General features: G+C 37.3%; 2 protein-coding genes and 1 pseudogene across 2 annotated transcripts; all 3 read right to left on the reverse strand.

Annotated features, from left to right (window-relative positions):
* Window positions 1-18,268: 18,268 nt before the first annotated feature.
* On the reverse strand, window positions 18,269-19,813 carry LOC140856877 (expansin-like B1). Its single transcript, XM_073255084.1, has 5 exons — window positions 19,606-19,813; window positions 19,386-19,492; window positions 19,122-19,303; window positions 18,714-18,846; window positions 18,269-18,612 (listed from the first exon to the last, which is right to left on the reverse strand). Exons 1-5 carry the CDS (start codon window positions 19,751-19,753, stop codon window positions 18,409-18,411), a joined length of 774 nt encoding a protein of 257 aa, XP_073111185.1. The 5' UTR covers window positions 19,754-19,813; the 3' UTR covers window positions 18,269-18,408.
* A 7,326-nt stretch (window positions 19,814-27,139) lies between these two features.
* On the reverse strand, window positions 27,140-37,858 carry LOC105043822 (phragmoplastin DRP1E). The gene is made up of 15 exons (XM_010921539.4): window positions 37,581-37,858; window positions 37,416-37,479; window positions 37,195-37,302; window positions 33,826-33,927; window positions 31,221-31,271; window positions 31,068-31,129; window positions 29,964-30,054; window positions 29,740-29,804; window positions 29,404-29,598; window positions 29,192-29,311; window positions 29,030-29,100; window positions 28,121-28,346; window positions 27,976-28,026; window positions 27,526-27,894; window positions 27,140-27,446 (listed from the first exon to the last, which is right to left on the reverse strand). Exons 1-15 carry the CDS (start codon window positions 37,719-37,721, stop codon window positions 27,318-27,320), a joined length of 1,845 nt encoding a protein of 614 aa, XP_010919841.2. The 5' UTR covers window positions 37,722-37,858; the 3' UTR covers window positions 27,140-27,317.
* A 10,052-nt stretch (window positions 37,859-47,910) lies between these two features.
* LOC140857256 (uncharacterized) lies at window positions 47,911-48,504 on the reverse strand (annotated as a pseudogene).
* Window positions 48,505-53,598: the final 5,094 nt, after the last annotated feature.

The following is a 53,598-nucleotide window of genomic DNA, read 5'->3' on the forward strand; positions in this document are numbered from 1 at the left end:
TAAATCAGTCACACTGATTTACCTAGCTGACATGGGTCAGCTCGAATAGTCAAGTGATCCGATCAAAACAAAATTTCACCAAGAGGCCAGGTAAGTTCGATCAGTGGGAGGGTCTGCCAAAGCTTGCCTTAGACACCATAGAAATGGCCAGGTAAGCGGCGCTCCCAATTAAAAACCACCGGTCTGGTTTACCTTAGACACCAACTGGTTTAATTAGTTTCGATTAGATCAACCTAACAGTTTCATGCTAGATCGCTTAGCCAAGAATCAAGTCCATTGGTTCTCGTTAAAGACATGGATTTGACCAACTACAACTATTGTAATTGATCTAGAGAATCCTTGACCTAATCTAAGACACATTGATTAGATTTAGTCAATTCTCTAATTAAGTCCATCTTAATCTAACCATAGGTCTAACCCAATTAATGGACCTAATTTCCACTAACCCATTAACCCAATGTGTTATGATTTGTGTCTTAGGTTCTTCAATTCACAATCCTAAAACCTAATCAAACAACTTCTTAATTCTTAATTAAGTTTGGGCTGAGGGTTGGGTTTGGCTTTTCAAAAAATAATTTTTATATATGTAAATAATTTTACAATATGATCTACCAACCATATTGCATGTTTGATTCATAATCAAGATACAAGTGAAATAAATATGAAACTACTTTAGATCTAATCTAAACAGTTCATGTAATTGAAATAATTTCAACTTTAAATAATTTTTTTGCACAAAAATTATGAACAAAGAGATTTATTTTTAGATTTAAACATCTTTTAAATCTAATAAATCATAAATTTAATCTAGATCATATCTAACAAATTTATGATTAAAGCTAGATCTACACAAACTAGGACAACCTTTGCATTGTAAGGGGTAAACCTTACAGCAGGACAACCTTGCAGTTTGTGATTGATCTAAAATTTTAATTTTAGATTAATAATCAGATTATAAATTAAATTTAATCTAAGAAATAATCTAAGCATGTATATAAATAATCATGTAATAAAGAACCTGGGCTCTGATACCAATTGTTGGAACCAGATCTAGGGTTTCAGGGTTAGATCTTGAAACTTTTTCAAGATCATACAGCGGAAGACTAAAATAAATCAAAATTTATTTTCTAAAATTAGAGAATCTCTAGATATAAGATTCTATTACATGATTATTACATAGCATTAAATCAGAAATTAAAATATATAAGTATAGCATGAACTACATGTTGATCATATCAACATGTTTCTATACCACATCTAATGTATGTATTAAACAATAGATCAGATCTATTACCTTGCAAGTTAGATTCTAACCTTGTTGATCTGGGCTTGAGGATGATGTTACAATCCGCACACGCATCCGGCCTTTAGGAGTTGTCCACACGAGCCCACGAATCTCGATCAGAAGTCCTGCTTCAGGAAATCAGCACAGTATGCTAGTACTGCGCTGATCCTTCTTTGATGGTTGATCAGGTGCCTCCTTCTTCTTGATTTGGATACTTTCAAAGATAAAAAGTAAAAGGAGGAGTTTCAAATCTGAGACACTCCCAGAAAACTCAAGATGGAGGGAGGAAAGATATGAAAACAAAAAATCTAGAAGAAGACCCTCTTCTTCTTCACGTTTTTCTCTCTAGACACCCTAACTTGCATCTTTTATATATCCATGATACAAAAGTATTTCTCTCTGATTTTTGGATGGAACAAAGGTCTCTCAAATCTCTATATTATTCTAAAATTTTATAAAGAAACTCATTTTGTACAAAGAGATATGATAGAGTCCTTATCTAGGTCAAATACCTAGTCAAGGCTTATCCAAACATGGCAAGTTAAGGGGCGCCCAACTCTTGAGCACCTCCTCATATTTTTATGCATAGATTACCAACAAAGGATGCACAATGTATACCCTAAAAGCCATAAAAATTCCAAAAAAAATTTGGATAAATTCGGTGCAAAATTGAAAGAGTTTTGGATTTCTAAAACTCTATCTCATAGAATTCGAAATCCAAACTTATTCCTTTTTGATTTGATCCAAACCACCTTCCATGTAAGAAAGAAGAGAGAAAACCTTTTGTGAACATGGGAGAGACCTGGGAGAGGGCTTTTGTTGCACAAAATAAGTGGAGATTGGCGTTGAATAAGAGAGAGGGCGTGGGGAAGGCTTATGTGGCGCAAGGTGGAATCCTAGTCTTACTAGGATTCTATCTCATGACTTGTTTTAATATGGTTTCTCAAACCAAATCAAACCAAAATTAGATCAACCTAATTAAAATAGGTCTTAACCTAATTAAGAACCTCATTTAATCAGATTAAATTAGATTTAAATATGATTTAATTTTCTAATCCAATTAGAAATTGGATTGACCCAAGTCCTAGTAGAACTAGGACTAGTTTTTTCTTGCACTCGGCTTATCCAATAAACCAATTGGACTTGATCCAATCAAGTCCAAACTAAATCTAATTAAATTATATTTAATTAAACTTAATCTTAGCCCATTGGCTTAATCAAATTAAGTCAATTAGCAATCAAATTGCTAATCGATCCTCCTGCAATACTTGCACTGGGTTAAATGTCAGTCGTATTGATCATTTAACCCTAGAATGATTCTTAATCATTGATCAACCATCCGATCGGATCATGAACTCTAATGTGTGTGACCTCATAGGTCCAAACCTAAGCCGGTAGTATAAGAATAAATTTTTGTACCAATCGAAGTGACCATCTAGCAATGGTACCCGACGACCAGATAGATCGAATGTGTAGAACAACATCCTTAGAACCCATGCGGATATAGTTTCCATATAATTCATCCCCTTGACCAAAATGATCATAGGACACCCCAGAGTTCAACTGTCAACTCTGATCAGGTTGTCCACATTGTATTTCAAAATATCAAATCCATCTGATGGATTACCCTGGCCAAGGTTTTGCTAAATTGAAATACAGCGACTCATTCTTCTCCAACTCTTGGAGTGGTCAATCCCATCTCGATCACACTCTGACTTCGCAAGTACTTGACTGTGCCCAGAAGCCTTCCATCCCTGAATTAGAAATTCAATTAGTCCAGTACCAAAGCACAGTGAGTTGCTTGCAAGTCACTGAGGCGATCTCAAGTCTAAGGGACACTTATACCTATATCCCATCAGAGACATTCTCGACAGCAGAATACTCTGGGTTGGTCACGTTCAATGATGATGTACCCTTACATCTCATCTGTATGCCATACCAATGTCTTCACACTCCTTGGTTAAGAGGACAACCAACCCATATGGCCTACAGCGACCTATGCTTGATAGAAGCTGTCGTCCTTATTAACAGCTTATCATTTGGTCGTAAACAGTTTTAAGGACTAATCGATAAATCCTCTCTTTATCGAACTTAAATAGTCCTAAAGACTTCATCATAACAACGGAGTTCATTAGAAGATGAAAGCTTATGATGAAGATGCCAAATATATTTTATTTATTAACAAATCAATTACAATACTTGGTTGCTCAACCGTCAACAGTTTGACGATTGGCTTTTTGGGACACATTTTCCAACAAATTCATCACTCTTGATGCTAAGAATGGAGGGATGGTTACCTTTGGAGACAATGGCAAAGGAAAGATCGGTATAGGTAACATTGGTATCACTCCTCCAAATACATTGAAAATATTTGTTAGTAGATGGTTTAAAGCATAATTTACTAAGCGTTAGTCAATTTTGTGATAAAGGATATAAAGTTATTTTTGAATCTTCTGTTTGCATTGTAACTAGTCCTATTAATGATGGTATTAAATTTGTTGGACATAGACATGGTAATGTTTATATGGTAGATTTGAATGATCTATCCAAGATAAGCATGCAATGCCTAGTATCTTTGAATGCCAAGATTAATGAGACTAGTTGGCTTTGGCATCGTAGGCTTGCTCATATTAGCATGCATTCACTTTCAAAATTAATTAAGAAAGAATTGGTTCTTGGTTTGCCAAAATTGAATTTTGAAAAGAATAGAATTTGTGATGCATGCCAACTAGGTAAACAAACAAGAGTTTCATTTAAATCTAAAAATATTGTTTCAACCTCTAGACCTTTAGAGCTATTGCACATGGATTTGTTTGGACCTACTAGAACTACTAGTCTAGGAGGAAAACGATATAGTTTTGTAATTATTAATGATTTCTCTCGTTTTACATGGGTTTTCTTTTTAGCACACAAAGATGAAACTTTTCAAGTTTTCACTAAATTTTATCGAAAAGTCACTAATGAGAAAGAATTTTCAATTCAAAATATTCGAAGTGATCATGGAACCGAATTTGAAAACCAAGACTTTAAAAAATTTTGTAATGAAAAAGGATAGGTCATAATTTTTCAGTACCTAGGACACCCCAACAAAATGGGGTAGTAGAAAGGAAAAATAGAACCTTAAAAGAAATAGCCCGTACCATGCTATGTGAAAGCAACCTTCCAAGATATTTTTGGACGGAAGCTATTAACACAGCATGTTACATCTTAAATCGTGCTTTGATTAGACAAATTTTAAAGAAAACCCCTATGAGCTTTGGAAAGGAAGAAAACCTAATATTGCATATTTTCATATTTTTGGTTATCGATGTTTTGTATTAAATAATGGTAAAGAAAGACTTGAAAAATTTGATACAAAATTAGATGAAGTAATTTTTCTTGGTTACTCCTCCACTAGTAAAGCTTTTAGGGTTTTTAACAAAAGAACCTTAGTAGTAGAGGAGTCAATACATGTTGTCTTTGATGAATCTAACGATCTTCCTTCAAGGAAGAATGAAGGTGTTGATGATGCAGATCTCTTATAGAAGGAATGAAGGAGATCACTCTGAAGGATTCAACAATTCAAGATGATGAGGAACATGAAGACAAACAGGATGAGGAAGGTGAAGAACATCAAGAACACCTCAAGGTACAAATGACCTACCCAAAGAATGGAGGTATGTTCATAATCACCCTAAGGAGCTAATTATTGATGATCCTATGCATGGGGTAAGAACTCATTCTTCACTTAAAGATGTATTTAATCATTATGCTTTTGTCTCTCATCTTGAACCTAAAACCATTGAAGAAGCTGAAAATGATTATAATTGGATTAATGCAATGCAAGAGAAACTTAATCAATTTGAAAGAAATATATATGGACTTTAGTATCAAGACCTAAAAATTTTTCAATAATTGGCACAAAATGGGTTTTTAGGAATAAATTAGATGAACATGGAAATGTAATAAGAAATAAAGCAAGATTGGTTGCTAAAGGTTATAATCAAGAAGAAAGAATTGATTTTGATGAGACCTTTGCACCTGTTGCTAGACTAGAGGCAATTAGACTTCTACTTGCATATGCTTGCTTTATGAAATTTAAATTATTTTAAATGGATGTCAAAAGTGTATTTTTGAATTGATATATTACTGAAGAAGTCTATGTAGAATAACCCCAGATTTTTGAAAATCATGCTTTTCCTAATCATATTTTTAAATTAAATAAAGCTCTATATGTTGGAAATAAGCACCCAGGGCTTGGTATGAAAGGCTAAGCAAATTTTTACTTAATAATGGTTTTTCAAGAGGCAATGTAGACACAACCCTTTTCATTAAAAGAAATCAAGATGATATATTAGTTATACAAATATATGTTGATGACATCATTTTTGGGTCTACTAATGAATCTCTTTGTCAAGATTTTGCAAAGCTCATGCAGGGGGAGTTCGAGATGAGCATGATGGAAGAACTTACATTCTTCCTCGAACTCCAAATCAAACAAATAAAGGAAGAAATCTCCATCATCCAAAGCAAGTACACAAGGAAATTACTCAAAAAATTTGGAATGGAGAACTCCAAAGCAATTGGCACACCCATGAGCCCTTCATGTAAGCTTGACAAGGATGAAGAAAGTAAAAGTGTAGACTTAAAATATTATAGAGGTATGATTGGCTCTCTATTATATTTAACTACAAGTAGACCTGATATTATGTTTAGTATTTGTCTTTGTGCTCGATTTCAATCTAATCCTAAAGAATCTTACTTGAATGCTGTTAAAAGAATCCTTAGATATTTGAATGGTACTCAAACTCTAGGATTATGGTACTCTAAGGACTCACTAATTGATTTAATAGGATATTCAGATGCTGATTTTGCTGGATGTAGATTAGATAGAAAAAGCACTAGTGGAACTTGCCAATTTCTTGGAGTTAACCTAATCTCCTGGTTTAGCAAGAAATAAAATTTGGTAGCACTGTCTACAGCTGAGGCGAATACATTGCAGCTGGAAGTTGTTGTGCTCAAATCTTGTGGATTAAGCAACAACTCGATGATTTTGGTATCAAACTTAATGAAACACCCATAAGATGTGATAACACTATGTTGTCCAGCTATGCAACCAAGAGGGGGGGTGAATTGGGTTTTCTAAATTTTGAACTTAACTAATGACTTATGAAAAATATTGTCAATAGCTAAATGAATGAGGAGAATAACCTTAATTCAAGATTAATTGCCAAAAGCAAGAATGCAAGGAAATAATGAAGAGTTAAAGAGAAGCAATTATGCACACCACAAACAAAAGGATTTATAGTGGTTCGGTGCCAACCTTGCACCTACATCCACTCCCCAAGCTCCTATTGAAATTCCAATCCACTAACTTGTATTCAACCGAATACAAACGTCGGAAACTCGACACTAGCTATCCCAAGCTAGTCCACTTATTTCTCGGGTACAAGCCAACCAATACACTCCGATTCTAGGTTCGGATCAACCTTCCCTTGTTTTGGAACCCCTCCAAAACAAAACAATCACTCAAATGAGTAAACAATTTATAGCACAATAAGTACAAGAAAGCTCCTTTAATGAGCGAATATAACTTTAAATAACTTACTCAAGAGAAGAAGCCCTTTTTGGATTTCTCAAGGTGGATGGAGAATTGATTGAGCGCTTGAGGAGTTGGTAAGCTTGGATTGATGGCTTCTTGAAAGCTTTAAATGAGCTCTTGATTAGGGCTGAAAAGTTGGCTTGAGAAATCCTTTTTCAAATTCTCTCTTTTGAATGTCTTGAATGCTCTCTTGAATGCTCTTCTTTTTCTCTTTCTCTTGCTATCTTTTTGTTTCCCACCTTTTGAATCTTTTATAGCTTTAAGAAATAGAGAAAAATATTCTAGGCTGAAAAAGAGCCGTTAGACCACATTAAATGAGCATTAAAAGCACTTAAAACGGGTTAAAAACTAGCCGTTGCGGAGAAATCCCGTCACAGGGGTCGACTCATGAGTCGACTCATGCCTCAGGGGTCGACTCATGAGTCGACCACAGTTGAAGAAACCAGAAAACAGGGTTCTGTAATTTTTGGCCTAAAACTGCAGGGGTCGACTCATGAGTCGACTCATGCCTTGAGGGTCGACTCATAGGTCGACTCACAGGTTGTGCCAAGCCAAAAATTCTGCGTGCCAAAGAGCTCATTGTGCCATGAGCTGACTCAATGGATTTCAAACATGCATAACTTTCAAAATACAAGTCCAAAATAATGAAATTTTCGCCAATAGATCACAAATCTTTTGTTCTACCAATTGATACTATCAAACAGGGTTTTGATAAAATTACGATTTTGCCTCTGAAGAGCAAAAGACTTTTTCAAATGAAATTATTGGTACCCCTTCAACTGCTTTGTAATCATCAAAATCAATCTAAGGAGCAACAATCTCCCCTTTTTGATGATGACAAAACACTTGAACAAAAGTATTTATGTGAATCATGAATTTTAAAAGGATGCATTATACGTGCATTTGCTTGATAAGAAGATTGATTCTTTTGGCATGTGATACAAATGGTCATATGCATAAATAGTTTGCCCATTTGCTTAAAGATTTAAAATTTTCTCATTGGATTATGTGATTTTGGTGTTAGAGTAGAAAATTTGTTCTTGTTATCAGAGCAAGTTGTATCTTAAAATTTGCTCATTCTCATTTGATTGTTTAGTTTTAGTATCAGAGCAAAAATAATTAAGTGTACCAATGCATGTCTAAGAATTAATTGTAAAGTATATCAGAGCATATCAAATTTAAGATGTATCAGAGCAAGTTTAAATTTTAAAGCATATCAGAGCATGATTAAGGTGTAATTTTAAAGGTTGCTCATTTGCATTGTACTTAGCAATTTACTCATTGTATTTTTGAGTCATTTAATAATTTTGCTTTTGATATTGTTCTTTATTTCTCTCCAATTATTCATTTTATTTTCAAGTCTTTTATAATTTATAATTTTGCTTTTGATATTGTTCTTTTCTTTTTTTTTAATTTCTCCCCTTTTTGACATCATCAAACATTGTTAACTCCCCTCTTTTTCTGAATACGTTTTCTCTTTAGTGTTTCTTCAAACTTCTAGTGCTAATCATTAATGTTTGCTCCCCTGAATACAGCAATCATTAACCAAATATGCCATAGATTACCATAGATATGAATCATCAACAAAGAGAAGATATATAACCAAAAGATGATTGACATCATTACAAGAGTAGATATATAATAAAAGAAATTAAAAACATAGTTGTTTCAATACATATTTATATCATAAAAGTCAGCTAGCTAATGTCATTACATGACCCCAAATACAGATCTTAGAAAGAACAAGAGACTAACACCTAGGATCTAGTAAAGCTCATGACTAGATGGATCGGAGTCATCAGAGATAGGGTGAGGAGATGATGGATCTCGACCAAGAGCACGTCCTCTACCCCGTCTGCCTCTGCCACGAGTGGAGGTGCTGGCACGAGCAGGTGAGCGAGATGAACTAGGAGGCTGAGAACGTTGAGAGGCCAAGGACTGGACTGAAGAGTGAGTCTAATGGAATCAAGAATGTTCAGTGCTCTCGAACAGACTGAAGTAGAGCAGTGAACTCAGTAGATGCATGCTCACTCGAGCCTCTGATTCTCTCCTCAATAACTCATAACCACCCTCCAATGCACCTCTGAGCCTGCCAGTCTCTGCAGTAAGGTCTGTGACCTCAATAGAGCTCTCCTGTGGCTGAGGATGGGCCAAAGCTAAGACTTGCCCTGCAAGTCAAGAACTCTCCCAGTCAGTCTCCAAATACTGTCCTCGAGCTGCTGAATTCGAATAGACTGATTTGAGATCAACTGAAATACAGTGGAGATATGGGAAATCAAGGTCAGATCAGATGAAGTGGACCCTGGTGTAAATGTAGTAGTGCTCCACTGTCGAGAAAGCAAGGAAGCCACACGCTGAGATATCTGCTCGATCTAATCATCAGCCAATCTGAACTCTGAAGGAGGTGCTCTGCTCTCTGGCTGATGTACTGGTGTGCGCCTCCTGGTGAACTCTGAAGGGCCAGTCTCTGGGTCTGGAACAAACTGGATATCTGGAGATGCTGCCCTGAAGTCATGGAGAGGAGATGAGGGACCTTCTTCTTCAGCTCTGTCTTCTACTCTGTCCTCAGCTCTCTCCTCAGAACCCTTGATCCAACCACCATCAGTTTTAGTAAATCCCATGCGGTGCAGAGTGTGTTGGTTGATGGTGTCTACGTGAGAAAGCTTAGCAGATGCCTCCCCCTCAAAACTGACTCCAAACCTCCTGAAAACTAGTGTGAGAGCCATACCAAAAGGCAGATGTGCCTTGGATCTGTTCAGTGTCTCTCTCATGGCCTCAATCATTAATGCAGGGAGGTTTAATGGGGTTTGAGTGATCACATGAAACATTATACAAATATCTCTGCCAGAAAGGAGGTCATGCCTACCACTCCTAGGGAAGAAGAGTTTTGTCACTAATTGATGTAAGATCCTCATTTCAATTGACAAAATTTTGGCTTCCAATTTATTCAAACTTTTCGAGTAGGTTCCTCCTAGAATTACACTGATCCTCTCTTCCTTCACTGGGAGTTCCATGTAAGAGTATCCCTCACAGGGCAATGAAGTATCTCTCCCAAAATAATAGGGTCCAGACAGATATCAACTCCCTTAACTGTAGAAGTCACTGTTCCATTGCCATAATGCAGATTTTGATAAAATTCTCTAACCAGGTCTACAAAAGTTACTTCCTTGAGAGAGCAGTAAAAACCCAACCCTGATTTTTTATCTTTGTTCCAAAGGTGAAACCTTCTTTTTCAAAGAATCTAAAATCCACATTTTTTCTGGTTTCAACCTTCCTATCAGATAAAGGGATTTTGCTAGGGCTAAGGGGAGACTGAGAGGGACCTTGAGCTGACACTGAAGCCGGAATGGGAGCAGTGGAGGACTGAGCAGCTTGCCTTTTCCTGCGGATGTTTTTTCCAGCTCACGGACCGATTTTCTTCTTTGAGGGAGCTTCATCTTTGGAGCCATTCTCACCACAATAGCAGGCAGGGAGACTCGGAGGATCAAGTGGATGAGTAGAAGAAGGGTTACAAAAGGATGGAGAGGATTTTGGCGGAGAGAAGAGGCGGTTTTGAGAAGAACGGTGGAGGCTAGGGCACGCTCCAACCGCTTCAATCAAAGGAGAAGGATGCGAAAATCTCCTTTCCCAGGCGGTGATTTGTGGTGGAGAGGAGAAGGGTGAAATTCTTGAGCTAAATCCTTGGTTTTGGAGAGAATGAGGATGAGGATGACGGGTCTTGGAGGGAGGAAGACGAAGAGAATGAGTCGGCTCATGAACAGGCTTCAAGTTAAAAGGAAAGAGCCCGTGGGAAGTTGGCAATAATTTCAAGTATGCCATAGGGTCAACCCTAGGGGGTCGACTCATGAATCACAAAAATTCAAAAAAAATATGAATAAATTCGAAAAAATTTAAAATTTTGGGAGAAAGAATTTTACTCAAAGATAGGTTGTGAGACTGATAAACTTGAACTTTTAGGACCAAGAAAGATGATGAAAATTGATCTCAGATCGATTCCTTGGAAATGGAGAAACACTTAGGCATAAGGATCAAGAATTCCTAGATTTCTCCTAATTTCACAGAATCTGTCCTCGCTAAGGGCTTTTGTAAAGATATCAGCTAATTGATTTTCAGTGCAAACATATTCAAGAATTATATTTTTGTTTTGAACATGTTCTCTTATAAAATGATGTCTTATTTCAATATGTTTGGACCTTGAGTGTTGAATTGGATTTTTAGATAGATTTATGGTACTTGTGTTGTCACATCTTATTGGTGTTTCATTAAGTTTGATTCCAAAGTCTTCGAGTTGTTGCTTAATCCACAAGATTTGAGCACAACAACTTCCGGCTGCAATGTATTCGGCCTCAGCCGTAGACAGTGCTACCGAATTTTGTTTCTTGCTAAACCAGGAGATTAGGTTAACTCCAAGAAATTGATAAGTTCCACTTGTGCTTTTTCTATCTAATCTACATCCAGCAAAATCAGCATCTGAAAATCTTAATAAATCAATTAGTGAGTCCTTAGAGTACCATAACCCTAGAGTTTGAGTACCATTCAAGTATCTAAGGATTCTTTTAACAGCATTCAAATGAGATTCTTTAGGATTAGATTGATATCTAGCACACAAACAAACACTAAACATGATATCAGGCCTACTTGCAGTTAAATATAATAGAGAGCCAATCATACCTCTATAGTATTTTAAGTCTACACATTTACCTTCATCATCCTTGTCAAGCTTACATGAGGGGCTCATGGGTGTGCCAATGGTTTGGAGTTCTCCATTCCAAATCTTTTGAGTAGTTCCTTGGTGTACTTACTTTGGGTGATGGAGATTTCCTCTTTTGTTTGTTTGATTTGGAGTCCGAGGAAAAAGGTAAGTTCTCCCATCATGCTCATCTCGAACTCCCCCTGCATGAGCTTAGCAAAGTCTTGACAAAGAGATTCATTAGTAGACCCAAAAATTATGTCATCAACATAAATTTGTATTACTAACATATCATTTTGATTTCTTTTAATAAAGAGGTTGTATCTACATTACCTCTTGAAAAACCATTATTTAGTAAAAATTGCTTAGCCTATCATACCAAGCCTAGGTGCTTGTTTTAATCCATATAAAACTTTATTTAATTTAAAAATATGATTAGGAAAAGCATGATTTTCAAATCCTTGAGGTTGTTCTACATAGACTTCTTCAGCAATATATCCATTCAAAAATGCACTTTTGACATCCATTTGAAATAATTTGAATTTCATAAAGCAAGCATATGCAAGTAGAAGTCTAATGGCTTCTAATCTAGCAACAGGTGCAAAGGTTTCATCAAAATCAATTCCTTCTTCTTGATTATAACCTTTAGCAACCAATCTTGCTTTATTTCTTATTACATTACCATGTTCATCTAATTTGTTCCTAAAGACCCATTTCGTGCCAATTATTGAATAATTTTTAGGTCTTGATACTAAAGTCCAAACATTATTTCTTTCAAATTGATTAAGTTCCTCTTGCATTGCATTAATCCAATTATGATCATTTTCAGCTTCTTCAATAGTTTTTGGTTCAAGATGAGATACAAAAGCACAATGATTAAATACATCTCTAAGTGAAGAATGAGTTTTTACCCCATGCATAGGATCACTAATAATAACTCCTTAGGGTGATTGTGAACATACCTCCATTCCTTGGGTAGGTCATTTGTACCTTGAAGTTGTTCTTGAATTTCTTTACCTCTCTCATCTTGTTTGTCTTCTTTTCTCGTCCTCTTGAGTTGTTGAATCTTTCAGAGTGATCTCCTTCATTCTTCTATTAGAGGATCTGCATCATCAACACCCTCATTCTTCCTTGAAGGAAGATCGTTAGATTCATCAAAAACAACATGAATGGACTCCTCTACTACTAAAGTTCTTTTGTTAAAAACTCTAAAAGCTTTACTAGTGGAGGAGTAACCAAGAAAGATTGCTTCATCTGATTTTGCATCAAATTTACCAAGTCTTTCTTTATCATTATTTAATACAAAACATCGACAACCAAAAATATGAAAATATGCAATATTTGATTTTCTTTCTTTCCAAAGTTCATAGGAGGTTTTCTTTAAAATTTGTCTAATCAAAGCACGATTTAAAATGTAACATGCTGTGTTAATTGCTTCCACCCAAAAATATCTTGGAAGGTTGCTTTCATAAAGCATGGTACGGGCCATTTCTTCTAAGGTTCTATTTTTCCTTTCAACTACCCCATTTTGTTGGGGTGTCCTAGGAGCAGAGAAGTTATGGCCAATTCTATTTTCATCACAAAAGTTTTCAAAGTCTTGATTTTCAAATTTAGTTCCATGATCGCTTCGAATATTTTGAATTGAAAATTTTTTTTCATTAGTGACTTTTCGGTAAAATTTAGTGAAAATATGAAAAGTTTCATCTTTGTGTGCTAAAAAGAAAACTCAAGTAAAACGAGAGTAATCATCTATAATTACAAAACCATATCGTTTTCCTCCTAGACTAGTGGTTCTAGTTGGTCCAAATAAGTCCATATGCAAAAGCTCTAAAGGTCTAGAAGTTGAAACAATATTTTTGGATTTAAATGAAACTCGTGTTTGTTTACCTAGTTGGCATGCATCACAAATTCTATCTTTTTCAAAATTCAGTTTAGGCAAGCCAAGAACTAATTCTTTCTTAATTAATTTTGAAAGAGAATGCATGCTAATGTGTGCAAGTCTACGATGCCAAAGCCAACTAGTCTCATTAACTTTAGCATTCAAAGATACTAGGCATTGCATGTTTATTTTGGCTAAATCATTTAAATCTACCATATAAACATTGTCATGTCTATGTCCAATAAATTTAATGCCATCGTTAACAGGACTAGTTACAATGTAAACAGATGATTCAAAAATAACTTTATACCCTTTATCACAAAATTGACTAATGCTTAATAAATTATGCTTTAAACCATTAACTAGCAAAATATTTTCAATGTATTTGGAGGGAGTGATACCAATGTTACCTATACCGATGATCTTTCCTTTGCCATTATCTCCAAAGGTGACCATCCCTCCATCCTTAGCATCAAGCATGATGAATTGTGATTCATCACCAGTCATGTGTCTCGAGCATCCACTGTCAAGATACAATTTCCTGTTTCCTCCTTGGGATGCTAGACACTCCTGCAAGCAAAAGTCAAATTTTTGTTTTAGGTACCCAAGCTTTCTTGGGTCCTTTTTGGTTAGTCATAATGGTTCCTTTTGGAACCCATATTTTCTTTATAGTTGAGTTTGCAGATTTGTTAAAGAGGCAAGTGTATGACTTATGTCTTACTCTACCACATTTGAAACAAGTAATATTGGTAGACTTGTTACTTAAAGAGTTTACATAAATATTTTTCAGATATTTTTATTTCTTCAAGGGATTATAGCCAAGTCCAGCCTTATCATATACGGCTTTTTGATTATCAAAATCATATTGAGTTTATTTGAACTCAAGGTGAACTTTTCTACTATTGGTTTCAGCTTGGTAATTTCATTCTTTAAGCTTTGATTTTCTTGAAGCAAGGTGAATTTTTCAATTGAAAAGTTTTCAGCTTGTTTCAATAAAGATTGATTTTTTAATTTTAGCTCTTTGTTCTTCATCCCTAGTTTCTTTAATTCATCAACTAAATCATAGAATGCTTCATGCAATTCTTCAAATGTAAAGTCACTAGGGGTTTCGAAATTACCTCATTTTCGTGTGCCATAAGGCACAGGTTGGCTTGTTCGGTTGAGGTTTCCTCATCGGAGCTTGAGTCATCACTCGCACTCCATGTGGCCATCATGACCTTCTTCTTGAACTTCTTGGGACCTTTCTTCAGTTGTGGACATTCGGATTTGAAGTGTTCCGGCTTCTTGCACTCGTAGCAGATAAGGGGTTGGTCTTTCTCTTTTTCTTTGCTTTGTTCTCCTTTTGTGAATGGCCTCTTCCTCATCCCCTGTTTCCTTTTTCTTAAAAATTTCTTGAATCTTCGGGTGATGAGAGCCATCTCTTCATCCTGTTCTTCATCTTCTGTGTCATCAGTTTCTTCATCAGGAGGAGCTGTGGATTTAAGGACAATGATTCTTTTCTTTTTGACTTCTTCCTCTTGATGTTGCTTCATGCTTAGCTCATGAGTCATCAAGGATCCAAGAAGCTCTTCTAGAGGTAGAGTGTTCAAGTCCTTGGCTTCTTGGATGGCAGTCACTTTGGCTTCCCAAGTTCTTGGCAAGGACCTGAGAATCTTTCTTACAAGCTCACTGTTAGTATAGGACTTACCAAGACTCTTTAAACCATTAATGATATCAGTAAAATGAGTAAACATTACAGTTATGAACTCATCATGCTCCATTTTAAACAATTCATATTTATGCACAAGCATGTTTATTTTAGACTCTTTTACTTGATTGGTTCCCTCATGGGTTACTTCTAACCTATCCCATATTTCTTTAGCAGATGAACAAGTAGAAATGCGATTAAATACGTTTGCATCAAGAGCACAATAAAGTACATTCATTGCTTTAGCATTTAATTAGGCCATCTTTTTATCAACCTCATCCCATTCTTTCTCGGGTTTGGTTGATTCCTCACCATCTATAATTTTAGTGGGTGTGTGAGGACTGTTCACTATGATACTCCACATATCATAGTCGAGTGCTTGAATGAATATTTTCATCCGAGCTTTCCAATAGGTGTAATTAGACCCATTGAAAAGTGGAGGTCGGTTGGTGGATTGCCCCTCGGCAAGAGAAGTACCGACGTGGGTTGCCATAGATCTTTGGCTCTTTGATTGTTTAGATCAAAGACGGGCTAGAGCACCGGGCTCTGATACCACTTGTTGCCCAGCTATGCAACCCAAGAGGGGGGGTGAATTGGGTTTCTAAAAATTTTGAACTTAACTAATGACTTATGAAAAATGTTTGTCAATAGCTAAATGAATGAGGAGAATAACCTTAATTCAAGATTAATTGCCAAAAGCAAGAATGCAAGGAAATAATGAAGAGTTAAAGAGAAGCAATTATGCACACCACAAACAAAAGGATTTATAGTGGTTCGGTGCCAACCTTGCACCTACATCCACTCCCCAAGCTCCTATTTGGGAATTCCAATCCACTAAACTTGTATTCAACTCGAATACAAACGTCGGAAACTCCGACACTAGCTATCCCAAGCTAGTCCACTTATTTTTCGAGTACAAGCCAACCCAATACACTCCGATTCTAGGTTCGGATCAACCTTCCCTTATTTTGGAACCCCTCCAAAACAAAAACAATCACTCAAACTGAGTCAAACAATTTATAGCACAAATAAGTACAAGAAAAGTTCTTTTAATGAGCGAATATAACTTTAAATACACTTTACTCAAGAGAAGAAGCCCCTTTTTGGATTTTCTCAAGGTGGATGGAGAATTGATTGAGCGCTTGAGGAGTTGGTAAGCTTGGATTGATGGCTTCTTGAAAGCTTTAAATGAGCTCTTGATTAGGGCTGAAAAGTTGGCTTGAGAAACCCTTTTTCAAATTCTCTCTTTTGAATGCTCTTGAATGCTCTCTTGAATGCTCTTCTTTTTCTCTTTTTAATCTCTTGCTATCTCTATTTTGTTTCCCACCTTTTGAATCCTTTTATAGCTTTAAGAAATAGAGGAAAACATTCTAGGCTGAAAAAGAGCCGTTAGACCACATTAAATGAGCATTAAAAGCACTTAAAACGGGTTAAAAACTAGCCGTTACGGAGAAATCCCGTCACAGGGGTCGACTCATGAGTCGACTCATGCCTCAGGGGTCGACTCATGAGTCGACCTCTGTTGAAGAAACCAGAAAACAGGGTTCTGTAATTTTGGCCTAAAACTGCAGGGGTCGACTCATGAGTCGACTCATGCCTTGAGGGTCGACTCATGGGTCGACTCACAGGTTGTGCCAAGCCAAAAATTTTGCGTGCCAAAGAGCTCATTGTGCCATGAGCTGACTCAATGGGTCGACTCATGGATTTCAAACATGCATAACTTCCAAAATACAAGTCCAAAAACAATGAAATTTTCGCCAATAGATCACAAATCTTTTGTTCTACCAATTGATACTATCAAAACAGGATTTTGATAAAATTACGATTTTGCCCCTGAAGAGCAAAAAGACTTTTTCAAATGAAGATTATTGGTACCCCTTCAACTGCTTTGTAATCATCAAAATCAATCTAAGGAGCAACACAAGTTAAGGTCAGATATATACCATTACTTCTGTTATAAATTTGCTAGGTTTTGATAGGTCCAGAATGATCTTGATTGCACAAAAATTGAGAAGATCAATATAAATTGATAAATTGGGTCAAATACCCTCTTGTTTTTGTAAGGAAAAAGAGAAGTGTTCCATTTTGGTTGCTCCATTTGATTTATTTTATACTCATCCAGAGACCAAATCGCAAGAAAGCATGTTTGAGTGATTTCCATGTATACCCTGAGACACACAATGCATATGCACAATAGAAGATTGGGGGCCACACAGGTTCACTTGACATCATGGTTATCAACAATGCATTCTAACGAACTCACGTATCTCATGGGCCTGACTTTTAAAGATAATTAAACACCATAGGAAAGTCTTCATTCAAAAAAAAAAAGGGTTATGCTTTCAGCTTCTGTTCAATAAGGTAATATACAAAGTGAAAACAAAATCTCAGGAGAGAACAGTGAATCTAATACTCCTCCAAAGTAGGAAACGTTACAAAACAAACAACCATCAAAATTCAAAAAGCTACCAATATCACAACACCAGCATCTAAGCATATTTTAGCAATAAGGTATCAAATTTTATCCTTTTGAGAGAGAGGCAAAAGTCTAAACGGTCGCTTTCAGTCTTCTCTGAGAATAACACGCACTAAAATCCGCAAGGGACGAGTCTTTAACTCAGAAAACTTCGAAACCAGATGATTGTATCAAGCTGTGAAACTCCTCTGAGAACCAATCGGTCAGGTGATATTAACCTCCATTAGGCTGCATCTTTTGTGGTAGGATTGTCCAAAGGGAGGAACGAATTTTTGCTTTTTTTAATTTTCCATGGAAGACCCTGACATTCCTAAAATATCTTTATATACTACAGAAACTTCATGAGCCTTCCTCGAGGAAAGTGAGAAAAATAAACTTCTTGAGCCACCCTTCCGCAAGTCCTTAAATGCCACCTTTCTAAAAGTCTCATTTTTCGTGGTCCTTTGTGTTAAATAAATACACCTAATTAGTCAAATCATTCGACCTTTAAGAAAAAGAGGCGAGAGAAGTATGCATAAGAAATTGGTGCGCGTTTACCAACGTATTTAAATTAAAAATTTAAACTCGAAATTATCCATTCTTCCTTGTCCACACGACGTGCTCGACGCCAGCATAGATTGACACATCCATGGAAAAAACAATAGTTTTGTTCAATAATATGAAATCGAACTTTATAACAGGTCTGTTACCAGAATATAGTAATTATTCCAAACAAAGGTTTACATGATAAGTGGTAAAACAACCAAAGGAATAATAACGAACACATGGATCAGTGTCATAATACAATAATTTTAGGTGTACTATCAGCATCTATTCCACTTGTACTCCTGAATCATAGATTGCTCCAGCCGTCCAGTTTTGTGATATATTGTTTGTTGGCACCAGCCATGCGTCATCTCCATCATCTCCTCCGCTCAGTAGCATCCTTACAGACAGAGGTCCACTTGGGGGAGAGACCACCGCCCACACGGCTCCATGGCTCCTCTCCAATAGCTTGCATGTGAAATTCACAGTCTGCATCCATCCATCCAAAGCTAAGTTTCTCATACAGCATAGCATATAAGAAATATATATAGATGCATCTATGAAGTAAAAGAAAGGTTATGAGGTCATACCTCACATAACTGAACAGCAGTAATGTCCTGATTTCCTTGCAGATACCATATTTCAAAGGCCAAGTAGTATGGGAAGTTGCTGCTCTCATCAATCTTGAAAGTGATGTTCTTATTTGGGTAGCTGCAAGAAACTCTGGAAGTCCATAGCAACATATCATTTATACCATGTCCATGTGTCATTTAATCACAATATGTGAAGCAGTACATGAGTACTGAATCATATATATATATATATATATGTTTGTGAGGCCCATTTTTCTAAAACAACTAGAGAACTCATCATGAGAAATACCAAGCTGGCCATAAACGAGTGACGGACAGGTTGCCTTTGGAGCTCTCTATAGCTAATTATGCAAGCATGCTAGGAGATTATATCTTGCAATGGAGATGATCGGTTGCAGAACTCACCTCCGGTACTCGATGCCGACCCAGCCAAGAGCTAATAGAGAGGCACCTGCGTCAGCAGTCTGACCCATCTCAGCAAAAGCATGTTGGCTAAGAATGAAGTCGGTGTTGTCGCTCGCTCCTGAGTCTGTGATCACGATCGTTACGCCATTGGTTGAGCAGTAGTTACTATTGGTACATCTTACCTAGCAAGAAGATATGAAGAAAAGTTATATAAAGAGAGAAAAAAGATCTTATGCTGAACTAATGGAGAAGTTTGTAGGTTACCTGATAGCAGGCACCACATCCTACACCATTCCTATAAAGATTGGATGCAGCTGAGACATCCCCACCATTGAGTGTTGCACCAAATGAGCCATAACCACATGCCCCATCTGAATTTGGATTAAACAACATGAACGTTACAATATTGGAAGTAAAAAAAAAAAAAAAAGGAGAACGAGAGTCAAAAGAAATTCTATCTCATGCATATGTGTGAGTGCTTTACTCTCTGTTCCCTCTTTGTCAGAGTTTGGGTAGTAAGCTGCCTTCGATTGGGTGAAGCAGTTGCTGCATGTAGTTGCTGAGGCCAGAGATTGGAATGAGAGCAGGGAGAAGAGGAGGAGGAGGAGGAGGTGTTGGGAGGAGAGAGCCATTGAAGCAAGACAAAGTAGTTTTGAGTGCCAGGAAACAAAGAAGAGAGGATGGTAAGGAGGGGAGGCATGGTTGGAAGAATATATAATGAAACTGGAGGACACCTACCAATGGGTAAAACTTTTAGGTTTTGACCTTCTAAAGATTTGCAAGTGAATGCCGTTGTTGACGTTCAAATGGAAGGGTTTGTCCGCAACCAAGCACTTTAGGACTTGATCAATCTAGGTTGTTAAGAAGCAACAATTGTCTACTTAACTGGTCCCCCTACTTTATGTAATTTATATGCCCACATGGTGGTATCATGTATTCTTTTTATGACCTGTTTCTAAATAGGGCACCTATATTAATTTCTAGTCCTTGAACAGTTGCCTTGCATGTCTAAAACAAGTAACATTATCTGCTAAAAACACTGGTAAATTATGTGTTAGTACATGATGCATGAGTATTGTACTGTATAAGAGGTGTAATTTCATGTTCAATAAGAAGCAGCCTCATTTCAACTATTTGGTGACAGTTTTATAAATACTTTGCACACTTTGCTCCAGATCTGCTAGTTATTTATGGTTGTTCTCATTTCCGACATCTTCCATCCATGCTATATTATACGTTTCCTCTTCTTCTTGAATCACATATGATTACCTTTTTCTTACCAAAACTTCTCTTAATTCATCATTTTACATTCTATATTGTTGCAATGAGCTCTCTAACTACAACTTCTCTTAATTTGTAATCTTACATGCCACATTGTTTCAATGAGTTTTCTGCTTCGGTGGGAGAAGGGTCACCTTTATCATATTCATCTCTATATTATGTGTTTTCAGTATGCCACATAAAAATATCATCAAATCAATAGAAGAGCTTGGTTTTTGTTGACCATTTCAATTAGTGTCTTATAATATATAATTATTTCTTGAGCGTGGGATGACAGTTCACGTAGAGACAGTCAAATGTTTTGGTAAAAGACAACTGTAGTAGATTGCGAGAAGATTTAACGTCCAAGAGGCTTACATCTTTGATGAATGATAAATGATGAATAATTATCACACGATTAACATCGTCACTGACACTGAAATATCCCTTATCTTAAATTTGACATATCCTTATCAAATTATTCTTTAGAATTTAGGCCTTCGAGCGAAGAACTTCCGAAAGAAGAAGACTACGGGAGTTGGAAGAAAACGCCGACGCCCAGCTGGAAATCCCTGCTATTGGCTTGACCCAGACCTTGATGTTAGCAAAAAGTAGTTGGAAAAAGGCTAAGTGCTTCTGTACCAAGAAGAGGTAGAAAATTCTAAAGGTGGTATGTGCATCTTTGTAACCATTCCCACTTGTGCCTATAATCACTACAGATTCTTTGAATTCATGAATGAGGAAGGTGAGTGGAAATATCAGTTCTAGTCATATCAGATGACCATGATGCTCGTATCTTCCTTTTCTCACACGCCCATGGAGAAGATAAGTACTGACTACATGGTCCATAGGCTAATTAGCCTCCTCTAGTAAAGTACATTCCGAGAAGGTGATCAAATAAATAGAAAAAGTCGTAGCTAATCTTTAGCCAATATGAACTAAATATTGGGGTCTAAATTCCTTCGATCCGATCAAATCAGTTAGGCAGGCCAAGCACCTTAATGGTAGGCCATGGGAGAAGGATGGAACTCAGAGCAATGAGATGCTATTACATCATGCGTGACACAAGGATAGCATCCTATACGCTTGGTAGCATCATAGCACGGGAGCCAGAAACATGTCCGACTGATGGTTGGCCATCTATGAGGCAATGATAACGTTGTTCACAAGCAGCCGGATACTACTATACCCAGGCATGGAATGTATGTGCTGATGTATCCTCACTTGATTGGTGGAGTACAGGTTACTTTTAGTAAGAACAAAGTCTTAGTGCAAAGGTCTGAGCCTTAAAGGTCTGTTTGTGTGGGAACATCACTTGCAACCATTATGAGTTCTCCTGGTTGGGCTTGTTTTAATTAGCTAGACATAATGAACGCCAACTTCATTATTTAGAAAAAGGTAGACATTTAAAGAGTAAAAGCAAGGACTACGTGGACCCGAGCCACTTTACAAGGATCAATCGCAGCATGGGATGGCAATATCCTGTTTCTCTTCTTTCTATTGTTTGGGGTTCGGGGTGTATCTTTTGCACGAAAGAAGGATTTGCCTTCCTCCACACGAATCCATCATTGGATCATCCATTGGTCGCTTTGAGATACATATATACAGGCAGATGAATGATGATTTGGATGCCTTGAGATCCGTGTGAGTGGTGATCGATCCAATGGTGGATTCATGCGAAAGCCGGTGAATGCTTCCTTTTGCGCAGAAGATACCATAATAAATCTGAGTCTGGCTACTATGGTTGCATGTAGAGCTATAACCTGATATCCTCTCTCTCAAATCCATGGTAAGAGATAAAAAGAGTGCATCCTAAGAAAGTCGGAGGACATCAATAAATTTCCATTCATTTGTTCTTGCTTAGACCTAATGGTGGTCGAACCATGAAAGTTCGTTGGGCTAGTAGTAGACACATATAGCTTGGTCAGATCAACTATACTCTGAAGAATTAATGGTTGATTCAAATGCTTTAACCAGTTCGACTGGGTTGAGTTAAGATCTGGTTTTAGGTTTTGGTGTTTGGGCTACACAACATGCAGCAATCACTTGAAAACCAAGTAGATGGATATCTAAGGTCTCCAAAATTTGGCTTTCCTTTAGTGCATGGATGGTAAAAAATAGACAAAGTAGAGGAGGTTTTCTTTTATTTATTAGGACAGAGAATGGATTGAAACAACCATATAACCCACATTATGATGATTGAATGGAACAGAAGCAAGCAAAATCTAGGACCGCAAGGCTAGTAGAGTTTACTTTGATATAGTTAAAGCTAAGAGAGTTGACAGTCTCGACAATCACTTCCTCAGGAGTCAGGACAGAAGAGCCCAAGCACATCCCAGTTATACCTCCACCAAGCCCAAATTATTAGTAAATAAGAGGACAACAGCCCAAACACCCCTGAACATTGTCCAGAGGAAAGGAAACTCGAAAATAAATACACTGCAACTTATATTGGATACAAGCTCCTTGCGGTCATTTTTGTTGATATATGTTTCAGTGATTGGAACAAAGAGAACAGAAATGCACGTATAAATTCCTGATGAATCGATTAAAAAAAATTGGTGACATTTTTTTTGATATAAAAGGAGATTAATGTGCGTTAGCACAATAGTTACTAGAATTTATTAAGAAAAAAGAGAATATAAAAAGAAAAAAAAAAAAGAATCCTCCAAACCAAATACTGAAATTCGAATTTGAACTGCTGACATCTTGGAGTAAAACACAATGGACCATCAACCTAATACATATAAAGATTTATAATTTCTCTCAAAAGATGTAAAGATTGTAATTTTCTTCTGATAAAACTTCATCATCTCTTACTAGATACTCTCCCCAGGTCAAGACTCGAACCGGATCACTTTGTTGGAAGCAAAAACTTATTCCGCTGGGATGCCATTTCGTTGACAGAGTATTCCCAAGTCATCATGCTAAAGATCAAGTTACTTGCAGAAATAAGCTGCGGTTAGAGAGGGACAGTTCTCCACCATCCACCTTTCTCTCATGTCGATTTTGTTGGTCGATCTTCCACGTTTGATGCCCTTGGATGACTCCCAATTGCTTACGCGTGCTCATTAACTAGAAATGTCCTATGAAAATGACAAGATCTTTTATTTTTTTTGATGCATCTGAGAGAAAACTTAAAGACAACAATTTGCACATTTGTTATTGGGAAATACGGTAAAAATCCTTTTTATAAAAACCAAAGACAAACCATTATTTTCGTGAATAGAAAATGAATTACATAGATAAAAGTTATGACCAGAGTCAACACGTAATTAGAAGACAATATGATGGGTTTTTTTTTTCGTCTTTGTGTTTTTATTATTATCTTTCTTTGGCTCGAGATGAGTTTAGTCAAGATAAGGCCTAACAGTTCTTTTCTCACTCGTTCACCATCAAAGAAGGCATGCGCCATTCATATTCATGCGCCCTCGCTGTCTAAAACTGGGAGGCAAGGTTGCGTGCAAAAACTCGATTCTCTCGGGAAGAAAAAGAGAGGGGAAAGTGGAGATAGTCGCGGAGGAGATTCCGCGAATCTCCTCTTTAACTCCATCTTCTCGTCTCTCTCCTCGCATGCTCTCTCTTTTTTCCCTTCCCCTTCGGCACCACAAGCACCACCAACCTCATCTGAAACCTAGAGGAGACTATCGCCACACGACTAAAGATCAAATTGCGAACACCATTTCATGCAGGCCCACAGCTCCCACCAAGCGGAAAGGTATTGATCTTCCAATAACTAGTCCCTTAGATTGTGAACCATCGATAATAAGTCAATATTTGACAAATTGGATTCAATCTGTGCACGTTGTCTAAGTCATTTTTCAGATTGTTTTAACAAAAAAGGAAAACGCTGGGTGGTCCACCACACATTTGATTACAAATGACATGAGATCTTATATGAGTGAGTTATTGCTTACTTTGCTGTTGAGATTTTACCTTAGTGGTTGATCCTAATTGTTGTCCAGGGTGGAAATCATTCTTATTTATTAGAATTAAAATTCAGAGAAATTATTTACAATAAAAATTCTATCCAGACTTAATGATATTGTGGATGACACATTCCATGATAGAAAGCGATAGAAAGTCATGGATGCTTACAGATGGATGATATGGTGCAGTTGGTGGTGTTAGAAAATAGAAGATCTTAAAATGAGAGGTAGCGGTTTAGGTTAGCCTGCAACAAGGATAAGTTATTGAAAGATGCCAGGATGGAAAAATCTGATTTGATTTTATCACGTAAGATGCTTGGTCAATGATAACTTGCAATGCTACAAAGTGGGCAAGAAAATGTGAAATATAAGCTGAATTTATATTTTTCTTATGTTTGTGACTTCTACATGAATATTAGTGATGTAAAACTCAGAGCTAGTGCACATAATGGAGGTCCACTGGTTTATGTTAAAGGAATAGGAACGAGCAGATAAAAGGCTCAAAGAAATCTGGACGAGAGCCATGACTGCTAACTTGCACATAAAAAGAACCTATACGTCTTGCAGCATCTCATGGACACGGTAATGAATAGGATCTGAGTCGCAGAACCATCAGTATCAAATAGTATTGCTTTAAGTGCAATAAGCACGGGAGCAGAACATTTGCTGAAAAAAATTTAAGAAGGTGTTTGGTTTATAACTGAGATCAAAATGAGAATTGGAATGGATTGAAATCAAAATCAAAATGACTAAATCTTCTAAAATATTTGTTTCATGATCGGAATCGGAATGAAAATTTGAATTCTTATGAAAGAATAAGGATTGAGTGTTATATAGATTGGACCATTCACATTCTATCCCGAAATCAGAATTGAAATATGATTCCTCCCAACCAAACGTTTGGAACGAGAGTCACTCATTCCCATTCTAATTCCAGACCCCAACTCCCCTAACCAAACACTCCCTTAATATCCTAAGCATCTGTATCAAACACAATGAAGATCTTGGCAGTTTATTTCCTGACTGGGATCATGAAAAGGCACAAATTTCATAGATGACAAAGAAGCTATGTTCTCAAGGCAATTCAGTGATAATATTTCTCCTGATATAGTTTGCCTTATGAGATTTGAAGTAGCTGGCATCTCAGCAGTTGATGGCAGTCCATGGCCTCCGCTTGTGCAATTGGAATCATGGCTTGAAGCACACTGCAACCATAATTTACAAGAATATTCTATAGTGTTAGTAATGAGGTAGGGTCAAGGATTTATCCTATGTGAGATATCATATTATCCAAGGAATCTAGATGCTGTGAGAGCAAAGGATCATCTTGATGCTTGGGCTCATGAATTCTTCCAACTTGTGGTGGTTGGTAGCGATGCGATAGAGCCACACCATTTCCTATCCATACTTGAAAAAGACTCTCAAGGATGTCCAAGTATCCCCTGAACACATTTGTGTTTGAGGCTTTTCTTCCTTGGGCTGTTATCATGAATATTAATAATTCTTCACGATTTTTGTTCATTCTCCTGCTTAAATATTTTACTTTTCCTTTGGGAAGGATTCTGCACCAGGGATAAAAGCTGATGTGGTGGCTGGGATGCCTGTAGTAAGTTTGACAACAAGAAATCCAGCACAGTTACTGATGGATGCAGGGGCCACCTTCCTCATCTAAAAATTACAAAGATCCAAAGCTGTTGGCAGCACTGGAAGAGTTAGAGCAACGGCAACTAAGAGATCAGTTGATACTTAGAGAGGTAAGGTGGTACTGGTATACTCATGCACTTGACTGCTGTTAGAAAAAAAAGAAAAAGAAAAAGAAAATAGTGCACTCCAGTGGTCGTATGCATAAATAGGTTTATTTTTCATGTATATCTTTAAATTCTTTCCTGTATCATCTGGACTGTCTTCTAATTTGCGATTGCCCGCTAATCTCTCTTACAAACAGATATATGCATGTTGGAAAAAGTATCTAGAGCTATATCAAACAAGCTAAGCCACTAACCTACAATATTATTCATGTTGTACCTCCAATGCCGTGGACTCCATGATGAATGGGCAAAAGAATGACAAAAAGAAGAATTGAAAGAATGAGATATTTTGCAATTTTAAGATTTTCAAGATGCCGCAGATCATCATTTTATAATGGATTTAGCATCATAAAGCTTCTAGATTAAAGAGCAAATTACCTACGACAATCACTCATGCTTCTCTCTTCCTTTCCTGAGAAATTACTTGCATCAGTTATCAGTTCCCCATGCTTCTCTCTTCCTTTGAATATGAATACAGCTATCTGCATCCAAGTAAATCTCAAGTCACAATCCATTTAAAATAACAAAGAGTTGCAATCTCAATATCACCTGATAACTTCAGAAATAAGAGTACCTGCATCAACCACTAGTGCATGCGCATGTCTAGACTCCACCTAAGACAACCATGGTTAACTACCGGACCGCCCTGATTCTCACACAGCAAAATTAGACATGAACCTCGAAACAATCTTGCTTCCATGCATTCATATGCACATGCTAGTAACGAATGATTCTATCCATGCGGGTCAATTAGATCTCCAAACTGTTCTAAACTAACCGAATTAATTATAAGTGATAACCCACGAATAGCAGCCACATTTATCTTTTGCTATTTTTGCCTTTTGCATGCCCATATATCAACAAATTAGTTAATTTATATCATTTTTTATCCTTCCATTTTTAATAATCTGAAACCTTTGCTAGCCTTTTGCGAATGCTTCCATAAATAGAATGCTACAATTCAATACAGCTCAGGAATCAAAATAGAATGCAAGTAATATAACATACAACCTTTCTGTCACAAAAGGAAAATGTAGGATGTGCGATATAACGCTGATTGGCAAAGAAATGTTATATGAAACTGCACAGTATGTATGTAACAAAACCAGCAACAGACAGAAAGGGTTTGAATAAAATCTCCACTTGCACTACGCTAATTATACAATATACAGCAAATGTTTAACTATTGACCCATATCCTCATCTCGCCCATGATACTGCCTCGATTTCATCCCTTGCAGATTTATACAATTCAAGCCTTTTAGAACATTGCAGCCTGCGCTCCATCAATGCTGGATCCTCATCCAATAGCTGTGCAAGCTGCTTGCCCTGCATAAAAGAGCTTAGTTATTATGGGAGTTGAAAGTGAAAGAAGTGGCTGTACATACAGGCAAGCATGGAAGAGAACCTCTTTTTTCCCCACTACTGTATAGAAATAATTGAGCAAAGATCGCTTAGCTTCTCGGACTTGACAATAGACCGCTGCCTTTGGAATGGAGTTCTTGAGCGTTTCCGACACCATCCCTATGTAGGAGGACACATTCGATGCTATCCTCCTGAAATGTCCATCAGTGTATCGATCAACAGTGGGTCCAGTAGGATTCCCTCCCTTCTCCACTTCCTGTGGGAGCTTTCGGAAGAAATCTACTGTTAAATATGATGATTCCATGTCAACCAACCGCAACACTGTTTTATGGCTATCTTCACGGAATCTTTCCAAGGCTTCATAAGAGGCAGCTGCTAGTTCATTTTGGAGGGTGGGAAACCTTTTCAACTCCTGGTATTTAAATAATTAGCGTGTCATGTTATGTAGAGTGACAATGATCAAGATGGTCGAATAAAAATGCTTAGCACTGACCTGGGTCTCGCCAATTGACTTCCTTACCAACTCCTTCAATACATAGTGCACCTGCAAAAAGAATATCAGGAGTGCAGCTAGAATCAATTCCTAACCTAAGTACAACATGAAATCATACAGAAATTGTAGAACTGATGTATCTTACAGCATCCACTGATGCTTCTGCTGGGCCTCGAAAATAACTGAGTGCATTCTCAATCAGGCGACGGTAACCTTGCTCAGGAGCAATTAGATGGGGCTGATAACCGTCTGCTTCTGAGACCACTTTCTTTACATTTTGAATAGAAAGATACCGGTCAAATGGAAGTTTCTTAAGCGCAGCAGGGAGCTGATTGTCAAAAACTCCATATATTCTATCACCACCTGGTCGCCTGTGATTTGTATTGCATACATCTTAGAAGCCAATTGTGAAATGTTTTTTTTTATTATCAAGCATTGTTGATTATTATGCAAAAAATAAAACAATGTTTAGCGAATTCTGCAAAAATCAACTAATTTCATATTTTAAAGCAAAGATTTTTGTTTTAGGCTCTCACAAAGAATCAAATGTTGATGGCATGGGGCATGATGGCCACTGGCAGGAGCGAGCCCTTCTAAATGGTTTGAGGTTCAACAGTTCAACATATATATTGGTTTTTTCCTTCTAAGAAACTTTCTCTATGGATCGAAGATTTCAATTTGAATTTGAAAATCCACAAATACTGTAATGCAGCTCCCCAGGCAACCAATCAAGTAAACATGATCCTAGGATCCATAAAATGAGTCTTGGCATCCAAAACAACATGTAAACCTAGGCATTCAAAGAAAAGCAGCACCTGCCTCATAATGGAACTAAAGCAAGCAATTAGCTTACTTCAGACATCGCGACTCATGAGTAGCATGATAAGTTGTTCCATCTAGACATGTGAACCATATCAAACTGGAAAGTCAGGACAGAGTCCAAACACAACTACATAGCATGATATGCAAATAACATTCGGGTAAGACTTGCATGGCAAAAGCTAGTTAACAACCAAATGTCAGAGATAAGAATAAACAAATTTAAGGTCATTACCCTCCATCCAGATGCTCCTTGAATATTTTGTCAAATGCACGACAAAGTTCCAATATGGTGTACAATTGAGCCTGCAGGAAAAACATAATTGTGCATAAAATAATATTATGATTTCATCAAATTTCCAAACTCCAAGACTTCATATGAATATAAATGCCTCACCCCTGCATCAACAGCTATGGGTCTTCCAAGATGGTCCATCTCTGATTCAAGTTCATCAATGCTTTTATTTATCAAGGATGTGATACTTGGAATGCGTGCCCTGATTACAGACTCCAGATGCTGAAATTGAAGCCCATAATTAAGAATGATGCACTCTCCAAGATCTCGAACAAACAAACACCTATAAAAGTGAAGAAGCCAAAATATGTTACCTGTGAAAGGAGTTTAGCAAGATACTCTGAACCCATTTTACTGGCCAAGTGTGAGTAGTCAGGACTAGTTGCAAAGTACTCCTTTTCCTTTCGCCTGGCAACAATCATGTTGACGTTCTTATTAATATCTGCTTGAGAACGGTTAACAATACCAACCCAAGGGTGCTGCAGCCTATATGATCTTCCTTCAAGAACCTTTAAAGCAAGCAATAATAGGATTAGCAATGCTTAACACATGTTAATGTTTTCAGGAAAAACCATTAAGAAGCCCTGTTTGAATTTATTTTCTCAATTTTTCGAAATGTTCTCAATTGAGTACAAGGAAATTAAACCTACATCAAGTGCATTTGTCCCCTTATCCATCAGATCAAGCTTTGTCAACACTCCAAAAGTTCTTTCACCTAATCCAAGTTCAAATGAAGCCCATCACAAATTTCACACACCAAAAAATGTATTATCATCATCAGATGTGCCAATTACAAAAATAACAGTAATAGCGTCATGATCATCATCATATTTGATGCTGAATTTACCACTTTGCTGCTACTGTTACATTGTACCTGTTGGATCTACTTCCCGGGCAAGTTTAATGGCATCAGATGTTGCAATGTCTTGATTGGCAGGAGATATTGCCAGTATAATGCAATTGGGCTACAAAAGAAACCATATACAACCATATGTAAAGAAACCATATTTAGGAAATTAGGATAATTTAAGAAAGAGAAGCATTCAAAACTCAAATGATACCAAAAAGGCAAAATTTTCATTAATAAATGAAACCAAGAATTCAGAATAAGTTTATCCATATTGAGGGTAATAACTTAGGAAATATGATTTTACATTACATAACCAGATAAGCAAAAAGACAAAAGCTGATATGTATATAATGCTGCATTTCTTTCACTATACATGATAAAAAGTTACATAAATCTTTGCAATCTTATCCATAATGATAAACATGATAGCCTGTTGTTGTCAATCAAAACAAACAGTTATTAACAAGATATGATATATGAAAACAATCCATTAACATAATTTAGGATTTCTATTGCCAAGGTACAACCACTGAAGTCAGAAATTTTAATTGATTCTTGTTAAGCCAGACAAAAGGTTTCTTGGCCAGAAAAAAAGTTCAGGGCACAAAAAACCACAACACCAGTTCTACCTACCCACCCCTCTTCCCTTCCGAAACCAATAAAAAAATAGATCTGCATATAATATTAAATATATGTATGCATCTGTGCATAAAAATCCATTATAATACCTAATCATGAAGTGTTATCTAGTCAATTTGGGGATTCAGTTAATATATGACTCAGATAGATTATTGCAGAAAAACAAAGAAAAAGCTGACTGCAAACACAGATGAATGTGCCACCAACAGCACACGATTTTTTTTAGAAGCCTCCATGGCTGTCAAAAACCAGAATATGAATTATTGTTAGAGGCAAAAAAAAAAAAAAAAAAAAAAAAGCAATCTCATAATGACCAAGTGGATAAAACTTTTACTTCTGATCATAAGGTGCATTAGTTAATTAGTTAAGTAGAAGCTCACAGTCCTGACAACAGAAGCATAACTCGAACAACCTAAAAATTACAATTTGTACTGTTCCCAAGGGAATTATACAAGTTATTATCATGCATATTCCGGTGACATGGCATACCTTCTCGACATATGAGCGAACCATATTTTCAATCTCTTGAACAATGCTTTCAGGTTGCCCCTCTGCAAAAGACAACATTATTATTGTTGAATGCTTAAAACTTAAGTTTCCTATAAATTAAACAGATAGGCAAAAAGTATATATAGTATGTACCTACAGCAACCTTTGTCAGACCAGGTAGATCAATCAGTGTAAGGTTCACAACTGCCGCAATCAAACAAATCATTAAATATTGCCAAGATATGACATATATGGACCCAAAAATCTATAACAAACACAGAGATCTGAACATGCATAAAACATAACAAAGATAAACATACTTCGACAGATTTATCATCAAGCAGAAAAACCTAATGCACAGACACATGGAACAAAATCAACAATATGCATAGAATATCTGCAGCATTCAACAATCAAAATCTACTTTGGTCAAGTTGGCAATATTATTAAAAAAAAAAAAGATTGAGATTTGAGCAATTCTTAGTCAGTTATAGCTGTTTTAGTTTATAAGGAAAGGTAACAAACTTTGTTTAGTAATTACCCACGAAATTAGTTACTTACAAAGAGGGGCATAGGGACATCCAGTTCAACTTCAACAAGCAACTCACTCATGCTAAGAATACTGCTAAAAGTTCAACAATGACTATTGCCAGAATTATTAGCAGAAAGGTCCATATGCAGGATCTTCATATGATTGATGTAGTAACAGTCTAGTAGATAGGATGATTGATGTAGTAACAGTCTAGTAGATAGGTTTGAATGCTTTCACTAAGCCAGGGGAAATTGGATCACTGACTGCTTGCATCTTCTCTCAATTCTGAAGCATGAAAAGTGTTGCACTATTCTGTTCCCTATGGTTGTTCCTCTCTTGATAAGCACCATACATATGCCAGTTGAAGAAGTACTGCAACATTATATGCATAAGACACCTAAAATATTTACAAAATAAGAAAGCTTCACCAAAAGCTTCTACAACATCAATCTGGCAGCTGAAAACAAAATATCGCAAGTAATGAAAGATAAGGGACAAGAGCTTTCAACTACAGTTAATATATATACTTCAAGAAAAGCATCAGTTGCTAGTGCACGTCCCAAAGAGTTCATAAATAGTTATAAGAAATCTTAATCTTACCAAAGTTAATCACATGCAGAAAACAAGTATCTTATCACATTTTCAAGTTAAACATGATCTAGATGATTAACGAAACAATGCTGTAGTGCAAATACGAACACTTTCAGAAGGTTGTCCAAAATTTAGGAAAGTACACCTGGGAAAATACACTCTCTCTCTCTCTCTCTCTCTCTCTCTCTCTCTCTCTCTCTCGCTCTCTTAAACATACTCATTTTGGTAAGCCATGGTTGATCTAATTGGAAGGAAAAAAAAATTATGCCTCACTTCTGGAATGTAATTTTTCTCTCTATCACCTCAGTTACTCACCAAAGCATTTTAACAACCCCCCTCTTAACCAACACCCCCCCCCCTCCCCAACCCAAAAAAAAAGAAAACAGTAAAACAAGTTGCTGAACAGCCTTAGACCACCAATTCATCTGCTTGATTAAGAACCCATACATGCTGATAGCTAAGACTGCAAAATGCAAAACGGTTTTAATGTTATTGTTTCCAACACAACAACGACAAGAACTTTGTATCGTAGCTACATCATACTGACAAACAGAAGGAAATTATTTTTGAAGATTAAATCAGCTGACCTTTTTGTTGCATTTATCTTGGCAGATCTTGGCCACTAAGTGTTATCCACCCTTTTTTGGTTCAGCTTTACAGCTCAACAGATTATCTATTACAATTCTAGAATGCTTTACAATCAGCTCTCAACCTAATGAAAATCCTCCATGAATTGGTTTGACTTCTAAACTTTGGGCAAGAGGCAGTGGAGCAGGAAACTTGCAAGGTAGAACGCCTGCATTATTGGGTATACAGTCTGAACTCATGTGACCCAGGAGTTCAAGATTAGGCATGGCAAAGTTTTTTAAAGGGAATTCCATCATCTATTAGGCATAAGTTATAAACCAAGGCAGACATGAGATACAAATAGCAAGACAAAAACACAGTATTATGCAGCAAATGACTTCTAATATTAAATTGCGTCTAAAAATTTGTAACCAAGTTCAAATGCTGATCATAAAAATGCATTCATTTGCCTTGAGCTTTAATAAACCATATAGATCATTCAGCTTGCTTGTACAAGTGGCTTTGAAGATATATAATATTACCACTTACCAAAAAAAAAAAGGAGAGAGAAAAGGAATGATGTATTATAGAAGTGCAACTCGAAGTTAATCTCAGTCCTAAAATTATCTCAGTAGACCAACAAATGAGATAGGCTTTTCTGCTCAGAACATTATCCATCATATGCTTTCAAGTTTTCATTATATTCTAGTTATCTGACTCTTTTAATCCTCTGAAGTTTTATTGGCAGGGACAAAATATTTGACTTATAGGATTTACGACTGAATGTCCAATATCTCCAAAAGTAAGCATCACTCTTCATGAGATGTCCGAAATCCATTCCCAAAATGAGGAAAAGTCTAAAGTGAAATTGAGGAAAAGATTAAACCCAAAAAAAAAGAGGAGAAACAAGGAAAACTGTGCTAAAGGGAAGCATGAAAGCATTCATGGCACTGAATCAATTTTCATCATGTTTGTTCAAATGGTTATGGTAAGCATTATATCATACTCATTGCTAACCAAAAGATAAGTACAGAGGAGATAATCGAAAATATTCAACAAAGTCTATACCATTTGGTGAATAAATGCTGAGATGAATGGGAACAGGAGAAATTTGTTTCGTTTTGCCCGTAAGTCTATCAGTTTCATCTTGAATTTCCTTTCGCACAAGAGCTACAAAAAAAAAATGTAAATATTAGAAGACACTTTGATTAACATATGATTTATTAAGGGAAAACAAGAATGGCAGATAACATTAAAATAATTCATAATGTAGTATTGGCTGCACGTTTGGAAGTAGCCCAAATTTCTCATCAACTTACATATAATTGAGCCATACTATGAAATTTAGCAATCCAAGGGGCGAGATATTTTAACTGTTCGTGCAAGTCGCATGTTATGTTTAAAGCTGCATGAGAGTCAAGAAGACGACCAATGACAGTGCAAGAAGGTTCGCCATCCTTGTATCGGACACCATATGAGTACCATCCTAATACAATACAATATCGTTAAGCTCGGTATAAGGGTCGGTTTGGCATACCGACACTCAATACCCCTCCCCCCCCCCCAAAAAAAAAAAAGAAAAAAAGGAAAAAAAATGTATCAGTTCAGTACTGGTATAATATGGTACGGTTGGCATGTACCAATACTGACTGGCATGGCATGGCATACCATGGCTGCCAGCCCCAGAAGTTTGGACTTAAGGAAGACCAAAACTCTAGACCTAACATCTGGACTATTATTAAAACCATGTTGTAAACCTAATTTGATTTGGAAACAGTAAAATTTTAGCCCTGCATAGTTGGATCAAAACTTAATCAAATTCAATTGGACATAATCCAAACTCAATATACAGAATCTTGGTTGTACTAAAGCAGCCAGAAGCAATGGCAGAAAAAGAGTGAGCTAGGCATTGAAGAGAAAGTAGTGCTCTCATTGAATGATAGGGCTTCCAAAAAAAAATGAATGAACTTTAATACTCATAGATGGTAAATTATATAAAAAATCAAAATTAACCTTCACTTTTTTGCATTGACTATTTCTATATAGAACATGCGACAAAGATGAAAGGAGCAATAACTAGTAAACACTGATTCAGAAAAATGTAACATAATAATAGGTCTCCAAAACCATTATAACAATAAGCATGTCAGTATAACGGCAGTTATTTTCAAACTGGACTAAAGCAGTAACAAAGATTAGCGACTAGACATGATCATAACATTATTTTGTCCTTTGGCCTTACATTCTGGTTGTTCATACTGCTATTAGTAAAAGAAAGGATCCTTGGATCTGGTTCAAGAATTTGTGTCTCTCTTTTCTTATTCTGTTTCCTTCAGGCCCCACCCCCCACCCCCCACAAATATATATATTTTTTTGAAAAAAAAGACTAACTCGATTAATTTTAGATGGATGTACCAATATAAGAAGGGGACAAAAGGATCAGCCCCTGTTTGTCTACATTCTACCACAGTTATTCCAATCAACATCTCTTCCTCATTGAATGCATTTCACTGCAGTCTAGCTTATTATAGACCTAATAAAATATGCTTTATGCTGTACTTTCCAGGCATAAGTTGAATCTCACCTTTTGGGCATATAGGTTTGCCACTTTCTCTTATGAAACGATCATCATGTTGACAAATTTATCAGTCTACAACATTAAATATTCCTTTTTTTTTCTTTTGAGAAAAAAGGTGTTACCCCACCCCCTATCCAACCACTTGAGTGCAAGCAGGATTCAGATGCAGGTCACTGGGTCCCAAAGTCCAATGACTTGACCAACTACGCTAGTTGGCAGTCACACCTTACATGTTCTTCTCAAGGGCTACATATGTGAGGTCATGTAGATGGTTGATCCTCCATTCACCTTCACGTAGTGCTACCAAGTTTCCTTGACTATTACGAAGTCAATTGCTAAGTAAGACTAGTGCTCCAAAAGGCAACTTAGGAAATCCCATAGGCAATCCCTTAAGTGGTCACAAATTACTCTTGGCAGCATGTCCCACATGGTAGTGTTATAAGCAACGCCTAACATGTCAAAATGTTGTAGAGATCAATTTAATTTTCAGACATTTTTCCCTCAGAAGGCCAGTTGTTTAGTAAGTTCAATTCTCTGAAAAATTGCATAGATGGCTGCTTAGACACCCACTTGATTGGCACATAAATACCCCTCAGGCTCAGCACATAGCATCTCAACTGGAACCTTGCATTCTACCTAGGCCACTTCAAACCCATTTAAACAAGCACTTAAGCAATATCTCTTGATTTATCCAATATAATGATAAACTGCTGTGGATCAATGTAGCTAAAAGTGGGACGAGTCCTCAGGATTTATAATCCTCTGATGAAAGTAGTATATATGAGAAATGTTATTAAAACTTCAGCTTCTATCAGGTCTCAAAAGACAACAGATCAAAAACATCTAATGCAGCAAAAGCACTAAATCTGAACTTAAAGGATAAGCTTTGGTAAAATACAACAGCATTGAACTAAAGCATTGTATCGATCAATTGATCTGAATAAAATACAAACAAGGCACATATGGAGGTACCACCTTTAAGAAAAAACTAAGAAGAAGTAAGAGTTGTGGTGAAAAGAACATGGAAATATTGCGATAAAGAGCAGGAAACTAACAAAGAATTTGAAAATGTCAACTATAATCCATAATCAAGATGCAAAAGCGTCAATTATATAATTATAATTTATAAACTAATGAAGAATGCTCAAACCACAAATAAATGTTATGAAGCTGATGAAGCCAAATCATTAGATACATGCTAATGCAGAATGATATATGATTCTGAATAATGTTTATGTCACCTCTACCTCACATCACTAATCATTGTTCTTATAAGCCAGATCCACCTATACTCTGAGACACACAACTGGTCAACAATTACTGAATATCCTCTTTCTGGGCTATTAATCATCCAGAAGAAGTGATTGAATTTACAGTTGCAGAAACAGAACGAAAAAGACCGGCACCATTGCTTAAGGTTGAAGCAAAACCATCAAAAAACTGCAGGCATGCTAATGTCACAAGACAACCCTGAATTATGCATGGAGTTTGAGCCTCAACCACTTTGTATCAATTCATAGAGTCAATATTTAAACATATCAATTCAAATAGTCAACAACTTTGCAGCTGCACTTTCTCCCAAACAAGAAAGTGTTTTTTTTAAAGGTACTTTTATCTATATAAACCCTAAAACTGTCTAAGTCTAGCCAAACTCTCTGAAATATCCCCTCAGGTTTACAAATTTTTGTTGCCAAGATAGTGAAACACAATCTAAATATTTCTTCTCATTAAATGATATAAAGCATAAGCAATTCATATCAACGGGAGCAAGATCAAGAAACTATAAAGTAGCTCTGGCAGAAACCATTCTTCGAGCAAAGGGAATCAGATAGAACTTCGTAGGAACAAACACAACTCACAGAAATCAGAGAATCGCCTCTTCGGCAAGTGAAGGAATTCGGCATACTCCCCCTGCCCTTCCTCCGTCTTGTGTAGCTGAAGCACCAAAGGCCGCCTCGTCACAATCCCTTCAGCATGGGAAAAAACAAGATAACATTTTAAATTGTATACTTAAATCAGCAATTAGAAAATAAACGAGAGGAATTGAAGTGCAAGAGAACCAAGATTCGAGGACTCTAACCAGATCCACGAGGAAGGAAGTCGCGCCCGACAATGCTCTCCAAGACCGACGACTTCCCAGAGCTCTGGTCTCGGAGCGGACCAATATCGAGGTCAGACGAGCAAAAAAGAACGGAAAGATCTGTAACAAGATCGAGGTCATAGTGATTTCTGAGGCAAAGAGCACCTGTCCACCGACGACGGCGACGGAGGGAAGCGCCTCCCAGAGCGTGGGGAGGGCGCCGTCGGCGCCACCGTGGTCCCCGAGGACCGTGCAGGCCCTCTGGATCCGGTTCACGAGACCGATCAAGCTCTCCATTGTCGTCATCTCGGACGCCGAACCCTAACCCTAGAATTCGAAAGGGGAGAAGATTGATTGAGAGAGAGAGAGAGAGCTCAGGTGGAAGATCGCTTCTTGTGGCCGGTGGTGAAGGGTTTTGTTTCTGTCGATACCAGCCGATCTCTTCTTACTGCTTTGGTGCTCTTATTTCCGGTTATGTCCCTCTTTTTATCGTGCCTTCTGGGATTTGAGGGAGATTTTAGGAAATTTGACAGTCAGTTAGAATATTTGAGACGGTGCGCTCGCGAGGGGTCGGGATAAATGGACGGGGCTTTCAAATTTTTTCAAATGTTTTCAAATGTCTTCGTTGGGACTTTGGGCAGGGGAGGGATGCTGCGGCTTTTTTACGCTGTGTGGCGGCGGAGGCCGTTAGAGCTGATTACAGTTGTACGGCCCAAAAGAATATTACCCAGCCGCTGGTTTGGTTTGGTTGATTCCATCGAAGCGTAGATCAAGTTGGCTTTAATGCTAACCATATATCCTAATCTCACTATATATATAAAGTTTTTTTGGGTTAAAAGATTATATATATAAAGTTAAAGTATTTTAGGTCAGCTTCGTTTGATTGTTCCCCCAAGAAAAAACGTAGAATCATGCACATGTTTTTTTTTATAAGAAAAAAAAGAAAAATAAATTATGATTTTTCACTCTAGTAAATATAAAAAATTTTGGGTTCGGAAAGCATTATGGTACTACCTTAGAATGAGATGGTCCAACTTCCACACAGATCCGTCATTGGATCATTGATTGGGTTACTTTTAAGTTTCAAACTTGCAGATGCTTACGAGTAAATGAATAATGAAATTTTAAGTGCTCTGAGATTTATATAGTAGGTAATTACTTGATGGATTTATACGATGAAGTATTCTGTCATCAAAAGGTACAATCTTGACCTTTTTAGAATATATATGATAAGTTTGTGAAACTTACATGTCCTACCAAACAAAAAAAAAAACATCTGGATTGGTCAAACCGCTCCATACATAACCATATTGCATCAACTGAAATGAAGGCTCGAATTTTGTCAGAAAACCGTAGTAGATCTACTCTCTGCAACGAAGATTTTGGTTCGATGCTCTCCAATCCATGGCTTAGATATAAAAGTGGACCAAAAAAAATTTCCAGTTCCAAGAATCGCATGTACGTGGAGTAATATAGTCCTCGCATCCTCCTCCATTTATGCACCATGGTGGCCCAAGCAGATGGCATTGTTGGTGCACGACTTGTTCATTACCTTTTTGCCCCCTTCTTATTAAAGAAGAGGGTATCGTACCAAAAAGAACAAAAAGAGAGGCAGAGAGAGGGAGAGATTAAAAATGAAAGAAAGGTATGGAGATGACAGAGCAGCTGAGTTGGTGACCTCTGATCTGCTGAGAAGTTGACGTCTGAACCAGGTTCTAGAACACCGTTCCGTATAGAATAGTTTTACAGGAAAATTCTCTGTGCACCGCGAGCGGTGCAGAAAATTCAGGTTGATCTATATAATTATTATTTTTTAATATATATTTAATTTTTATAATTTTATTTTTTATTTAAAATTTTGAATAATAAAAATATTTTTATTTTTTAAAATAATTATCATATTTTGTATTTAAAAAATTATAATTTTTATCCATGAGATGTCATGATATAATGCAATATGTCATATAGAATATCATAATTTTTTTAAAAAAAATAAAAATATTTTCGTTATTCAAAATTTTCTAATGAAAAAGAACATCTACAAATTTTCTAACGAAAAAGTACAGTTGCAGGTATTAAATACACGTTGGAAGATGATTAGATAAAAATGTTCCCTTCATATTATGATATTTAGGACTATATTATAGCATCCTACATTTATGAAGTCATAATTTGATACAGGATATCATAATATATATAAGATGTCATAATTTTTTGAATTATATTATGACATCTTGCGTATAGAAAATTATAATATATCATGAGATGTCATAATTTTTTTCAAAGAATAAATATATTTTCGTCGTACAAAATTTTTAAATAAAAAAATAAAATTATAGATATTAAATATGTATTAGAAAATGATGACTATATAAATCAATCACATGAAAGAATATATTTTGTATTGAATTTTTTGTACCATCCGTGCCGGACAAAAAATTTTTCATAGTGTCACGTCGGATTACCTCTGAGGCCCATCAATCCAATCAGACCAACTACAAAAATGGCTCCACAACTCTTCACTGAAGCCCAAACTATATGAGCTGGGACCAGGGTTAGTTTGGCTTAACCCAGCTGGAGATGCAAATTGAGGAGACGTACGTGGTCCATCCGATTTTTCTTTTTTTTCCTCCTTTTTGGTGATCATGGTCCATCTGAGTCAACCAGGAATATTTCATACGAGGACAAAATTAGATCACAAAAACGAATATATTCTGGTAGGTGATTGAGTTGGGGCTGAAGCCTGGTCCCAGTAAAAACGTTCTTGTCTCCGGTTTGAATTCGAAATTCAAACTGAGATCAAGGCAGTGGCTGACAAGGGACAAAGCATGTACTCTTGTCATTCATGCCAGCATCTACCGAGTCCTGTGCTGCTACCTCAAATGTCCTTGAGGCCAGTAAGTCTTTGTAGGATGCATTTGGCTTGAGAACAAAATCTTAAGTTGAGGCTGACGGTGCAACTGGGCTCCTTTCAAACCGAGGATATATCCAAGCCTTTCTCATAAGATGGGCCTGAAACAATGTGGTACATTTAAGGCCCACAAGCGAGCCAGCTCATTTGCATCCCTGGTTGAGGGGCACCTCTCACTCCCTCTGACATTTGGGGTTCATATTTTATTTCCTTGATGGCAATCGAGAGGATAGCTGCCGTCTATATGACATGCATGAAACCTGGGAAAGTAAAATTGTACATCTCATAGGCTAGGTTGAGGCAGTGGTGGTTCCAAGCTCTTTGCATGTTATCTCTACCAAACCTCCCCGTCTTCTTCTTCTTTTTAACCCAAATAATCGACAATTTTAGCTACATAGTTTGTCCTTATGCTTTGTCTTATTTTATGGAAGGCCCAAGAGAAAGATGAGACATCTAGGCCCGCCAGTGGGCTCTATCGGTTTGGTTTAGGACCCATGCAACCATGTGTGTGTGTGTGTATATATATATATATATATAGGTAGAAGGAAAATTTTTTGTGCACCACAGGCAGTGTAGAAAATCCAACGTAGAGTACACCATTTTGTCCGATTGATACATGTAGCCACCGCTTTCTAACATGTATTTAATTCCTGCGGTTCCACTTTCCAACATGCATTTTGTTGGGTGGATGTCTGGCCAGGACACCACCTCCCAAGATCCTTTCAGTACCACGCGATGCAGCAGGAAGAAAGAAGAAACAAAACAAAAGGAAAAACAATCAAAATACGTGGATCAGCCACAAAAGGGCTCGTCTCCACAGGGCATGCAAACTTCACTATGAAAAAGAAATTTTACAAGAAGAGACCTCACCCTCAACTCTTGTACACCCAATTTTCTCTCACATGAAGTTTCCCTCACAAAAGCGCTCTCTCTCTTGGAGACCCCCCTGAACCCCTGAAGAGCCTGGCGACCGCTGTCCAGGAGCCTCCTGCTCCTTCTCTCACAGCGCCTCACGCCTCTCTCTCTCCTCTGGTTCGTACGGCGGCAAGAAAACCCGAATCTCCACAACCTCTGTTCGTCTCAGGCCTTTTAAAGGCATAAACTGACTTTAATCCTTGATTAGAGAGGGATTAGGAATCCTAAACATAGCCAAAAACCCTCCTGGACCATCGGATCAAGATCGGGAATCACCTGGGCCCTCCGATCGCGCTCCGGTCCACGGAATAGTGTCGTGGACCGCGAGAAACGCGTGGGAAACGCGGTCCTGGGTCGTGCATCCCACGCGGGCCTAGGTCCCGCGTCCCACGCGGGCTTGGAACGCGCATCCCGCGCGCCGCCGCCTGCGGCCGCGCCACTACCGCCCGCCGCCGGTCGCCGGCGGTCCTCCGCCGCCTTGATTCTCGTGCCGACTTCATAAGCTCGTATCTCCTCCATCTGAGCTCCGATTCAGGTGATCTTGGTCTCGTTGGACTCCATTTTTCGCTGCGAACCTCGCTGTGGGTTCAATATGGGCTGAATCTCGAGGCGTCAAATCCTAACAATCTCCACCTCGACTCGATATTCGGCCTCCTCCAAACTCCGAGAGCTTCTGGATCTCCTCGCCCCCATGCCCTGGGGCAATCGCCTGCTGATCATGGATGGGCAAACATGAGAGTCGAGCCAGGCTGCTCGATCCCATCTCCGTCGTATGCTGTGCTCCTCCTGACCTGAGACCTGCTCGGGGCATCATCCTGCGGCAATAGGAATCTTACCTTGCGACGTCGCCTCTCGTCCTCCCAAGTCTCCTGTCTCGTGCCCGATCCGCCTCCTGGAGCTCCACCTCACTCTGGGCTCCACCTAGCTCCCGATGCTCCACCTCGCACTGGGCTCCCTGTCAGGTAATAATGTCCTCTGCTCCCCTTCTTCCCCTCCAGCACAATCCTATCGCCGCGTAGCACCCTCAGGATTCCTCCACCAGCTACCGTCCTGTAGCCTTTCGAATCCAGTCTGCTAAGTGAGATAAGATTCCGCCTGAAATCGGGTATGTATCGGACCTCCCCCAATCTCCTCACTGCACCGTCATGTGTCCTCCAGCTGACCGTCCCAATGCCTCTGATCGCACAGCTCGATCCATCCGGTAGATATACAGTGCTCTCACTATTCTCCAGGGAGTCAAACTGCTCCTCTCTGCAACACACATGATAGGGGCATGCAGAATCTAATATCCACTGCTGAGAAGAAGTAGATACCTCGTCAGATATCTCCAGGACATCTCCATCTGAATCGCTGCTGGCCGTCGCTACAGCAGCCACCGTCTGATTTTTCAGTTGAGGGCAATCTCTGGCTAGATGCCCCAACTCCTCACACCGGTAACATCTGGTTTTGCTCAAGTCCCTCCAGACTTAGACCGCCCTCGTTGCGATCTCCTGTCGCTCCGTCTACCGCCTCCTGCTCCTCCAGAAGCCACCAAAGCTGAGCTACTGCCACCTGAGCTCGAAGCTGGGTTCTCCCTCCTGAGAACCTCGTTCTGGAGTATCGCCGCGGTAACCTCGTCCATCTTGATAGTGCTCTTCCCCACTAGAAGAGCAGTCACCAAGGACTCGTATGAAGGGGGAAGCGACGCCAGCAAAACCAGCGCCCTGGTCTTCTCCTCAACGTTCTCGCCAATGCTGAGAAGGTCGGTGAGGATCTTCTGGAAGTGGCTCAGATGCTCCTGCACGCTCTGTCCCTCAGTCATCCGCAGTTGGTAAAACTGCCTCCAGAGGAAAAGAGTGTTGGTGAGAGACTTCGCCATGTACAACTCCTCGAGCTTCGACCACAGCACCGTCGGAGAAGTCTCGCTCAGCACATGGATCACCACCTCATCCGTCAGGTACATGCGGATGGTACTCACCGCCTGTATCTGTAGCCGTTTCCAATCCTGCACCTCCATGGTGGTCGGCTTCTCATCGCACAAGAGAGCATCGATCAACCCCTGTTGGATGAGCACGTCCTTCATCCTTGCCTGCCACAAAGAGAAATTGCTCTTACCATCGAACTTGTTGATCTCCATCTTGATTGTTCTTGTTTTCTCCATCTTCAGTCTTGCTCACCACTACTGCAATCTACGTCCTTGTACCACCTTGCTCTGATACCACTTGTTGGGTGGATGTCTGGCCAGGACACCACCTCCCAAGATCCTTTCAGTACCACGCGATGCAGCAGGAAGAAAGAAGAAACAAAACAAAAGGAAAAACAATCAAAATACGTGGATCAGCCACAAAAGGGCTCGTCTCCACGGGGCATGCAAACTTCACTATGAAAAAGAAATTTTACAAGAAGAGACCTCACCCTCAACCCTTGTACACCCAATTTTCTCTCACATGAAGTTTCCCTCACAAAAGCGCTCTCTCTCTTGGAGACCCCCTTGAACCCCTGAAGAGCCTGGCGACCGCTGTCCAGGAGCCTCCTGCTCCTTCTCTCACAGCGCCTCACGCCTCTCTCTCTCCTCTGGTTCGTACGGCGGCGAAAAAACCCGAATCTCCACAACCTCTGTTCGTCTCAGGCCTTTTAAAGGCATAAACTGACTTTAATCCTTGATTAGAGAGGGATTAGGAATCCTAAACATAGCCAAAAACCCTCCTGGACCGTCGGATCAAGACTGGGAATCACCTGGGCCCTCCGATCGCTCTCCGGTCCACGGAATAGTGTCGTGGACCGCGAGAAACGTGTGGGAAACGCCCACGCGGTCCACAGACCGCGCCGTGGACCATCCGGTCCACGGTGGACCGGGGCAAGAGGCCAGCAGGCCTGGGTCGCGCGTCCCGCGCGGGCCTGGGCCTGGGTCGCGCGTCCCACGCGGGCCTGGGTCCCGCGTCCCACGCGGGCCTGGGACGCGCGTCCCGCGCGCCGCCGCCGCCTGCCGCCGGTCGCCGGCGGTCCTCTGCCGCCTTGATTCTCGTGCCGACTTCATAAGCTCATATCTCCTCCATCCGAGCTCCGATTCAGGTGATCTTGGTCTCGTTGGACTCCGTTTTTCGCCGCGAACCTCGCTGTGGGCTCAATATGGGCTGAATCTCGAGGCGTCAAATCCTAACACATTTAATGCATGTAGTTTTATTTTTTTATTTAAAATTTTAAATGATGAAAATATTTTTTTTTTTGAAAAAAATTATGACATCTTGTAGCATATTTATGATTAAATTATAATTTTTTGTATATAAAAAATTATAATTTGGTCCTAAGATATTATAATAGGAAAGAAATATTTTTGTCCAACTACTTTTTAACGCGCATTTAATGTCTGTAGTTCTGTTTTTCGTTTAAAATTTTGAATAACAAAAATGTCCTTCCTCTTTGAAAAAATTATTATATCCCGTGACATATTATAATATCATGTGTTAAATTATGACTTCCTGTATACAAGATGTCATAATATGAGAGGGGTATTTTTGTTCAAAAATTTTTCAATGCACATTTAATACCTGCATTCTGTTTTTTATTTAAAAATTTTAAATGACAAAAATACTTCCACTTTTTGAAAAAAATTATGACATCGCATATTATGACATCCTGTGTCAAATTATGACTTCCTGCATGCATGTAGGATGTCATAATATGGATAAAAGATGTTATAATTTTTTTAAAAAAGTAAAATATTTTCATCATTCAAAATTTTAAATAAAAAATAAAATTATAAATATTAAATATATATTAAAAAATAATAATTATATAATTTAATTAAATAAAATAATATATTTTATGTCAAATTTTTCGGATCATCTGTGGTGCACAAAAAATTTTTAATAGATAAAAAGTGAATCCACCACCACCGTCCTTCACAAATGAGCATGTCTGTTTCAGTTGCAAATTTGCTACTTCTCAATGTTTCGTACCGCTACTGGTCGTTGTTTCATGGCAAAGCTGGTCCTGTTAGGATCAAATATCTTATATGCGGGAACTAAGCTACGGGCATAGTTCATAGGTTGCCAATAGGTTTCATTATTAGTTATTTTATAAACTATCACTACAGTAAAAATAATAAAAAATAATATTATAAAAGATATTTTATGATGCTAATAAGCGTCGTCAATAAACATTACGGTATTTCAAAAAGCGTCGTGAAAGTGTCGCTTATGTAAGAGTGGAGACGAAAAGTACCGACGTTTTTTAAAAGCATCGCAATATTTTCTAACGATGTTTTAAAGCATTGTAAAATTAAATTTTAGCGGTATGTTTTAGCGTCGTTAATGATAAGGCATCTTCCACTCTACCAAGATGCTTTTCGAAGCGTCGGCAGTTAAGTCACTAGCGACGTTTATAAGCATCGTTAATATACTGTTTAACGCTTATAAACGTCGTTAAATTTTTTAACAGAAAAAAAAATATACAGATTTTATATACAAAAAAAAGAATACATATATTCCTGTATAAAATTATATCAATTATTCAAATATAAATCTGTACAATCACCACCATTCACACCAAAAACAAACTTCAATAGCAAATTTATCCAAACCCAAAGATATTATTTTATATAAATAAAAATAAAGTACTAATCATCCATTACGATCAAGAGTAATATAAATAAATATAAGACTATAATAAAAATAAAATGATGTCAATCTGCAGGCGGATGGTCGTCGCTGTCTCCACGTGACGTGTCGCCATTTCGACGGATGTCTGATGTTCCTGGAGCCTACAAGAAACATATGAAAAGCTTGATTTGCATATCTATAAATAAAAATATATAGATCATTAAATTAATATAAAAATATATATTTAATAATATGTATTTATCTGAGATGGGCCATACATCTCTAATAAAGATGTAAGCCGATCAATCTGTCCCCTCATGGCCTGCATCTCGGCACGGTTTTGTTGCATCTCTTCCATCTCAGTGGCACGACTCTGTCTAATCTCCTGTATATCTGTCTCGAGTCTGCGGATGCGTGAATCCTGAGCATTTACTGCAGCATGCTGCGTATATCTACTAACCTCAGATAACTGAGTGGGGGTGACTCCTACTCCATAACCCCTCATTTGGACGTAGCGCTCTGGTCCCATCAACTCTGTGAACACTTCGGCCTCGATACGGCTTTGCTGCATAGATGCTGCGGACTCGTCGTCACGCTCCGCAATAAGAGATGTAGCCCTCTCCTGTATTTATTTTGAAAACAAGAGTTATACATTAATAGCTAACAAAATTAAATTAAAATTACTGCAAAAAATAGAATATTAATAATGCCGTACATATAAATCTCTTGACTCATCTCGAACAAAAGTACCATCCTGATGAGTATGAGTCATCCGATAAAACTCCACTTTACCGGATTTCCTCCTATGCTCATCCACCTACACAAATAATTTTAATTTTAAGCAAACAGTTATAATAATTTAAAAAAATATATGAGTATCATGATACAGACATGGTCCACGATACATAATGATATTAGTTATATAAATATTTCAACATAAAAATTAGAAGTTAATTATGAAAGTTTGAGGAACATACAAACTCATGTCGGAGTCGTGCATAACTCTTCGACCCCGATGTATGAGGAATAGACTGAGCTACTCGTGCAGCTCTACCAATAGCAGAATAAGTCTGTAAAATAAAATAAAGAATTTGTTATATGTATAATATATAATATACAATATAAATCAATATTTTTATAAAATATTTAAAAGAAAAGATAATGAGCAGATAATATACCTGTGTCCTCTCGGAGAATCAATAATGAACCAACTCCATCCACTGATGAGGGGGTACATCAGGAGGACAATTCCTAGCAACCTCCTCCTTTGTCATACCCTGTCTCAATAGTCCCTCTTCAATTGTGCTCTATATTCTTTTCATTTGCGGTTGAGAGACTTCATTACAAAATCATGAGTGGATGGAGGGAGAACAAACTTGCTCTATAAAAAAAAAGTTAAATGAAATAAATTATATAAGTGATTAACAATTAATATACAGTATGAGCATCAATTCATTACCTCTATAACTCGGAGGAGCTCAACTTTGTATGTTGGAAGCATGTCATTCCATTTTGCATAGCCCAACGGACATAGCTGAGGCCTCCGAGCAACAGTCCCCAAAAATGAAGTCAATAAGCAGGCAGCTTTCTTAATTGGCTGACCTAGCTGATTGCACTCTATAATAATTCTCTCGCCCTCACGCATCTGCCACATATCTCGTACTACTGTGGGTCCGCGTCTATGGCGTACTCTCCCAGATCCGTCTGCAAAAAATACATAAAAGTAACGATATCATAAATATACATAAAATAAAATAAAAATAAAATTATATAAAAAATAATATATACCCTGCACGTGTATCTTATCATCTGGCTAATGAACAGGAGGATCGTGCTGTGTTGATGATGAAGAAGGACAGGGCTCGGAATGCTGTGCAGCTGAACTGGCCTCAAGCTGCTATGCTGAAGAAGACGTACCAGCCTCTGTCTGTGAAAACTGGAACTGCACACCAGCATATCATCCCCTGTGATGCATGATGTCACCTAGCATTTATATAAATAAAAGGTAGAAACAGTTAATATATGGAGTAAAATAATACAATAATTAATACAAATTATATACATCATAAATAATTATTATCAGTAACAATCAAGCAGTAGTGTTTCCTTCAAATTCTGTCCTAACCAACGTCGTCGTAGCATTAAAATCATCAGCTGGTACAAAATTATAGGGCATACATTGTGTATAAGTGTCATCGTCATCATCCTCTATTTGGTTTCCCATATCATATAAGTCTCTAGGTTTTGTTTTGATGACAGTAAACCAATCTTTATCTTTTGCGTCTTATACATAAAATACTTGACGAGCTTGAGATGAAAAAATGAATGGATCATTCTTCAATAACACACCAGTGTGTATCAACCTTGAAAAATTTACAAGTGTAAATCCATTTGTATCTTGTTTCAAACCTCTTGGTGAGTTTATATCTACCCAATCACATCTAAATAATTCTACTTTAAATTTTCTATAATAATCCAACTCATAGATATCTTTAAGTGCGCCATAATAGAATTTTCCATCCGCTTTCACCATAACACCGCTATTCTGTGTTTTTCTAAATTTTTTTTATTCTCTAGTATGAAATTTAAAGCTATTAATTATGAAACCGTTATATCTATTCACAATCTTGTTAGGTCCTCGAGCAAGAGTTATTAGTTTATCTGAATTATTTTTCTTCATCATCTTTGATACCTAAAAAAATTATATGAAGTACTGTTGAGTTATCTGATATTAAATATGTATCAAAAATTAATGTATCCTATAATTAAATATAAATCACACATGATTCGAAAGCCACATAGAAATAACTCGACCAACCATCGCTGTTCAATCCTTGCATTAGGACGAATGTTATGATTGGCTCATCTCTGATAAATTAAAAATTCACTGCATAAAATATAAATATATCATTTAGAACATTATATCTAATATAAAATTTAAATCTTGATGTCATGCCTTAAATATACTAACCTGCGATGGTCAGATATTATGTCACTATGAAGTAACACATAATGATGTGCTTGTGCTAAGGATTTTTGATCAAATACAATACTTTCAGCTCTTCTCAAGAATTTTTCAGCAGTTGAGAACTTATACAGTTCTGCATTCTCCACAAAGTCATTATACTGTTGAGGTCGACTAAAAATAGTCTGTACACCTTGAAGATATCTTGAACAAAATGTCAAACATTCATCCGCAATATATCCTTCAGCAATCGAGCCTTCGGGATAGGCTCTATTTCGCACATAATCTTTAAGACGCACAAGATATCTTGAAGAATTAAATATTTATTAAAATATCAGTATGCTGTTGTTTCTAATAAAATTATCACAAGATTTAAAGTTTGCAATAATACCTCTCAATAGGATACATCCATCTATAATGTACCGGTCTATCAACTTTAACTTCTGAAGCTAGGTGAATGAGCAGTTGTACCATAATAGTGAAAAATTCAGGAGGAAAAATTTTTTCCATCTGGCAAAGTATAATTGCAATATCGGATTCTAACTGATCAAGTTCTCGAGGATCAATAATTTTTGAACATAATGCCTTAAAGAACGACGATAATCGAAGTACAATTGCAACAACTTATTTCGGCAATGACGATCTTAAAGCTATTGGAAAGATATCTTGCATCAATATGTGACCATCATGACTTTTAAGATTTGAAAATTTTTGATCCTTTAGATGCACACATCATGAAATATTTGATGCATATCCATCAGGTACCTCGATACTTTTCAAAACTCCCAAAAAATTATCCTTTTCTTGAGCAGACATTGTGTAACATACAGGAGGCACATAAATTCTATCATTAGTAAGCATTTTAGGATGAAGCTCCTGTCGGATACCCATTTCTTTTAAATCAAGACGTACCTTCATGTTATCTTTGCTCTTTCCATCAAGATTTAAAAATATTCCAAGTAAATTATCACAAACATTCTCCTCTATATGCATGACATCAAGATTGTGCCAAATAAGATTATGTTTCCAATAAGATAAGTCAAAAAAGATACTTTGTTTTTTCCATAAATGTTTATTGGGCTGTTGTGTAGATGCTATCTGTGTGTCTTCCTCATTTTCATTCTCGAAATAATTATTTGGATCTTGAAACACCTCTGCATCTATAGTACTGATATTGACTTCCTCTGGTAACCCTTCATGCATTGAGCTTTCAACATCATCCCTTCCTCTTTTTTTAGAGGACTTTGAGTGCTTACCATAGCTGTAATTGATGCCATCCATTTGTCTATGAACATCAGTTCCAGAAGGTAGAATAGGGGCACATCCCAATTCTATAGTACCATCAAATATTTTTTCTGAAATCGAAATGGATGATTTGCTTCCAACCATCGACGATGTCTCATGTAACAAAATTTACCTCCATGTTTTAACCAAATTGAATGTGTTGAATCTCCACAACAAGGACATACGATCCGTCCCTTTGTACTCCAGCCAGATAAATTGGCATATCTGAAAAATCATTAATAGTCCATAACAAAGCTACCCGTAGTTTAAATGTTTGGCCGTTGGAAGCATCAAATGCATCAATACCCTCCCACAACTGTTTCAATTCCTCTATTAAAGGCTGTAGGAAAATATCAATATCATTGCCTGGACCCTTATCTCCTGGAATAACCATTGACAAGATAAGTGATGATTGTTTCATGCACATCCACGGTGGCAAATTGTAAGGTATCAAAATGACTGGCCAAGTGCTATAGGTAGAACTCAGGGTCTGAAATGGATTGAAGCCATCAGAAGCTAAGCCAAACCTAACACTGCGAACATCAGAGGCAAAATCAGGATGCCTATCATCAAATGCTTTTCATTGAAGACTATTTGCTGGATGTCTCAACATTCCATCCTTTGTACGTCCTTTGTCATGCTATCTCATTGATAAAGCTGTTTTTGATGATGCATAAATCTTTTTCAATTTAGGTATAAGAGGAAAGTAATGCAATATATTTGTCAGTTTCTTTTTACTTTGTGTTGCATCCAATTCATTCAGTACATCGTCTCGATCTTCTTTTTGTGTTATTCATCTTGAAGATCCACATACATTGCATGACTCTTGATTAGCATTTTCACTCCGATATAATATACAATCTTTCGGACAACTATGAATCTTTTCGTATCCAAGATCCAATTTCTTTACTACTTTCTTGGCTTCATAATACGATGGTGGTAAACGAGTGCTTTCTGAAAATGCATCCTTTAATAACTTGAGCAGCATGGTAAAACTCTTTTCAGACCATCCATTCAAATATTTTAAATGAAATAAATGTACAAGAAAAGAAATCTTAGAAAATTTCGTACAACCCGGATATAATTCTTCATCTGCATCTTTCATTAAGGTGTGATAACGAGCTGTCTCATCATTAGATGTATGTATAGGCTCCTCAACATGCATACGCTCCGTATGCGTACATCCATCAAACATCCCAACTGTTTCTTGTATACTACTGGATTCTCCTAAATTTTGAACACCAAGTCCAAAAGCATCTATGATCAAATCCCTTATATCATCATCTCTTGTAGAATTATCTTGTAGGCTAGTGGATCCAAAATGAGTCAGGGATTGGTTACATGATGATGACAACATAAATTCTCTATGAAAAATTCAGTCGGTATAACCTCTTAAAAAACCATTCCATACCAAATATTCTTCAACAATTTGTGGATCTAAAGAAGAACTATTTACACATTTCCGACATGGACATAAAATCTTTTCATTCAAACTACTTTTCTCCATACCAAATTTAATGAAGTTATGAACTTCATCTAAATATTCTTTACTATTCCTTGATTTATTTATCCAATTTTTGTCCATTATAGGATAAAAATGATCGAACTTGCAACTTATCTAAAAATAAAAAAAAAATTATACAATCTATATTAATGCAATGAGTAAAAAATATTAGTCATTAAATAAAATTCAAAAAAATAACAGCTATTGTAGTTCATTATATAACTTGAAGACTCAAAAATACATCTAGATATGATATGGTTTACATAGTAAATGCTTGCTATCATCAACTAATAGGTAAAGAAGGTCCTATCCCATTCAAAAAATGTATTAATTCTATAGATCAATTACAGTAATCAAATGATATGCAATAAGAGTCGAAAAAAAATTTCGACAATATTTTTTCTTAGTTCTCCCGTATATGGAGAACAAAAAGAAAATACCGTCCGAAATTTTTTTCGAACCCTCAGCATACCATTTGATTATTGTAATGACCTATAGAATTACTCACATTTTTTAAACTGTCCATACTGGACAATCAATTGATCAAAGTACATAATTCTTTTATCCGTACAAAAATAAATAAATGTATGGATATAATAGAATATGTACATTAATCAAAAGACGGATCTATGGTTCTATGCAATGCAATAGAATATGTACATTATTTCTCGATATTTTTTAAAAATATCACTACAATAATGTCATGAATTATATAATGAAGATGAGCTACAAACTAATACATGAAAATTTATTATGAATGTGGGGCACAGTGATATTTCTTAATATTATTAAAATAATATCAAGGATCATATGATAAAAGTGAGCTGCATAAAAAAATAGTTAGTGTTCCTCATTGTTTTTCTTTTCTCATTTTTTTTGATTTTATTAAGCACTGTCGATACGATAGCTTATTGCTTTAATCAATAATGAATATTGGAATACGGTCGGATTTTCAACCGCATCTCTCATATTTAAAAAATTATTCTCCTGCAAAATTAAGTTCAATCATATATATATATATATATATATATATATGGTACAAAATACAATACTTGGTGTCGCACTTGGATAGTGGCTAGAATCTATCTTTAGTTCGAGCAAACTAGTGAGAGAATGCTTTGCAAAGACCAAGAGGTAGGTAGTTGCATCATGAGAGTAGGCCCTTGCAAAACTATTTGTACCATAAGTGTGTGGAATCTACTTTGGAAGGATCATCATCCTTACCAAAATGATGATGCTGAGCTGATATTTAAACTTATATCATTTTGCATTCATAAAGAATGTGGTTGCAGAATAAGTTAATCCATGCTAAGTAGTTTTTTTTTTTTTTTCAAAATGAAGAAACCATGCTAAGTAGTTTCACTTGCTCTAGATTTCAACTATCCATTACAATCTTCAAAAAACTTGCTAGAAAAGAACCTTGAAATTTCTTCCTCGTGTTACATATCCTCGCATGCAACCATTCTCTGAGATAATGCAAACATTGCAGTGTAATGCTTCAGCATCTCTAGCCAGTTATTCTCCCCATATTGACCCAGTTATGTTAATAATATGCATGTTTGTTGCTGAAGCAATGCTGGAAACGAGGGATACAAGTCCTTTTGCATGCCATAAACTAGCATGTCGCCATTCTATTGGATGTTAATATTTTTTTTTTCACTTAAGCCCCTAATGAACACCTTATTGGATCACCACCATCCTCGAAGTAATGGCCCATCCATTACTTGTTCCTCGAAGCAGCTAAAACTCACAGAAAAAAATAAAAAGACGCATTCATGACATAGCAGTTAGAAGTTGTAATCATAATACTAAAAAAAAGAAACAAGAGAATAAAAACGCTTTTTCTATCAATTACACCACGTCTTTCCAATCGAGACCCTTCACACCTCACTGGCCTCAGTGGGCGGAACACCGCGACAAGCACATGACTGCTCTCCCCTGTTTCCGGTTCTCAAAAACTCCATCACGTTTCCGTCACTGGCCACCCAAACACCGCCCCTCAAAGTACCCTTAATTACTGAATT

This window comes from Elaeis guineensis, chromosome 4, assembly GCF_000442705.2.
Source record: "Elaeis guineensis isolate ETL-2024a chromosome 4, EG11, whole genome shotgun sequence".
Lineage (NCBI taxonomy): Eukaryota > Viridiplantae > Streptophyta > Magnoliopsida > Arecales > Arecaceae > Elaeis > Elaeis guineensis.

Bases quoted from the DNA above. Each gene is read 5' to 3' on its own strand.
- LOC140856877 (XM_073255084.1), bottom strand. From the start codon at position 19,753: ATGGCTCTCTCCTCCCAACACCTCCTCCTCCTCCTCCTCTTCTCCCTG. The intron at 19,493-19,605 runs GTAAAGCACTCA...ATCCAAATTCAG, and splicing joins TGACAAAGAGGGAACAGAGA to ATGGGGCATGTGGTTATGGC. The intron at 18,847-19,121 runs GTGAGTTCTGCA...ATGGACTTCCAG, and splicing joins GTCGGCATCGAGTACCGGAG to AGTTTCTTGCAGCTACCCAA.
- LOC105043822 (XM_010921539.4), bottom strand. From the start codon at position 37,721: ATGACGACAATGGAGAGCTTGATCGGTCTCGTGAACCGGATCCAGAGG. The intron at 28,347-29,029 runs GTAATGACCTTA...TACAAATCACAG, and splicing joins AAGGAGCATCTGGATGGAGG to GCGACCAGGTGGTGATAGAA. The intron at 28,027-28,120 runs GTAAGATACATC...TTCTTTTTGCAG, and splicing joins CAGAAGCATCAGTGGATGCT to GTGCACTATGTATTGAAGGA.